The sequence below is a fragment of the Rhineura floridana genome, chromosome 8 (assembly GCF_030035675.1).
Source record: "Rhineura floridana isolate rRhiFlo1 chromosome 8, rRhiFlo1.hap2, whole genome shotgun sequence".
Taxonomy (NCBI): domain Eukaryota; kingdom Metazoa; phylum Chordata; class Lepidosauria; order Squamata; family Rhineuridae; genus Rhineura; species Rhineura floridana.
This window is the reverse complement of record NC_084487.1, coordinates 10749766-10813777: the sequence shown is the minus strand read 5'-3', so window position 1 is coordinate 10813777 and position 64012 is coordinate 10749766. Positions and strand designations below refer to the sequence as shown.

Sequence of the window (64012 nt, the reverse complement as noted above, 5' to 3'; positions counted from 1 at the left end):
CCAGACTTCCTCTGCGTGCCAACCTTTCATGTATTTGAAGAGTGCTATCATATATCCCCTCAGTCTTCTCTTCTCCAGGCTAAACATGCCCAGTTCTTTCAGTCTCTCCTCATAGGGCTTTGTTTCCAGTCCCCTGATCATCTTTGTTGCCCTTCTCTGAAACTGTTCCAGTTTGTCTGCATCCTTCTTGAAGTGGGGAGACCAGAACTGGATGCAGTATTCAAGATGAGGCCTAACCAGTGCTGAATAGAGGGGAACTAATACTTCACGCGATTTGGAAACTATACTTCTGTTAATGCAACCTAAAATAGCATTTGCCTTTTTTGCAGCCACATCGCACTGTTGGCTCATATTCAACTTATGATCAACGACAATTCCAAGATCCTTCTCACATGTCATATTGCTGAGCCAAGTATCCCCCATCTTATAACTGTGCATTTGGTTTCTTTTTCCTAGGTGTAGAACTTTGCATTTAATCCCTGTTGAATTTCATTCTGTTGTTTTCACCCCAGTGCCCCAATGCTTAATGTTTAACACCATTAAGTCTAGAAGTTACCCAACTGCACCAGTAGGGGGCAGAGGGGACAACCACAGCCCCTCTCTCTAGGAGGAACAGAAGATTGAGCCTAGGGGAAATGAGCAGGAAGAGGTGGTGACTGCTCTTGCAAGAAATAGCATGTCCTATACTCACTCGTATTCTCTCTGTGCATCCTTCATTGTCCTGGGATGTCCCAAAAGAGAGGGCAGAGGCAGGATTAACCAATCTTGTTACACACTTGTAGGAACATAAGAAAAGCCTGCCGCATTAAGCCAAACACCCATCTAGTCCAGCATCCTCTTCAGTGGCCACTAGGGTTGCCAGGTTCAATCCCTGAGACTGATCTTGTATCTTTAGGAGAAAAGAAAGTCAGCCAAGTGTAGGTGCGTGTTCTTGCAACCCTGTAATGGGAAAAACCACAAGGGGGAATTCTCCCTCCACCCTGCACAACTTTTAAAGATACAAAAGACCTCTTGGAGGAGCCTTTCCCAACCCTTGGGTCCCCAGATGTTGTTGGACTACAGTTCCCATCAGCCCCAGCCAGCATGGCCAATGGCCAGGAATGATGGGGATTGTAGTCCAACAACATCTGGGGACACAAAGGTTGAGAAAGGTGGCTGGGCCTGGCAACCAAGAGGTCTTTTGTATCTTTAAAAATTGTGGAGGGGAGAGGGAGAATCCCACCTTGTGGTTTTTCCCATTAAAGTGTTGCAAGAACACCTGCACTTGGCTGACTTTCTCTTCTCCTAAAGATACAGGATCAGTCTCAGGGGCTAGACCGGGCAACCCTAACCCTGTATCATATATCACTGTGATCTGGGGACCCTCCCTGTCAAGAACAACAACAAATTTATTCAATCAAAATTATCGGGCTTCTGAAATGCTCATAAATGCATAATGATGTCATAAAATCATAAAGAATAAGTAACTGGGTGTACCCACCCCGTCTGTTCTGGGCCAGGACAACTCATACACCCCAGGGAAGGGGAGGGTGTCCTCTATGAGATGCCTGTGCGTCCGCCTGGCCCAGAGCTTTTGCTGGGTGCAGGGCAGGGATAAGGGCATCTATGCACAACCCAAAGTGACAAAAATATGCAGAAAACAATAGAAACTGGGGGTGCCCACCCAAAAATCTGCACTGTGCCAGGCAGTAGTGTAGTGGCAAATTCAGAAGTGCAGGGTCCCTTCATGATCGTCTCAGCCACAGCCAGACCCCCCTCCCCCCTTATTTTGCTCATGAGTTGAGAATGAGGTCCTTGTTAGTGCCTTCCCCACAACATCTGATGTCCTTAGGAGACGATCAGTATGAAAGGGGAGAGTATTAACTACTGAAAAGAGTCTTCTCAGTGGGTGACTCACCTCCTTTCACTCTGATTGGCTACAATCAGCAGGAAAGGACAAGGAAGCATGTTAGAAGACTCTTCTCAGTGACTAACACACTCCCCTTTCATGCTGATCAGCTCATATGATGCTGGAGACATAGGGACCCTGCTCCCAAAAAAGTAAGGGGTCTAGGACTCCCTGAGCCCCGGGACAACTACACCCCTGTTGCCAGGACAAATCATACATCCCAGAAAGGGGGAGGGTGGCCTCTACAAGATGCCAGTACTTCCCACCTAGCCTATATTTCTGCTGGGTGCAGAGCACTCATAAGGTCATCTGGGCAGAACTAAAATGTAGAGCAAGTAGAGAAAAATATGTAATTTGGAGTGACCACTCCAAAATCTGCTGTGGGTCATGAAACATCATTCACCTGAGCAAAGGGGAGAGTGTCCTCAATGAGATGCCACTGCATCCTTCCTGGAATGGATTTTCTTGTGGACACATGAAACAGATATGTGCATCTACACACTACAAGCAAAGTAGAACATATATAAGGAACTGTGGGTCCCCACCCCAAAACCTGCTTTGGGCACGACAAGTCATACATCCATGAATGCAGGAGAGGGTTCCCACCCAGTTCAGAGCTTCTTTTGTATGTATGGTATAGACAAGGGCATATATGTATTAGAAAAATAGTGAATATGTAGAGGAAAGAAAATAAGAAACTGGAGTGCCCATCCTAAAAGATGATTTGGGGTACCACATATCATATTTCCATGCATCTGGGAGAGTGAGTTCTATGAGATCCCATCCATGCATACTAGGGTTGCCAGGTTCCTGGCCTGAGACTGATCCTGTATCTTTAGGAGATGAGAAAGTCAGCCAAATGCAGGTGTTCTGCAACAGTGTAATGAGAAAAACCACAAGGTGGAATTCTCCCTTCCCTCTGCACAACTTTTAAAGATACAGAAGACCTCTTGGAGTTGTGCAGGGGGGAGGGAGAATTTTCCCATTACAGTGTTGCAAGAACACCTGCACTTGGCTGACTTTCTCTTCTCCTAAAGATACAGGATCAGTCTCAGGCCAGGAACCTGGCAACCCTAGTATGCATGGATGGCATCTCATAGAACACACTCTCCCAGATGCATGGAAATATATGTGGCAACCCTAATGCATACTTTGGAGTGTCATCTATGAAATTACATCTTCAAGAATTCATTGTTTGTTGACCCTGCCATGAGTCCTTCTGTCCAGGCCCGGCTGCAGCAGTGGCCCAGGTGTAGCACTGACTGAGGGCCCAGGAATGCAGAGGGGCCCCATACTGGCCCCAGCAGAATGGGACCTGCTTCTTGTTGCTGATCCTATCCTATTCCAATGGACAGGAAGTGTCCCCCCCCCCCCAGCTTCTTTCTATCTGATTCACCTAAGTGGAGGGGAAATTGACGGGTTAATACTACAGAGTTGAAAAGCTGAGCGCAGAGGGTCTCCTCAACTTGGTAACTGTCTCATTCAGTGCTGATGTTGGGATGGTCTAGGCTAGTAGGTCCATTGCAGACTGGAGCGTCTCAGTCATTGTCAACATTAGCCTTGATCAGAAAAGGTGGTGTGATGTCAAGGAGTTTTATCATCTTTGCCTATTGTAAAAATCAACTAGCAACGAAAGAGGGGGAAAGGATTATCTACTGAACTTGTGTGTCCATTACCCAAAGGTTTGCTATCCAAATTCATGATTGCAGCCTTTAAGGAGAATGCAGTGCTATATATTGGCACTTCTGTTATCTATATTTCTGATTGACAGAAGGATTTGGTGAGGGGCTGTAGCTCAATGGTAGAGCATATGGGTGTGGGTGGGTGATCAGGTTTAATCACCAGCAGAACAATCTTGGGTAAATGGGCTGAGAAAGACATCTTCTCTGGAAGATGGAGAGCCACTGTCAATCAATGGAGACAGGATTGGCACTAGCCCACTCTGCCCTGCTGTGTGTGCCACTAGCTGAGGACCCCTAAGGCTGGGAGGGTGGAGCTCCCGCTTCGTGATCCCTGCCAGCATTGGGTTGTGGGCCACAACCAGACAGTGGCACAGATTGCAGAGCAGGAGCTCCATTGTCCCAGCCAACAACACCCTCTCATGTGTGTGCACCTGGTGAGCACTTAAATACACCCAGTTGCTTCAGGCCACATCAACATGCCCCTGTTGCTATCGTGAGTGATGGCACGCATATGCACTTCAGCCAGCTACAGGGTTCTTGGCCAGTACCCTATCTGGCCACCCACTGGTGATGGGCATGAATGAAGAGTGTAGCGGGTTCCTCTCATGTACCCATAGTGCAGGAGCGGAGAAACTTTTTCAGCCTAAGGGCTACATTACTATGATTTATTACATTTATACCTTGCCTTTCTTTTCATAATAGAAACCCAAGGCAACTTACATATGATCCCCAGGTGGTCTCCCATCCAGGCACTGACCAGATCTGACCCTGCTTAGCTTCAGCAGGGAGCTGGCCTTATGTGCCGTCAGACCATAGCCTGGGACATTCCTTCATAAGCAACCTTCTTGATGGGTGGGGCCAAAGGCAAAAGTGGTGAGGACCACAGATGTGACTGTAGGGTTGCCAGGTCCATGGCCTGAGACTGATCCTGTATCTTTAGGAGAAGAGAAAGTCAGCCAAGTGCAGGTGTTCTTGCAACTCTGTAATGGGAACAACCACAAGGTGGAATTCTCCCTTCCCCCTGCACAACTTTTAAAGATACAGAAGACCTCTGGGAGGCTGGGCCTGGCAACCAAGAGGTCTTCTGTATCTTTAAAAGTTGTGCAGGGGGAAGGGAGAATTCCACCTTGTGGTTTTTCCTATTACAGGGTTGCCAGAACACCTGCACTTGGCTGACTTTCTCATCTCCTAAAGATACAGGATCAGTCTCAGGCCAGGAACCTGGCAAACCTAGACTGTTATGTTTGTACAGTAGGCTACATTCCAGCCACACAAATGTCAGAGGCTTCTATACCCCCTTCCACACATCTCACCATCCTCCATCCAGGCAAAAATATATTCCAGCTAGACAAAGGCATGGAGCAGCCCTGACCAGAGGGTATGGCCTGGGGAGATTCCCAAGCGCCAGACAGAAAGGACTGGAGGGCTGCATTCAGCCTCTGGACCTGAGGTTTCCCACCAATGCCATAGTATGACTCAATATAAGGTGGATTCATATGATCTGTATGCCCTTGAAGCTTTGTATTTAAAGCTACATTCTGATGTGCATATTTATTTATTTATTTATTTATTGCACTTGTATACCACCCCATAGCCGAAGCTCTCTGGGCGGTTTACAGCATAGGATTCACCATGCAAATTTGTAGATGCCTGGTCAAAGTCAGTGGAGCTGTGTGTGCATTATGCAACACTTTCATCATTTGGATGCCAAGCAAACCTTTTGCTGTTTAAAAACCCAACACCTTATATCCACAGATTGTTGTATTACATATTTTTTTCAGATTAGTGCAGTTGAAATCTAGTATTTCTATAAAACCACAGAATTAAAAGCAATCTCAAAGGTCATCTAGTCCAAGGGCTGCAGCTAAGTGACAGAGCAACAACTTTGCACGCAGAGGGTCCCAGGTTCAATCATTTCCCACATTTCCAAGTAGAGCTGGGAGTGTCCCCTGCCTGAAACCATGGAGAGCTGCTGCCAGTCAGTGTAGAGAATACTAAGCTGGATGGATCAGTGGTCTGACTCAGTATTGGCAGATCTCAGACAGATGTGTAGTAGATTGGGAAGGATTTGTTTCTGGTTCCCAATTGTTTAACAGCAACAACAAAAAGACTCTCTCAATGTAAACTAGACTTTTGAAATGAAAAAAAAATTGAGCAGGAATGGAGTTGTGTGTGGGCTGGACAGACTAGGAGTTCAGTTCAGTGCTGGTATCCCAAAACAAATCCCTCTCCCAGCAGCTGCTCAACTGCACTGTGTACTTTTATTCTAAATGTATGTCTTATGCACCTGGCTCTGATTTATGGATCTTGGGGTTCTAGTAAAACACAAACTGGATCTTGTTGCAACCCAGAAGTCTGCCCGCCCATGATCTAGTCCGACCATCCCCACTGTTGGGATAAAAAATTAAATTGATCATGATATAAAATAATGTCGGTTTATTTCCTGGTGACCTGACCTTTCACATTCCAGTGGCTCAGTGAATAAAAGCCGGTTTAAGCTGGAAACTCCTCCCTCCCTGTTTCCTGTATCATACCCAAACCTAATGCCTCGCACATAGTTGCAAAGTGTATCTTGAAAGAAATGTTAAAGTTTCCCTAGTGCCCCATAAAACCTTGACATGTAAGTCTTTGAAATGCAAGCCTGGCATATTAAGGCTGTCACCATTCAAGGGGCGCCTGGTTGCAACTGGTGCCCCATCCCATATCTATCTTTTGTTTCTAGCTGCATAGTGCTTATCTCAAGGACGTGTAAATTATGCAGACCCAAGTCTGAAGGAAATTGTGATGTCCCTGCTAATGTTTCTCCCCTGCACCCCTTCACCTCCTTTTCTACATATCTTTAGGTTACTGTGACAATTAATGTTTTCTTTGAAGTTTATGACGCTACTCCCCAATATTGTAACCTCTGGGGTAAAGCTATATATTCTCTGTTCTATCAATAAACGGGGTTCCCATTCTGAACGGCCTCTGGCTTGTAAGTATCGGGTTCCCATTTGCAAAGGATTATTGTCTGATTACTTGGTCTCTGGTAGTGGGTATTGCACTCATCTCCGCACCCTTCCCGGGTGGATGTGAGCTGGGGTAGACAGTGACGGCTTGCGTGTTTGGTTTGGACCTAACAATTTGGGGGCTCGTCCGGGATCCCTTGTGCGGACCCCTGTATTGCCATTGCACCCCTTTATTTTGACAACAGGCGCCGCGAGAGAGTTTTCTCAGTTGTCAAGGAAAGCGGGTTGATTGGCAGTGCAGGGATAAAGCACAGTTGAGGAAACCTCTACCAGACGCCATGGGTTAAAAGGGAGCGTACCGGTAAAGGATGGCCCCTTGGGAATGTGCAAGCTCTGGAAAAAGAGGAGTTGCCATTATTGAAAGGAATGAAAAGAAACGGATGATTGAGCTCTGTGCGGTAGTGAGGCCGCGGGTAACTGCAGTGTTGGCACCGGGTGAACGGTGGCCAAAGGGTGGCTCCTTTAAACCTGTTCCTTTAAGAAGAGTAGGGGAATGGATAGCGGTAAACCATCCGGATTAATTGAATTTCTGGCTCCTATGGAAGATGGGAGTACAGAGAGTAAGGGGTTTTACAATGCTGAAAGTCAGATCTTCGACCGGTGAGGCCCCCCCTCCAAGTTATTTTCTGAGGATGACTCAGATAGAAGAATGATTTTAAGTCGTTCTATTATGCCTTCTGCGCTGGCGCCGCCTTCCAGCCCCAAAGGCAGGGCTCCTCGGCCAGCGTGGAAACAAGTCTCTTCCGATTCAAGTGTTGAGCCGGAAGAGAAGGATCCAGGAGAGGGGCCCTCAGGGGGGAACGGTCACGTGCTTGCGAAAAAGAGAAAAAGAGAAACGGTTATTGACTAAGGAAACGCCATTGATTGTGCGAGACCAGCCGTACCTGGATGCCCAGGGACAGGTCTTGCACACGGAGGTAGTAGAGCAAAGGACTTGGTCTTTTGTCCATCAGGCACAACCGCCTGTACGAGATTATTTTTTTAAATTACAGACCGGGTTGGTGAGGGGAAGCTGTGACTGTGATTCTAGAGGTAGCAGATTTAACTGGGGATAAGGAGAAAGAAAAGGAACGGAGTCGGCCGTCAGGCTCCTAGGTGTGTAAGGCTTGTGTTTTCCCGGGAAGTAAGAACGTAAGAACGGTATTAGGAATGATTTGCATAAATGAAATGTGTATGAGTTGGGTACCCAAGTGTGAGGTTGTATGCGTGTAGCTTTTTTTTGAGTTTATGTATGAAAGTTTTTCTGTGGGTTTGTTTTCAAGGGAACTTTCCTTCCATTACTGTCATTTTTAAATCATGTTGATTTTACTTTTTCCTCTTTTAACTGCTTGGATCAGCTGCACTGCCCACCTGTTCTCTTAGTAGTTCTTAGCATTTTTTTTTAAGAGAGTATGGGATTTGAACTAAGCGATTCTTTTTAGAATGTCAGGGTTTCTTTTCTTTTGTTCCTGTACTGGGTTAACCCCTTCTTCCCTTCCTCCTTATTTGACATGAATCTAGATTATTAAGGTTTTTGTTTGTTTGTCTGTCTTGTTTGCTAAATGTTTATACATTAACAATGCTTGTTTTGTTTTGCATGGGAATAGAGGAGGCTTAAATCTTGGGGTTGGGGTCTCACTTTGGAGCATCACCTAAGGGGAAGAAGGTGATCTATTGAGAGATCCTATGTCCTTGGCAGTACAGCTGAGGCAGATGGCTTTGTTATGCTGATTCATGCTGAGAAATACACCTTACCCGTTTGGGTGTATGGTTTTAGGATTCAATTTGCTGCTACAAATTACTTGTGTGTATCTTCCTTCCTGATGTAATGTTTTATATCCTTCTTATCTCAGTCCTTGCCAGTTGACCACAACTACCGTGTAACAGAGGAACGTTTTCACCTAACATTTTATTTCTTTGGGAGCTCCCTTCTTTGGAATTAAAAAAATAATTGCCTTGTGTTGATTTAGTTCTGGTTTAATTTGTTCTTTGCATCAGTTATGCACAAAGTACAAACTAAAAGGGAGACAGCATTCTCTTCCACTGTTTAAAAGGAAAATTGTGTACGCCAGATTCCCCTCCATTTTTGTATAATAACGTTTTAATTGATGTTTATGCTTTAAGTCTAACGTGATCCTTATGGTTTACAATGTTTTATATAAAGATGGATGGACTGTGTTTTCCTAATTATTATGTTGTCTGTTCCAATTGATTCCAGCCAGGCCATATCCTAAGGAGAAGAGGAAGGGCCTTATTACTTATTGTGTTGTCTGTTATGTGATTGTAACTTATTAAATATAATTTCTTATTTCAGCCCTTGCCATTTGACATTAATCCCCCTTCTTCCCACAGGCTGCTTTCCGTGGCTACTTTCATGAGCAAAGCTCTGTACATGGCCAGAGGCTGGGGAAACTCAGAAGTTAGAATGTGTTGTACTGTTGTGTGTTTTGTCTGTTGCAACAACAATATTTTGGTTTTTACCCACTTGTGATCAGAAGTCTCATTACTGGCCATGGAAGTTTTATATATATATATATATATTCCTTCCTGCGCTGAAGCGTTTTCTCCCCAAGGAGCGTTTTCTTTTTGCGTGTGTATCACAGAAGATTTTATTTAAGGCATTTTTTACTAGATCCTTGAATTGCTCCAGGACCAGGACACGGATAAACAGCATAGGGGCCTGCTTCATTCTACCCAACCACATAACTATTTTCGGGCCTATTTTGGCCATCAACCTGAAATGGACACCTTGTGCAAGTTTGCAATCTTTTCATACAGTCACTCGGGGGGAGGGGGGAATGAAGATTCTTTTCATTATTCCAGTTTCTTTGCCTAGCATCGTCAAAAGACACACAAGTTGTTACAGCTTCCACTGAACATGGCCAGTTGGTTACCAGAGGATGAACTGTGCACAAGCCATCCCACAGCATGTTTCAACAATGATACTTGTTTCATGTACATTATAATATTGAATGTAATTATTTATGCATTATTCTTTGAGGATGTTTGACTATTGTTGTTGTTTCTTTCTCTATCATAATTTACATGTTATGGCTGTTTTTGGTTTTTAAATCCTTCCAAGTGATGTCGTAATAGGGGATTTACAGAATTTGGCTATTTCAGATGTGGAGTTCACCAGTATAGAGTTTTGGGCCCATTTGTTTACCTTCCCATTCTCAAAGGTTAGGAATAGAGCAATTTACACATCAGATAACACATTATCGTCATGCAGTCACTCACATCACAGATAAGCTCTCACAGATAGAGACACATGGATGGTGGAATTCCCTGTTTGGCCTGGGGTGAGGATGCCAAAGGAGACTGTAACCCTTATAATGCACCCCATTGTGGTGATTTTGATGTTTCAAATAATTCTGGTCTTTGTCTGAATGGTCCTTGTGATGCATATGGCACAGTCACACACTGGAAGTCAGCATTGGAGCCTGGGACAGAACGGTGAAAGGACTATACATCTACGTTTCAAAGAGGGGGGAGTGATACGGCTTGGCTAACCCCATTTTGGTTCAAGTGGAACCCAGGAGGTGCAAGGCCAAGAGCTATAACTCCCACCCCAACACTCACACACCCCCACCTAATGGTACGGCTAGTGATGCGTTCCAGAGGTTTTGTGCATAGAAAAACAAGGGCAGAATCAAACGCTGTTGCATAAATGTCATCTTATTCCTTGGCGGATATACCCCCACCCGCAGGGAATCCCATTGTTGGTTAGAAATAGCATTAGTGTTTTTTTTTTAGAAGCACGCATGCAGGAATATATATACATACGTAGAGGGTCTTCTTATATTGAGACCCCCCACTGGCCTGGACTTTACAGGAGACAGGAGCAACTAAAGCAAGGAACACACACTTCACCACATGGATAAGCGGGAGTCCCCCTTGTTACTTAAGGAGTACGTCTCCTTTGCTTCCTGCGACAGCTTGAAGGAGGTAGAGGGGGGCTTGGTGATAAGCGGTTTAGTAAGGGGTGAGGTCTGTGCGACTAATAAATGTGATATTCCCACTTGGTGATGGCAACTGAACTTTGAAGAATGGGACATAAACAGTGGGTAAGGTAACATGACTTTTGAGAGGGTAGCATTTGTTGCATTTGATTTTCCTTTGATCACTGACTTGTTCTTTTCCTACTGGGCTTAACGGGTCGCCAAATGCCTACTGGCCATTGGTGGCTGTGTGAAACTTGGTCTAGCTGGCATGAGATATTGTTTTATGTGATTATAGTGATAGTTTTTTTTATTGCTGGATGTTGTTACTTGCAATGTATTCCTAATGTTATTCAGTTAATGTCTATATGCGTGAATAGGTCTCTGAGTTTAGTTTTTAAGGGACCAAAACCAACACTGATGGAAATAGCGTTAAGACCCTTGTGGGAACCAAACCAGGGTGTGCAGCTTGCTGAGTGAATATGGTTTCACTCAGCGCTGAGAGGAGGGACTGTTGGGATAAAAAATTAAATTGATCATGATATAAAATAATGTCGGTTTATTTCCTGGTGACCTGACCTTTCACATTCCAGTGGCTCAGTGAATAAAAGCCGGTTTAAGCTGGAAACTTTCCTCCCTCCCTGTTTCCTGTATCATACCCAAACCTAATGCCTCGCATATAGTTGCAAAGTGTATCTTGAAAGAAATGTTAAAGTTTCCCTAGTGCCCCATAAAACCTTGACATGTAAGTCTTTGAAATGCAAGCCTGGCATATTAAGGCTGTCACCATTGAAGGGGCGCCTGGTTGCAACTGGTGCCCCATCCCATATCTATCTTTTGTTTCTAGCTGCATAGTGCTTATCTCAAGGACGTGTAAATTATGCAGACCCAAGTCTGAAGGAAATTGTGATGTCCCTGCTAATGTTCCTCCCCTGCACCCCTTCACCTCCTTTTCTACATATCTTTAGGTTACTGTGACAATTAATGTTTTCTTTGAAGTTTATGACGCTACTCCCCAATATTGTAACCTCTGGGGTAAAGCTATATATTCTCTGTTCTATCAATAAACGGGGTTCCCATTCTGAACGGCCTCTGGCTTGTAAGTATCGGGTTCCCATTTGCAAAGGATTATTGTCTGATTACTTGGTCTCTGGTAGTGGGTATTGCACTCATCTCCGCACCCTTCCCGGGTGGATGTGAGCTGGGGTAGACAGTGACGGCTTGCGTGTTGGGTTTGGACCTAACACCACCAAAAATGAATAGCTTTATTTCCCATAAATTCTCAAATTTTGGCACTCTGATTTCATCATGTAAGGCCAGGTTAATGACAAAACTGTCATTTTAGAAGAGCTCCAAGTAGTGACCAGTGGTGATAATAGTGTAAGTTGTGCAGCACAATCCCAAACCTGTTTACTCACAAGTAAGTCCCACCAAGTTAATGGGATTTTCTCCCTAGTAAGTGTGCTTAAGAACACAACCTTAAAGCTGCAATCCTGGGCATACACCTGGCAGTAAACCCCACTAAACATAAAGGGATTTTCAATAAGTATGCCTAGGATTGCACTGATTATTTCAAAGTAAGCTGATGGCTCTGGCCCTATTTAAAAACCACAGATCAGCTAGCTACAGACAGGATGTGTATCATAGAGACTGCCAGTCTTCTTGGGCCAGTGACTACATTTTGAAAAATTTTGGAATTTTGAAAAAGTGCTCCAGGTGCCAGTCACAAAATGGCTGCCATGACAAGGTGTTCTAACACAAGATGGCTGCCATGGGGTGTGGCATACTGCAGAATGGCTGCAAATCCAAGAGTATGTTGCCCCCACCCAGGGGAAAAAGGCACCCATATCAGCCACAACACTTGCTCACAGAGATAAGTTCTTTGCACTTCTCTATTCATGTGTATCCAATCCTGGCACGGAATCAAATCTGGGTATGTTTAAGGTGGGCGTGTTCAGTGTAGGAGAACCTGAGGCAGTGCAGACAAGAACTGAGCAACAAGACCATACAGTTTCTTGCACATTCTGGATTCTTGAATGTATATTTACTGAGACCTTCCATGGGTTCCATAGGAGCACAACGGCAGTACACTGGCCCCCGCAGGCACCCCTGGTGCATCACATTGTCTGTTCCGAGTGCAAGCCCCACTCACCATACAACATGGTCCAATTTCTCTGTTCCTGCTTGGTTTCTCAGTGGTTTGCTCCTCACGGACTGTCCCACATGCTCTTCTTTTGTGTTTATTTTCTCTAGGCTTGTCCCTAAACCCAAACGGGATTTCTTTATTTCCAGCTTTCTTTTTCCATTTCCCATTAGTAGATCTCTTTAGTTCTTGCCACCACATTAGAAAGAATCTGTGTAGTGTCTGTCCCCCACTCCCCACAGTAAGAGCGATAGGGTTCATTTCCATGGCCACAGTAAGAGATTTATAAGCAGAAAGAAAAGATGCAGGCCCCATGGGCTTAAAGCCTCTGTGATCAATGTAAAGAACAATGCCAAGAAATCTGGCTACCCAATCTACAGAAAGGGAAATCAGGAAATGTCACCTTGCAATTTTCATATTCATAGAAAAGTTATGTATCATAAGAAAGAAGGAACCCCCACCCCTCATGACCAGAGCAAAGTCCCATCCTGTCCATCCTGTGGCCAACCTCAGATTTCCTATTCCAGTAAGCCAGGCCAGGCCCATCTCAATCCAATTTGCTGCATCTTCATCATGATCACTTTTGGAGTGCATAGTTCTTATCCATTATTATATGCTTTCAGCCAGGTCTCCCCTGAATCCTTCAAGGAACTGCAAAGAGTGGAAAACAAGTCTAGTTAACTGGATGTTACAGAAGATACATAGCAAGTATGCATGTTTGATTCAAACAAAGCAGAGGCAAAAGTAATGACTTCAGAGCAGTGAACCAAGACAACTGCCTCTGCAACCTGAAGGCTTCTTCTTCTTGGTATTCCACACCTCCTGCTTGTACCAAGAGCTCTTCCTGTTGGCCTTACAATCACCAGGAGTAGGGCTTTCAGTGTTGTTGCCCCTCCGTCAGCGTCAGAGATAATGGCATGCTCAACGGCCCACTTTTTTAGATGCATGCTGGAGACTTTTTTATTTACCCAAACCTTTTCAGAATGATTTTTTTCTTTAGTTATTGCCCACTGATCATCTTGAATTGTCATCTTAATTGTATTTATGTTTTGTTTTTGGTTCTCTCTGCGCTACTCTGTTATAATGGGAACAGTCCATACATTCTTCGAAAGAAATCAAGATGTTTTCTGACAGCAGGACTGTAGCTTGCACGGCTGTTTTGCTGACAGAGTTATGATAGGATGGGAACCAGCTGGGGTGGGGTGAGGGCAGGGACTGGCTTTATCTGATGTTAACTGATTTAAGAGAGAGAAGTCATAGCTCAGTGGTAGAGCACATAGTGTGTGCACACGTAAGGTCTCTTGTTCAGCCCTTGACACCTCCAATTTTAAAGGATCATAGAGAGTTTGGAGGTCTGCTGCCGGTTGGAACAGATGGTATTAGTCTAGATCAGGAGTGGGGACCCTTTGGCCCTCCAGATGTTGCTGAACTATACCTCCCATCAGTCCCAGCAAGCATGTTCAGCAACATCTGGAGGGCTAAAGGTTCCCCACACCTGGTCTAGATGGACTGGAAGGTTACTTACACTGCATAACAAAATGAGTGAGTGAGTGAAAAAGAAAATACATAGCTTAAAAAGAACAAAAAAAAGGGCAGAGATGTGCATCAAATTTGCACATACTTCATATGCATAGATGCACACTTAGAAATACTATAATTAAATAGAAATCTATCTCACCATAGTTGGGAGAACTGTGACCAGTTGACCAGCATGCCTGCCCAGTCTCAGTCCAGGTGCTAACTGTTGTTGGGCAACTACAGACCCCCACTCCCTGTTCACTTTCTCTTAACAGGGTCCTTAAGTCTGAGCAGCTCTTCAAATAGAGGACTGTTCTCTGTAAATGGTTTGGCTCAGTATGGGCAGCTTCACGTGTTTAGTGTGCATCTTTTCGTCAGAGCTTTCAGCACTGAAGTGAGAGATGCAAATATTTGAGTAAATTCTCCCTAATCTTTTATTGTAGGAGGGTGAGTTCTTTCTCCATTCCCATTCTCTTCCTACCTTGATAGAGCTTGCCAACGGATACTTACTGCACAACATCTGCAAAGCCAGCAAAAAGCGGCTTGGATTGATAGTCAATACCATGTTTGGCACACATAGACTTTACCAAAGGAGCCACCTTCCAGAAGTTGTGTCGAGGCATTGTAGGGAAAAGGCTACATAGAGAAAGAGAGAGAAAGACGGAAGCAATTTCAGACCCCTTTTCTTCTCCACTAGAGTATCTGCCCATCACATGGGTCGATTTTTTCAATGTTGGCTTTAGGAATCTTTCCCACAGCCCTAAATCTGTACTCACTGGTGTTCAATTTGAAAATTCAGGTGCCCTGTTACCCAGTCATTGAAAAACGATTGGTTCACATTGCACGTTGCTTGAAGCTGGTGGAAAGAAGGAAGGAAGGAAGGAAGGAAGGAGGGAAGGATGAGTATGGAGGTCTTGCATGTTCCCTCTGGCAAATACAACAGAAATGACTCATGGGAGGAAATTCTCAAGCAAATGTATTCAAATTCAAATATTCTAATTTATATTATCTTCTATCATTCCCCCTCCCCACCTGCAGTAGTCCAGTAGTTTAAAAAAAATACTACATCTTGGCAGACTTTTTAAAATGTACATTACATTTTTAAAAATATTGCCTAAACATTCATCATCACAACTTATGGAAAATATATCACTCAAAGTCAAATTTGAAAAGCAAACTGGTAAAGTTTTCAAAATTCAGAAAGTCAAAAGTGAATTCTGAAAAGATGCTTCACCTTCAATTTGTGCAACATTTCCTTTGGACTGTAATTCAAAGGTTTCTCTCTCTCTGATCTTATTCCCAACTAAGCCAGGTTGTCTCAGAATGACAGACCTCTCTTCCTAAATTGTTTTTAAATTGTTTTTTTAAGTGTTTTTAAATTTGTATATTTGTGTATTTGTTTTTAATGTTTTTAATGGTTGTAAACTGCCCAGAGAGCTTCGGCTATGGGGCGGTATACAAATGTAAATAATAATAATAATAATAATAATAATAATAATAATAATAAACATTATGGCCTGATCTTGGTGAAAAATGCTGAGTACGAAATAATTTCTGCCTTAGCCAGCTTCTCATTTGGCCAGTGCTAGTGTCATGAACTGAGCCCAAAACATACCTGCTTTGCTAATCTGATATATATGTTACCATTTAAAACCCATAAAACAATAATGGTTTGTCGAACTTCATGTGTTCAGGAAAGGTTGCACATGGAAGCTCTATACTGGCTATCAACTTTTAGCCACATTTTCTACCCATCTCATCTCATGACTCTAAATGAATCTAGCATGACTCACTTTCTTTCCCTGGGTTAGTTCACACGTGCATGAAAAGAAGGATATCTCTCACCTGGGTAGAGAACCAGTCCATATTCTTATCATGATCAATGTACATTGGAATATGGTTCATTTGGGTTATCCATGTAAATATGATACTCTCCAATACGCTAAGAGATAGAAATTAAAAAAGGTCAGGGTCTCAAAGCACACCCAACCCAAAAGCCAGTGGAGCCCACTCACTAAGGGCGAGTGGGGCATTGCCCACCCTAAACCACCAAACCTATAGCCCAGTCCCTTCTCTGTTCCTTACATTCATATTCAATTAAGGTTGCCAGGTCCATGGCCTGAGACTGATCCTGTATCTTTAGGAGAAGAGAAAGTCAGACAAGTGCAGGTGTTCTTGCAACACTGTAATGGGAAAAACCACAAGGTGGAATTCCCCCTCCCCTCTGCACAACTTTTAAAGATACAGAAGACCTCTTGAAGGCCAGGCCTGGCAACCAAGAGGTCTTCTGTATCTTTAAAAGTTGTGCAGGGGAAAGGGAGAATTCCACCTTGTGGTTTTTCTCATTATAGTGTTGCAAGAACACCTGCACTTGGCTGACTTTCTCTTCTCCTAAAGATACAGGATCAGTCTCAGGCCCTGAACCTGGCAACCCTAATATAAATGCTCATTTTGTTTTATCAATAATTTTATTGTCTTTTGTGGATCCCTTCTAAATCAAATTAAGGCACTTTTCAGTTTCCTTAGATTCTGTTTGTAAAACTGCAATGTTTAAGCACCCACAAAATCTTTCAATGCAGGAGGATGGGAAGAAAACCAGACTTTGGCCAGGCCACGCCCCTGTAACCTTGTTGGCCACACCCCTGTGACCTCATAGCAGCCCCACTAGTTTTAGAGGGCATCAGCTGCCACTGCCAAAAGCTGAAGAGTGGCCCAAATCATTGATCCAATATTTATTTGTTAGGCTATTCCACTGCATTTGTGGAATTCTGGATCCAACCCACTGCTTTCATTTTCAAAATAGTGAAGAGTGTACTCAGGTTCAGTACAAACATGAAGACAATGCAAACAACACAAAACAAAATATGATTTTAAAAGAGGAAATCTATGATAGAGTAGGTTCATATGTGCATGAACATCATGTGATTTCTCTCTTCTGGATTACACTTGATGGCTTGCAGCAGAACATGAGCAGACTTGCCCCGTTAAGAAGCATTGTATTTGGAGGGGTATCAGAAGAAGTGAGAAGTCCTGTTTTTGGTGTGATCTATGATAATTCATTCACCCATACAACTCATCGCTTGATGCAACAGTTATCAAGTGATGAATGTGTGTGCTCCAGTTGGGGGGGGGAAAGGGAGGCTCCTAATAGCAATCTCAGGAAGGGTGGGAAGAGGTAATTCTGAGATGAGACAAGAGAAGGGCCCAACAGTGAGGGAACAGTGGAAACCAAGCAGAGTGCTGTAATATGATGAGGCATACTTGATCAGCAAAAGGTATCCAAAAACGCCCTTCGTTCCAAATATGGGCCCAAAGACAATAAAGAATCGGACAAAATATGTCATGCTACATGCCAATTCCTGTAAAAGAGAAAGAAAGGAGTGGATTCGTATAGAGACACACATAAAACCTGGATGAACACAGTTCCCACATATCTTATCATGGATACTCTGGACTCTTCAAAACCATTCAGCGTCTGCAATGGCCCATCTGCACTTCAGGGAGCATAACCTCTATTCCCAAGCAGCTTCAAAGTTGGCACAGCTCTCTGGAACCTACTTGCAGGGAGATATTTCTTCCCATGAGTTCCGGCTTAGTGTTAAACTCTCCATGCAGACATATGCCCCTAAACTACACCAAAGCCCAATTCATGCTATCACAGTTCCATTTTGTTTTCAAGATGAGTGGAGAGAAAGAAGCCACTCAGAGCATGATGAATATTTATTTTTTATTTATTTAATTAATTAATTTATAATCCGCCCTTCCTCCCAGCAGGAGCCCAGGGCGGCAAACAAAGCACTAAAACACTTTAAAATCATAAAAATAGATCTTAAAATACATTAAAACAAAACAGCATTAAAAACATTTTTTAAAAAACAACCTTAAAAAGGGTTAAAAACATTATTAACAACATATTAAACAATTCTGACACAGATGCAGACTGGGATAGGTCTCAACTTTAAAAGGCTTGTTGAAAGAGGAAAGTCTTCAAAAGGCACCGAAAAGATAGCAGAGATGGTGTCAGCCTAATATTCAAAGGGAGGGAATTCCACAGGGTAGGTGCAGCCACACTAAAGGTCCGTTTCCTATATTGTGCAGAACGGACCTCCTGATAAGATGGTATCTGCAGGAGGCCCTCACCTGCAGAGCGCAGTGATTGACTGGGTATATAAGGGATATTTCTTCTGAGCAGTTCTCTAGAGGTTTGATTAGTTAGTGAACACATGAGGAACTGTGTGCAAAAGTTCCGCCTAGATCATGATCATGAACTTGCTGGAGATATGTGCTTGTGGAGAAGGGTGGTTTGCCATTAGGGATGGGAGAGGAAGTTGATTCAATTTGCATTGAAAGACAAATTATTTAAAGGAATAATTTTATCTCTAACATCCTATCTAAACTACCTCTGTATCAAAGCTGAAACGAGAGCTAAACCACTTTCTGAAACAGTACATCAACTGAAACTCAGCTACCTTTTGAAATTCACAATTATCTGAATTTTGTGATGCAGTTCAACAAATAAGTATAAAAATACATATATTAGGGGAAATTGCTTGCAAAAATGTTTATATTAGGCAACATTGCATACAAAATGTGTATATTAGGAGAAATGCACAGTAAAATGGTAACACATTTTTGTGAGGACTTTAAAAAATGCAAACTGATGCAGAAATGAGGGAAACTGAAATTAATTTTGACAAAGTGAGAAACTGAAATTAATAGGTTTGTCCACCAGGGTATGGTCTGAAGGCACCTGAGGCCTCCACCTTGCTGAAGCTAAGCAGGTCTGGTTCTGGTCAGTGACTGGATAGGAGACCCCCTGGGAACCATATGCATGCCATCTTAGGTTCCATGATGACAGAAAGGTGGAATATAAATGTAATAGATAATAAAATAAAATAAATAGTGACAAGTCGCTGATGACATCACTTGCAAGAACTCCATCCCCATGGCCATTTTTGATATCCTTTTAATGATTTTTTTATTCCTCTTGTTTTAAAAATCTCTTGAGACTGAGCACTTCCCCATTGCATCTGAGAAATGGCAGAAATGCTTATGTAGCCTTTTGGGGTTGGCAAACACCAGCAAATCTACCCCTTTACTCTGCAGCAATGCCCCCACCATTTACAGACCCTTTTTCTTTAAAATCTGGTTGGGAAGAGTATGTTCTTCCTTTTTCCAATAAACATGGTACACATCTCCTCATGCTAAAAATAGAGAGCCTGGTCAATGTCACCTGCCCAGCTGGTGACATTGGCAGAATTCTATGACAAGGGCTCTCCCTAGATTGTCTTCAATATTTGTGTCCCAGTAAGCTGAATGCCCTCCAGTCGTATATGGTAACCAAACAACAGTTTGATCAAGTTCCTGTTTTTTTGCATGAACTGCAAAAATGGGGGTAGGTGGTGGGTTGACAAGGACCTGGCAAGCTACAAAGCAAGGCTAATGGGTTGTGCTTGGCTTGGTGAGCCGCAAAATCTACAGGCTTGCTCTGTATGTATACCTCTCTGTATGTATGTACAGGGGGCGGGCACTCTGGCCTGCAGGCCTCCCCATTTGGCTTACCAGGTCATTATGGGCAAGCCGTGCCCATCCACCTTACACAACAGTTGGTGGACATGTAAAGGCTGGGCTGGGCTTAAAGTGGCTTTGCTGGCACTGCCATCCATTAGGATGGTCTGCCCCCACAGGATGATGGACCCATCTGGTTTCCAGATGGCTTTAGGGGTTTTTCTAGCTAATATGACTAGGGCTCCTGCAGAAGCCCTGGCTGATCCTTGGAATATCCAGATAGCCTGAGCTATTGACACAATTGCTCCTGAGCGTCCTCTCCCACTTTATAGAGCTCAGTTGGCTCCTTGATGTGTTTTAAATTGTTTTAAATTGTGTTTTAAATTGTTTTTAAAAGATGTGTTTTTAAATTTGTATATTTGTTTTTAATGTTTTTAGTTATTGTAAACCGCCCAGAGAGCTTCGGCTATGGGGCGGTATATAAATACAATAAATAAATAAATAAATAAATTGATGTACACCAGAGCTTAGGGCAATGAAACAAGTTTGGAGACTGCTTGAATGCAAGTGGAGAAAAACTCCAGATGAATGCAACTGAACACTAGTAAGTGCTCATTATCAAGGCTCCTTAATGGCCGTGAAGGTAGCAAAGATGAAGCACTTTGCTGCCTCCATTGCATCCTCATTGTGTCATTCAGCAGAGCTCTTCCAGGTAGTATGGGGCCTTTTACAATCTGGCCCAAAGGAGACGGTGGAACCTGTGGTGGCTCGCTGTGACTTGTTTGCAAAACATTTTGAGGATAAAATTACTTGCATCCGCCGCACCCTTGACTCCACTATTAGAGCAGATGAATCTCATGAGGTGTCCAGGGCACAGTCTAGTCTTGTTGCATTGGATGAGTTTCAGTTGTTAGGACTCAAGGATGTGGCAAGGCACTTGGCTCAGTTCAGGAAAGCACTTGTGCTCTTGACCCTTGCCCTTCATGGCTGATAAAAACTAGCAAGGAAGGGATGGCCAGCTGGGCCAGGGAGGTGATTAATGCCTCCTTGTGAGAGGGGGTGGCTCCCACTTGCCTAAAGGAGGTGGTGGTAAGACCACTCCTTAAGAAAACCTCCCTTGATCCAGAAAATCTGAATAATTATCAGCCAATTGCTTATATTCCCTTCTTGGGCAAGGTTCTGGAGTGTGTGGTTGCAGGCCAGATCCAGGCTGTCTTAGATGAAACCAATTTCCTAGATTCATTTCAATTGGGGTTTAGACCCAGTTTTGGCACAGAAAGTGCCTTGGTCGCCCTGTATGATGAACTATGTTGGGAGAGAGATAGGGGGAGTGTGTTCCTTTTAATCCTCCTTGATCTCTCAGTGGTTTTTGATACCATTGACCATGATAGTCTTCTAGAGTGGCTGTCCAGATTGGGGGTGGATAGCACTGCTTTGCAGTAGTTCCAGACCTACTTGGACGGTCACATTCAGAGGGTGGTGCTTGAAGAGTATTGTTTGACCCCATGGAGCCTTCACTGTGGGGTTCCTCGGGGTTCAATTTTATCCCCCATGCTATTTAATATCTACTTGAAACCGCCAAGGGGAGTCATCTGGTAATGTTGTCAGCAATATGCTGATGACACACAACTCTATCTCTCCTTTACATCTCCAGGTGTGGCAGTGGATCTGCTAGACTGATGTCTTGCCTCAGTAATGGACTGCATGAAAACCAATGCACAGCTTGGGACCACAATACCTGATGGAACGCCTCTCCCGACACAAACCAACCTGTACACCACACTCAACATCAAAGGCCCTCCTCCGGGTGCCTACTCCGAGGGAAGCTGGGAGACTGGCAACAAGGGAGAGGGCCTTCTCAGTAGTGGCCCCCAAATTATGGAATGATCTCCCTGACAAGAAGTGCCTGGCGTCAACACTGTTATCTTTTCGGCACCAGACCAAGACTTTCCTCTTCTCCCAGGCATTCTAGCATGTGTTTTTAAATGGCTTTTTAAAAATGTGTTTTTAAATTTGTATATTTGTTTTTAATGTTTTTAATTGTTGTAAACCACCCAGAGAGCTTTGGTTATTGGGGGGGGTATATAAATGAAACAAACAGAAACTCAATCCAGACAAAACTGGAAAAAATGGAAATGGACTGCCTTCAAGTCAATTCTGACTTATGGGCGACCCTATGAATAGGGTTTTAATGGTAAGCGGTATTCAGAGGGGGTTTACAATTGCCTTCCTCTGAGGCTGAGAGGCACTGACTGGCCCAAGGTCACCCAGTGAGCTTCATGGCTGTATGGGGATTCAAACCCTGGTCTCCCAGGTTGTAGTCCAGCATCTTAACCACTACACCACACTGGCTCTCTGAGCAAGACTGAGGCACTGTTAATGGGTGGTCTAGACCAGATGGAGGGGATGTGGCCTGCTCTTGATGGGGTTACATTCCCGCTGAAGGAACAGGTGCATAGCTTGGGGCTACTTCTGGATCCATTACTGTCGTTTGAGGCTCAAGTGGCCTCAGTGGTGAGCTTCAGTTAGTGGCCCAGTTACAATCCTATCTGGACAGGGATAGCCGGACTTCTGGTGTCTATGCTCTGGTAACCTCTAGGTTAGATTGCTGCAATGCTTTATACATGGGGTTGCCTTTGAAGACAGTTCAGACACTGCAGTTGGTGCAGAATTCAGATTGCTCACCAGGACAAGAAGGTCCGAGCACGTAACACCAACTCTGGCACAACTGCACTGGCTACCAAATAGTTTCCGGGCTCAGTTCCAACTACTAGTTTTGACCTATAAAGCCTTATACGGCTCAGGACCCTAGTACCTCAAAACCACCTCTTCCCATATGAACCAACCCAGACCCTCTGAGGCCCTTCTTTGTATGCCTCCTCCAAGGAAGGTGCAGAGGATAGTGAAACGAAATGGGCCTTCTCAGTGGTGGTCCCCCTACTTATGGAACTGTCTCCCCAGACAGGCATGCCTGGGGCCAACATTATCTATCTTTAGGCAAAAACATTCCTTTTCTCCCAGGCATTCAGCTCTTAATTTTTTGGAGGGTTTTTTGATGTTGCAGACTCTTTTGGGAGGTCAGTTGTTCCCCTATCTTATCCATTTTTTAAAATTTGTGTTAGTTTTATATTGGTTTTAATCTTTTTATTGTATGTCGCTTTGAGTTCATTTTTATGAAGAAAAATGACTAATAAATTAATAAATAAAATAAAAATTGATAGTGCCTGCAAAGTTTCACTGCACTGTGCTTCCCACATGTCTAACAAGCAGCTGATTGATGGGCCCTTTAGAACTGCTGTGCAAAGCGCTCTTCCAAACTGCCTGACAACCATCTGTTGGGATATGCTACGCAAGGGACTTTGACAGATGCCAATACTCTGACATCATTATGAAATCAGGTGATTGGCAGGTGGGTTGTCCCACCACCTGTCATAATTGGCCTGTGTGTGTGTGTGTTGGAGATAATGATCTTGCCTACCAGGCCAAAACGTTGTTGTGTGAGGACTCCATATAGGAATCATTAAGGTTTGGCTCCTGCAAGGGAAGGAAGGAAGAGTCATAGGGCTAAGAGTCATCGGATAAGCTCTTGATCTCTATATATCCTCTTTCTTCTATTTCACTTTGCACTATTTATTATTTTCAAACAGTGGTACAAATTACACTTTTATACACAATCCAAAGAAATCCTGCCTGTTATTCCCACCATCTTTTGTGTCGAAGCTGGCTTGTGCCACCAAAATAGATAATGTATGTTCCTGAAAACCATTTTAATACCATCTTTGAGGGGCAAAACTGTGTCCTTAGTAACCTTTGCATAAAAAAGCCCTGCAAGAATCTTAATGTTTGGAATGGTTTATAGATAATTCGAGGCACACTCACCCTCCATAGTTTGCGGTGAACCATGAAATACAGCGAGTAAGCTTTAAACATTGGCACTGTGATAAAGGGCAGGGCTGTAGAAGGAAACAAGATGGGGTGTTAAATGAAATCAAATCACTCTTTTAAACACAAAGGGGTCCCCTGGGAACCCACAAGTGCCACAGCAATCTCCCCATACTTAAGGTTTCACCAAAACTGAGAAAAAAGAGGGAGGTCTCTGCAAACAATTAGACAACATTTTTATCCTAAAATAGTTATGCAAATATTTGCCTTCAGCCAAATATTATTTATCTTAGAGTTATTGTTCGTTTGTGGAATTCTGCCACAGAATTCAAGGTGCTGAACCAGGCAGACTCCCATCCAAGCATCAGTTAGATCCAGACCGGCTTAGCTATAGCAAGGTACCTGCGTCATGTGCTTGCAGACCGTAGTCCTAGTTTATGGTAGGTACTAGAGGAATGCAGTCAGAGTTTGCTATGCGAATGACACATAGTTGCACACACTGACTGTAAAGCAAATTGAGATTGTACCATTTCTCTACGCTTGAGATATGCCCTGTTGAGTTTCAGCCTCACAGAATCATAGAGTTGGAAGGACTTCAAAGGTTATCTAGTCAAATCTCCTACCAACGCACAAAACAATTCTCAGCTTTGGTTTTCAACTGGACAGGAGTTGTTTGAGGTGCTAGGCTTCTATTATTGGGGGGGGACACTTTAGAATGGGCATGAGCAGGATTCGCACAATCCCATGCAATATGGCAGATGATTCAGGAGCACACTGTTCTCATGCATGGGGAATTACCCATGTCAGAAGAATGCAAATTCCAAGATTTTTATACTGCTCCATCACATGGCAGACTGAATTGTGCCACCTAGGCTGTCTGAATGGTCAGCTCAGCTACGCACAGCATCTGTCACTACTGTTGTACACTTCAGTGTGCTACAATAGTGGGAAATGCTTTTTTCTTCTGCTTAGTGAGCGGACAACTTTATGGTCCAATGTGAATCCTGACACCTGTGCATGTTTATTTGGGAGTTAAGTCCCAGTAAATGCAACAGCCTTACTCCCAAAGTGCTGGTCTACACATTACATAGAATGTGGTGGAAGCACCTTCTGCATGTAAAGCTGATGCTCTGCCACTGAGCCACAGCCCTTCCACTGGTGTCAGTCTTCTGCCACTGACTCCCCCCCCCTCCGGTAATCATTCCCCCTTTCCAATTTTTTCCTGATCAGGCTTATATATAATGTTCTGAGTTTGGGGGTTGGAATGGATGATTCCTGTGGGTCCCCTTCCAGCCTCTGATTTGGAATCCTGTGCCTTGGGGGTGGGGCTGGCTCTGCTAGCTAGATGAGTTTCTTTTGTTAAGCTAATAGAGTGGCCAGGTTTGTAATGGGTCTATCAGGTGTCTGGCAACTGGTGAATGGGCCAGGAAGATCCTTTTGTTATTGAAACTTTTAAAGAGAAGCCTCCCCCCCCCTCCTGGAGCCTAGGAGGGGCTTGTGTTTTGAGTTGTCTCTGAGAAAGGCTGGGAACTGGAGGCAGGCAGAGACGCTATCTCTCTCTGCCCTATGGCTTTAGGATGCCTCCTGTAACACTGATGGAAAAGCTGGATATTGGACTGATGCCTTGAACCCCTCCATCCTAAGCTCAGGTTGGAATGTTTGTAAATAAACAAACCATATTTCACAAAGACACCACAGTCTCCGCTGACATTCTTCCCAAAGGAAACCAAACCCTGGATGAGTTCAGGGACCCCTAAAATCTCACCACTTGGAGACTGGGGAGGCACGCAACAATAATCATGACTCTGGTTACAGAAAAGCAAATAGTGATGCAGCTGTAGAGGGAACATTCATCACCTCCTGCTTGCTAGCTCTTTGCATGAAATGCCCCTCTACCACTGCTTTACAGAGGTTTAGCATAAGGAGCAAAGACACAGGTCTTAGCACTGCAACGTCTCATTTCACCCTTAAACATAGGCTGAACTGGTTGTCTGAATCTGTCTCCCCTTCATTCTCTGCAATGCTTTGATCATTTGCAGTTGTCACCACATTTACTGCTGTTTATATTACAGTATATAATTATTCTTCTCTTTTAAAGTAAATAAAGTAAATTAGAAAAGATGAAGGCCAAGGGAGTAAGAGGACTTTGTGATGTGGTGAAGGATTTTATTTTTTTTTAGTTTGAGACAGGGAATTTAACAAGTAGTTGTTGGTCAAAGAGATATGGAAGAACAGTGAAAATACTCACTTATGAAAAAGTACTTGTGCTGATAATTGTAAGGCATGTACTTCTTCTTCTGCAGGCCTAGCTACAAAAGAAAGGGGGTAAAGGAAGGTCATGAGAAATGAATAACCATTAAACAATTATGCTTTGTCAGAAATGCACCTCTAGAACAACCTTCTATCTTGACCCCCCAATGAAATAAATATATTTTATCAGTTTATAGCTATGTAAAATAAATATCTCAGGCTACAAGTCTGCACAGCCGTTAGTAAGTCGCATTGAACTCAATGAAGCTTATTTCAAAGAAGACAAGCACTGGATTGTGCTGCAAGTATTTAAATGAGTTCTAATTACTGCCAAATCACAGCATAATTACATATTCACATGCTGTTTCATGACTGCTGCAATGAATTCTTTTGTTTCCATAACTATATGTATGTAGGTGTTGCCTTTGGCAATGTTATTTTTATATTTGTGTCTGCACAGTACACTCTTTGTCCTTTTGCAACATATCTATTGCATGCAGTGCTGTCATTTTTTGAAACAGTGATGAGGAAACTCTTGGCACCACTTGAGGCTGTTCTCTAGATCAGGGCTGGGAAACTGTGGCCCTCTAGATGTTGTTAAATTACAGCGCCCATCACCCCTAACCATTGGCCATGCTGGCTGGGGTTAATGGGCACTAGAGTTTAACAATAACTGGAAGGCCACAAATTTCCCACCCCTAAGCTATATGGTCAGAGATGGACTCCAAGTGGTCAGATGGATGGCTAGATGAAATACGACAGAAAGTGAGGGAAAGTGCAGCTAGCACCATTAAGGCCTAGCTTGATGGAGTAACATTTCTGGTGTGAAGCTTCCGCGTGAATCTACATTCCATTTAGAGAGCTTTGAAACATACTGCTGCCTGAGAGTGCCCATTCTAGGCAGGGTCCCTTCTATACCTCTCCAGGCTCCCATCCCTGCCTCTGTGGCTATGGATATCTATAGTAGGGTTGCCAGGTTCAATCCCTGAGACTGATCTTGTATCTTTAGGAGAAGAGAAAGTCAGTCAAGTGCAGGTGTTCTTGCAACACTGTAATGGGAAAAACCACAAGGTGGAATTCTCCCTTCCCCCTGCAGAACTTTTAAAGATACAGAAGACCTCTTGGAGGCCAGGCCTGGCAACCAAGAGGTCTTCTGTATCTCCAAGAGGTCTTTTGTATCTTTAAAAGTTCTGCAGGCGGGAGGGAGAATTCCACCTTGTGGTTTTTCCCATTACAGGGTTGCAAGAACACCTGCACTTGGCTGACTTTCTCTTCTAAAGATACAGGATTAGTCTCAGGGATTGAACCTGGCAACCCTAATCTATAGAGATACTCTGTATTTCTCACTGGTTCACTGGTTTGGAGTAAATTGACAATGTGCTAACTCCTAAGCTGCTGTCCGACTTCCCCAATGAGAAAAAAGAAGAAACAAACAACTCTCAAGAAGTATCATACAAAGCATATCACAAATAGGAAAGAGATTAACTGAAGCCCCCTGCTGGTGTCCAATTAGGTGTAAGTTCATAATTAAAGCCCTGCTGGATCAAACCTAGGTTCCATCTAGATGAGCATCTTGTTTCCAATATTAGATTAGATACAACAGACTAGACTAGATATTAGACTAGACAACTAGATACTTCTAGGAAGCCTACAAGTGGTGAATGATACTCATTTCAGAGACTGAACTGCTGCTCCTGGATTTGAAAAAAAGGGAGGTGAATGTCATCCCCATATTGGTGATACCACACTTCAAACTACCAGGCAGGTGCTCCACTGATTGCATATAGACGTTAAAATGTACTGAGGCCCAAGATAAATCCTTGTAATACCCCACAGGTTAGCTCCTGTGCTGTAGAGCTGTGGCCAGTCAGTCACCCAGTGCTATCCTCTGATACTGACTCATCTGAGAGGACCAGAACCATTGTCAGTCTGTGCTCCCAGTTGTCTCCAGATGGATTTGGCAATCTGATGTTATCAAATACTGCTGGTATGTGCAGATGAATCACATTCCAACTCTACACAGACATTGTCAACTCAGGCCACCAAAGCAGCTGCTGTCCCCTTTGAACCTTTATAGTTATGGGTTCCAAAAACCCATCTCCTCCCGGCATCCTGGGGTTGCCATTGCTTCTTACCTCTGAAGAGAGAGGTTTTCCTAAAGAAAAAATTGTGGGATGAATGTCAATATCTGGGTCCTTCATGAAACAGTTGGGTTTGGCATGATGTTGGGAATGGTGAAAAGACCACCAGGTAGTGGAAACCCCCTGTAGAGAAAAAAAGAGAATAGAACAGGCTATAGTATTCTTCAACACATAGAGGGGCCTTGGCTCTGTGGTGGAGCAGGTGCTTTGCAGGCAGAAGGTCCCAGGTTCAGTCCCTGGCATCTAGTCAATAGTGGGCTGGATAGACAAATAATCTGACCTGGTATAAGGTAGCTTTCTATGTTCTAATGGAAAAAACCACCACATTTCCCACTGGCTCTGAGAAAAAAACCCTGTGCATCTGATATTTATTTATTGAACCCTTTTCTATATAGTACCATATCCCACATTCCCTTCTGGCCAGTTCTCTAGAACATATTTGGAACAATACACTTACTTTTAGATGGCACATCACATACTCATGAAAAATGTGGTTCCATTTCGGATTGCTGAAGACTGAAAGGTGCCCCAGGTCGTGCTGCAACCAACCTGACTGAGACTAAAAAGGAGAAGAGGTAGTTCAGAAAAGAAGGAGCCCTGGTTGACTGCTTGTTGTTATGTTAGGATCTGAAGTTCAAAATCAACCGTAACAGATACAACTGTGTCTTACAGAAAGTTAGGGTATGTGGTCATTACAATTACAATTTATGCAAAAAGAATTTTTTAAATATTTTTTTTAAAAAAGGTTTTTTAATACATACAATAACAAACACTAAATTCATACATATAAGGTTTGTAAAGAGACAGGAAGAGTATCTCCTGAATCAAAAGTGTCTAAGTCTTTGGTCCATACTCATGAATGAATACATACATAGCTGCTATAGTGCTTTTTATATATAAACTGCTGGTACTCTTGCTTGTAGACTTTAAATCTGTATCTCAATGGAGCAAGATGCGTATATTATGGCCAGACGTGTTTTGACTTGTGTGTCTTTCTCAATGGCCTTTCAAGCCAAGAGGAATTGGATAAAAAATGGTAAGCAAGTTAAGAAATAATTATTAATGGGAATGAAAAGATCTATTCCTATATTGAAAATTAATTGTAATTTACTTTGGCTACAGAACTAATGGAAATGCATCTATCCTGCACCTATTACTTTTCATCCAAGTGAAAATCTGTTAAGTAAGTGTTTTCCACTATCCCTTAAGAAATTGTAGGTAATAATTTTTAATTTTTAATTAAATTAGTCATATAAATTGAAGCTCTATTAATATATAATGTACATTTTTATTCTGTATAGTATATGCTTGAAAGGCCATTGAGAAAGACACACAAGTCAAAACACGTCTGGCCATAATATACACATCTTGCTCCATTGAGATACAGATTTAAAGTCTACAAGCAAGAGTACCAGCAGTTTATATATAAAAAGCACTATAGCAGCTATGTATGTATTCATTCACGAGTATGGACCAAAGACTTAGACACTTTTGATTCAGGAGATACTCTTCCTGTCTCTTTACAAACCTTATATGTACGAATTTAGTGTTTGTTATAGACATGCTTGTTGTTACGTGCCTTCAAGTCGATTACAACTTATGGCGACCCTATGAATCAGTGACCTCCAACAGCATCTGTCGTGAACCACCCTGTTCAGATCTTGTAAGTTCAGGTCTATGGCTTCCTTAATGGAATCAATCCATCTCTTGTTTGGCCTTCCACTTTTTCTACTCTCTTCTGTTTTTCCCAGCATTATTGTCTTTTAGCTACATCAAAACAAAGTCAGGGTCATGCCCATCCTTTCTTGCCAATCTGTGGTGGTTTCCCATTTGGCTGGGAGGAAGGGCGGGATATAAATCAAATCAATAAATAAATTTGCCTCTTCAGCAATCCATGCTACCTTCAGAAAGCACGGAGTCTCTCCCATGAAAGCCCATGCACTTGCACCTGTCAGCCAAATTCTTTTGTACTTGGCGGAGAGGGGTCTTTTTCCTGCTAGGCTGGTTAAAAGATAGATTGTGATGGGAAGACTGTGCCACAGGGATATACAACTGCCCCTCAATCAACATGTTTTCCAAACATAGACAGATAATTTAAGAACATTACCTGAGCAATGGTCAGCAGCATTGTGGCAATAAGGAAAGACGGAAGTGATGTCCCAAAGTACCACAAGAGAAAGCACCCTGCAGCATCCAGCAATAGGATGTGCAAAAGCATCAGTAAAAAGAAGAGTGGTCTTGGCTTGAAGAGTCCCAGCTTGTCGGCATTAGTCCGCAACTCTCGGAAATCTTCTACTAGCAATTTCTGTGGAAAGATCCAACTTGGAGTAGGGATGGAAGAGGCATTTATTTGGACCCCTTTTTGCAGCAGACTGACCCCATGTGATGGTCTCAAACTTGTTTGTGGATCAGAATGCAATTCCCATTCAGATTATGCATTTCTCTGGATTTTGCAATGCAGTTATGGTGCATGAAAAGTGCACCCAAAAATGTATTTACTGGCTAAAATGTGTTTTTATGGACAAATATATTGAAAAATATGTATTTTGGGGAAATGTATACTAATATGTATAATAATGCTTACAATTTAAATGGGAACTGCATGCATTCTTTCAACCAAAGCAGAACTATGTCTGGGTGCCAGTGAAAATGAAACAGGTTGGACTGATCTACCCACTTTCTTGGCAGATCCCTTTGCTCTAAGTATGCAACACAGTTGCCTTGTGGTAGCCCTGGGAGACTGGGGAGGGAACTCATAAGAACCCCTCCTCCTGTAGCCACCTTTGCTGCCGCCACTGAGCCCAGAGCTTCATGATGTCTGCTACCCTGAGGACAATATAATCCGCCTTTCTAGCTGTTTTTACTATAGTCAACCACTTTGAGAACCATTAAGTTTAAAGAGCAGCTTTATTTACTTATTAACGGTATTTCTATGCCACTCTGCAACTGAAGTTCTCTGGATGGCACACACAGACATGGTTAAAACAAAACAAGAATGTTTTTAAAAATTAAAGTATAAAAAACAATGCAGCAGAGATTAAGTAACAAAATGAAATTCGAACAGAAATTAAAAACTTTTTAAAAACCAAAATCTCAAAATACTTTAAAATACATTTTATCAAATCAAATCAAATCTTTATTATTGCGGTCAGGGACCCATCAAAGAAAATTTACAGGCAATTACAGTCGATTGACTAAATTACACAGAAGAGGGAATTAACAATAAATTGGCTACGGGGGGAGATTAGAAATATATAACAAACGGATACGTTGAACTGCATCAAAAAACTTTGCAGCTGGAATCAGATAAATACTGTCATTGCCAGAAAGAAACCATGGCATCCAATGCTCTCGAGACCTGTTTGGATACTTTTGGGTGAGGGGTGTAATATACAGCTCCCTTTCTTTATTATATAACGGACAGGCGAAAAGAACATGAGAGAGGGATTCTATCTGATCTTCCTTACACAGACAGAGACGTTGTGCTAGAGGTATGCCATTATAAAATACATTTTAAAACCCTGGGACAATAAGAAAGCCTTGTCTAGGGCCAAAAGGAATATGGAGCAGGCACCAGGCGAACCTCTCTCGGGAGAGCATTCCACAACTGGGGTTCCACCACAGAGAAGGCCCTCTCTCTTGTGGACACCTGCTGGATCTCACTTGGTGTAGGGGCACTTGGAGAAAGGCCTTCAGAGAAGGTACGCAAATATTGTAAAACCAGAAACCAGGGAAATTATATTAGACATTTACTGGCCTTGCAAGATCTCCAATAATAATAATAATAATAATAATAATAATAATAATAATAATAATAATAATAATAATAATAATAATAATAATAATAGATGATGAAAATACAGGTGAGGCTTTTTCATGAAAGTACTAGAGCAATATCTTGCCACCCTTCCTAGGTAGGACTGCTGGAGCTTAATGCAGATCATTGTGCAATTAAGGGAAGTCCATGAATGGGAGATTCTGCTATGCTTTAATTAGATGCTTTCATTGCTTTTTGCCCCAAACTACTATACAGTTTTAATTTAAATTGTATTTGTTTTTAGTTACTGTAAACCGCCCAGAGAGCTTCGGCTATGGGGCGGTATACAAGTACAATAAATAAATAAATAAATAAATAAAATTGCGGATTTTAAGACAAACTTACATTTTTGTTGTGTTCAAAGCTGGGTTGATTGGGCGCCAGTTCCCCAATCAGAAGTGATTTCATGTGCTTCCTTACCAGAGTCTTGTCAACGTGAAATGCTGTAAAAGGATCCTAAAGCAAATAATAATAATAATAATAATAATAATAATAATAATAATAATAATAATAATAACCATAGGATAAACCAAAGAGAGCAGGATATATGTTAACTTCATTTGTAGCTTACCTTTCTTCAATACAACTCAAGGCAGCGAACCTAGGGAGCCCATAATTGCTTAGCAGTTTTGAAATCATTAGGACTAACTTTCATATAAATGAATTCAAAAGCAGAAATGAAAACTAAACTTTCCAGAACTTCACAAGTGAAGTGAAGAATGGAACTGGCTTTAAATCTGTTTCTCCAGACTAAAAACAAATTTTGGTTTGGAATGAAAGCATATGAGCCACGTCAAGGACTGATGTCTTCCCTCAGCCCCATCCCATTCCCTGGTGGGATCCTAGGATCCATGGTTAGGAAAGAGCTTCCTTGATAACTGCTTGGGGTGAGAGATAGTGAAGCACAGGTGCATTTTTATAAAGGAAGGAGCACCATTGACCAGTGCCTCACCTTAAACCACATTATACAAAAATATACTAGAAAATCCAAAGGAAAAAGTTTGCAGCCTTTTGATATAATGGGTAGATAGTCATTGTAGGTAAAGTTATTTTCTGCCAATATTGAGAAAATGTTCATTTTCCTGGTGAAGAATTGTTGTTATGTGCCTTCAAGTCAACTATGACTTATGGCGACCCTATGAATCAGCGACCTCCAGTAGCATCTGTTGTGAACCACCCTGTTCAGATCTTGTGAGTTCAGGTCTGTGGCTTCCCTTATGGAACCAATCCATCTCTTGTTTGGCCTTCCTCTTTTTCTACTCCCTTCTGTTTTCCCCAGCATTACTGTCTTTTCTAGCGAATCATGTCTTCTCATGATGTGTTCAAAGTATGATAACCTCAGTTTCATCATTTTAGCTTCTAATTATAGTTCTGGTTTAATTTGTTCTAACACCACATTTCAAATGAGTTGATTTTTCTCTTTTCCACTTTTTTCACTGTCCAACTTTCACATCCATACATAGAGATCGGAAATACCATGGTCTGAATGATCCTGACTTTAGTGTTCAGTGATACATCTTTGCATTTGAGGATCTTTTCTAGTTCTCTCACAGCTGCCCTCCCCAGTCCTAGCTTTCTTCCTGAGACTTAGGGTGCAATCCAACTTGTATTTGTGCCAGGTTGGTGTTGGATGTGGTGGACCCCCAGCAGTCTGTACACTTAATTTAGGACATCACTTAGCACCCTGATAGGTTGTGATTAATTATAACCTATAATTATTCAGAAACTTAATTTGGCTTTGAGCATAACCCCGAGCAGAAGTTGATATATAAACTGCACTATTTTGGGAATAACTCTAGAAGCAAACCTAAATTCTAGAAGGTGGTATTTATGTATAGCCTTTATGAGCAATAAATACTACCCTCCAAACTGGTTTCACTCTTGCCACTCCCCAGGTACGACTCCAACCCTGTCTTCTCTCATCCTAATTTATTCAGAGGTGGAATAAGCAAGCAAATTATTTTCCTACTTCTGCATAAACTGTTTGAGTAATTCATTTTAGAGTTGTGAAATTTTTTTTTTTGCTGATTCTTATGGGTTATGTGCAGGCTGAATCTAATCTTTTGTGGGTACAGGTGTGTGACCTCTTTTGTCTCTCTCTCTCTCTCTCCCCCTCACACACACACACGATTCACAAAGAAGAATTTCAGATATGTGTGTGTAAGATAGGAAAATTGGGTGCTCAAAGCAACGTCCAATCAATAAAAAGAGGGGGGAAATTAACACAGAGACACACAGACACTAAAATCCATAAAGCTAGTAACCAGGAAAAATAAAATACCAACACACACACATATGTCTATTAGAAATCTTATGGTTTTGAAGAATAATTTAGAGGCAGAAATCCTACACTTACCTGGGCATAAGACTCAGTAAACATAGTGGGATTCATTTCCATGTAAACATGCACAGGGCCAAGTTTTAATTCCATAGTTAAATTTAAACTGTTTATAATAAACATCCTTTTAATTTCACCCCAAGTACAAGGCTTTTAATTGTCAGAAAATTAATTAACCTTAACCCTAAAAATTCTACCTTGGCAAAACGTACGATAGGTGTTGCATATTACCAATGGGGGTAAATTGCCCATTGACCTCTACAAAGATGGCATGGAGGGATGTGTGCATAAGAAACGACAGAAGGCCAGAAATGCAATGATATGTTTTACATGTCAACCTATGAAGAAATGATATAGTTTATAAATTTTGTGTTTACTCTTTTTTGTTTATTTGGATACTTTTCTCCCAAAAAAGAAGATGAGTAGAGCAATGAGGAAGTTTTTCTTGTTCTTTTTGGGCTTCCTTTACTCTTCTTCTCCATTGCCATTCACCCTTCCTAAGCAAGATGCTCGGGCTTTGGTGAGTCTAGGGACTGCATGCATGGTTGAAGTTACACAGCAGGCATGAAGCCCATCTCGGCCTTAGTGAATGGATAATATCATGAAGAGGTCACGGAAATGGACTGCCTTCAAACTGATCCCGACTTATGGCGACCCTATGAATAGGGTTTTCATGGTAAGTGGTATTCAGAGGGAGTTTACCATTGCCTCCCGCTGGGGATGAGAGGCAGTGACTGGCCCAAGGTCACCCAGTGAGCTTCATGGCTGTGTGAGGATTTGAACCCTGGTCTCTCAGGTCGTAGTCCAACACCTGAACCACAACAGGACAACAAAACCTGAATGTCTGCAAGGAGTGTTGAGCTGAAAGGTGGCATTTTCCACAAATGCCTTCTTTCCCCATGGAAAACGCCCTTCCCCATTTCCTGATTTTTGGTGGGGAGGGAGAGGGGATGTAGAAGGGTGAAACAATATTTATGGAGCAGGAGCTCAGTAGTAATCATACTGTGTCTCCAGTCCCAACACACCTTTTGGCAGCCCCCCCCCCAGGTCCCATGCATTCAAGAGGAAGGTTGCTTTCACTTTATTCCATTATTCTGGCCATTTTTTACCTGGTATTTTGTGCAGAGCTTGGAAAAGTTACTTTTTTAAACTACAACTCCCATCAGCCCCAGCCAGCATGGCCACTGGGTTGGGATGATGGGAGTTGTAGTTCAAAAAAGTAACTTGGCCAAGCTCTGATTTTGTGCAATATATTGGACCTTTCACATGCCATAAAAGGTAGTTCCTAGAATCTAGTGGAAGTTTAGCACTCATTCTAGTAGGAGTTTAGCACTTTAGCACTTCACTGCCATGAAGCTGATCAGATTTAGCTATGCAACACAACTTCATTTTTCCCCAAGATGAAGAAGGTAGTTTGTTTTTTTTAAAAAGGGCACAGAAGTTGCAGCAGATCAGGGCAGCAAACAGCAGCAAAGACGGGGAGGGTAAACTTTGGGGAATCTCTGAAAGAACAATTCAGTACCCCCTTCCCCAAGGCCTTCTTTTCACACTGAAAATATTTGCCTCCAAAGCTGAAGAATGGCTGTGCTGGCTGTGGCTGACGGGAGTGTGAGTCCAAGACCTCTGGAGGGCATGTCTCCTCAGAAGTAAGCCCTATTGAGTTCTATGGGAATTATTTCCAAGTAAGTTTGTATAGGATTTCAGCCACAATTCAAATTCCCACATGTTCTCCATCCCAGTAATATGTGAAAATACATATAGAGGCAGTGTGGTATAGTGGTTAGAATGTTGGACTAGGACCTGGGAGACTAGGGTTCAAATCCCTGCTCGATCCTGAAACTCACTGGGTGACCTTGGGCCAGTCACTCTCTCTCAGCCTAACCTACCTCACAGAGCTGTTGTAAAAATAAAATTGGGAGGGGGAGAACCATGTTTGCATGCCACCTTGTGCTCCCTGGAGGAAAGGTGGGATATAAATGTAAGCATAAGTAAACATTCCCCTGGCTTCTGATGCTGCTGCCTTAAACGGCAGATTTACATCACAATGTCCAAGATCTCCCCAAGGTGGCAAGCAGGACTGAGACTGAACTTGAGCCCCTTTGTTGTGTCTTCTTACAGGGCTGAGACTGTGCTGGGACCATCATGGGGCAAGCATTTCCACCTGTCTTGCCCCACCCCTCTGCCTGGGCCTTCTCAAGAAGAGCTGCAGACTGAGATGTGCTGCTGCAGGGATGAGACTGTGCTGGGACCATCAAGGGGCAAACATTTCTATCTGTCTTGCCCCACCCCTCTGCCTGGGCCTTCTCAAGAAGAGCTGCAGACTGAGATGTGCTGCTGCAGGGATGAGACTGTGCTGGGACCATCAAGGGGCAAACATTTCCATCTGCCTTGCCCCACCCCTCTGCCTGGGCCTTATCAGGAAGAGCTGCAGACTGAGACATGCTACTGCAGGGATGGGACTGTGCTGGGACCATCAAGGGGCATGCTTTTCCACCTGCTTTGCCCCCCACCCCTGCTCTTAGTGACATTTTTCTGGGGGCTGCCATTTACCAGGAAGATGAATGCTTTTGGTTTGCTGCTCCTGTTTTTTTAGAGATGTTAGGACTTTATTAGTTTGATTTTTTTTTTTTGTAAATTGTATTGTTGTTATTTGCATTTTGTATTTGTATTTGTGTGTAAGCTGCCTTGGGGGCCTATTTGGCAGAAAGGCGGCCTAGAAATAAAACGTAACGTAACATAACATAACATAACTTACACAAAAAGACATCCCCACAAAGGACAAAGCATTATCCTGAAGATCCCATTCAGGATGGAAGGTGTAGGATATAAATAATTTGTATAATTAATATAAAATAAATCAGTCTCCCTATGGCATTGGTGACTGTAGCGTGAATATTATAAGCAATATCGGTGGATGGGGGCACCCAAATCTGAACGAGTGGGAACAAGGATTGTTTGAATATGCCACAATGACCAAACTTGCCTGCTACGTACAAATCAAAGAAGATGGACAGAAAATCAGAAATGTGGTTTACTTTTATTAAATACTGGAATAGTTAAATATCACTTGCAACAGATGTATCTCTTTATATAAAAGTAGGCGAATATCTGTCTAAATCCCATCTCTGTTATATAACTATCTATCTGTCTATCCATCAGTCTATATCTAAAAGGCATCAAATTTAAATACTAAGGGGGAAATTTTAAAAAGGTAAAGGTGTCCCCACACTTACAGTGTGAGTCATTTCCGACTCTTAGGGTGTCATCTTGCGAAGTTTACTTAGGCAGACCATATATACGGGGTGGGTTTGCCAGTTCCTTCCCCGGTCTTTCTTTACCCCGCCCACCCCCGTATGCCGAGTACTCATTTTACCGACCACGGATGGATGGAAGGCTGAGTGGACCTCGACGCCTTTTACCGGAGATTCGACTTCCTGCTTCGGTTGGAATCGAACTCCAGCCATGAGCAGAGCTTCGGCTGCATTACTGCCGCTTACCACTCTGCGCCGCGGAGGATCTTCATTCGGTTACCACCGCTAGCAACAAAAAAATTGCGGTAACCTCATGAGGAAATCCTTTTTTCTATGGGTAGAATCGCCTACACGTGATGATGTGTAGAATCACTGGATTCACCAGCACATGAAGTGAACCGTGCAAGTGCCTGGGTAGGCACCTCTGACTGAAACAGCACTTCCATGGACAGCTCATCACACCATTTCAACCCCCGTGAAAAACAGTCTATCAGCTTTGACGTGTAAGGACGGATTATTCCCAGGCGCAGGAGTCCCTGCGTTATTCCCCGGAATGATCCGATTCTCACGTTACCACCACCAGCCACCCCTCTTCTCACCGTGGCGTCCTGCCCCGCGTAGTGGCTGATCACGCGGGAGCCCCCCGGGTGCCTCTTGTGGAAGCGGCTGATGTCGTAGACTTTCCTCTCAATCACCAGCCATCGCTCCTGCCCCCTGCCCGTTCGGAGCTTTATCTCGTCCCAGGTGAAGAGTTGCGACGGGGAGGAAGAGGAGGGATCGGGATCGGGAGCCCCCTTTCGCTCTTGCAAAGCCATCTTTCCCGCAGACTGAGCCACGGACTTTGCACTATCCTTTTCAGCACCATGTGGAGGGTGGGGAATGAAACCGCACCATCAGCAGGCACGGCGCCCGCCTTCTCGGCGCTCTGTTGGCTAATCACGTGAGACGCAACTCAGGTTCCCATTCGCTGCTCCCGTCTGTTTCCAACTCTGCAGATTCCCACACTGTGTGTTGAAAGACGGATCGGTGCGAGCTGCATTATGTCAGTCTCCAAAAATCCCAGCCTGAGGCTGTGGGAAAGGACGGCCGGGGAGAAGCCGCTGGTTGCTTCAGGTTTCTCTCCCTCCGCTTTCATTTCCTCGCAAGCAGAAAGAAGCTGAGGAAGGGTCCTAGCGTTGGACTTCACTGTAGTTTCTTGGGGGCGGGGAGAACACTGATGCCCCAGTAAAAACCAAGAACCAGGAGACACCTACAGAGTTCTTAGAGCTTTAGGACTGAGCTTGGAAAACGCCCAAGAAATCGGCCAGGATGACCTTCCTCCCATAGAATTATGGGTGTCAGTTCTGTCACATTTTAATGTAATTTTCTGCTTTGTTTTTCTTTCCTTACATCTATATCCTGCCTTCCTTCTGTCGTGGAACCCAAGGCCGTGCATATAGGGTTGCCAGGTTCTGGGCCTGAGACTGATCCTGTATCTTTAAGAGAAGAGAAAGTCAGCCAAGTGCAGGTGTTCTTGCAACACTGTAATGGGGAAAACCACAAGGCGGAATTCTCCCTTCCCCCTGCACAACTTATACAGAAGACCCCGTGGTTACCAGGCCTGGCCTCCCAAGAGGTCTTCTGTATCATTAAAAGTTGTGCACTTGGCTGACATTCTCTTCTCCTAAAGGTACAGGATCAGTCTCAGGCCCTGAGCCTGGCATCCCTAAGTACATATGTGGTTCCCAAGCAGTCTCCCATCTGGGTGCTGATCAGCCCTAGACCTGCTTAGGTTCAGCAAAGCAATGGTCTCTTGTACCTTCAGACCATACCTTGGAGCCAGACTTCACCCGCTACTTATGTTTAAGTCCCATCTGGCTTCATACTTTCCTTCCACATTCTTTTGCCTCCTGTACGTAGCTCTACTTAGTAGTCAAACTCTTTCCCCATTTCTTATAATGTCCCAGTTTCCTCAATTATTTTGTTTGAAGCTGTTACTCATCCAGCATAAACTCCCAAGGTGATAGATTTGCAGAACAAGTTTAAACACAATTCCTAAATTTTGAAAAGTGGCTTTCTGTCATCCTAAAACGAGTTTCCATGTAGTCTGATGTCCTTTGTTCTGCATTTATTAATACACTACATACATTAGATACACTCTCACGTGCTCGGGTTGCCAAACTTATATTAGTAGATGTGTTTGGGAATTAGGGATTATGTGCAAGGCCGGCGCCAGGCATGCCAGGGTCCAGTGGCGTCACTAGGGTTGGTGTCACCCGGTGTGGCCCGCAGCGCCTTCTCTCTCCGAGCGATCATGTGCGCGGCGGAGCGCGCAGCCGAACGACAGGACCCGGGAGCGCACCGCCACCTCCTTGTCTGCCATCGCTTCCAACTTCTAACAGTCAAGGAAGGCAGCCGGCGTGCCACGCGAAGACTCTCGTTGGTGCCTAGGCGGTGCCTGGGGGGGCGGTTCTGGGTGTCATCCCCATCTGGTGGTGTCACCCGGTGCGGCCCACACCTGCCGCACCGCCCTAGTGATGCCCCTGCCAGGGCCCTTGGGCACCAGCCTGACCCGGCACCCCCACACATGCCACACCTACTTACCTTTCCCTTGAAATGAATGCTGCCTGGGCTGTGCACGCATGCTTTCCATCAACCAAGATGGCAGCCGAGGCTTCCCTAAGGGGCTGGTGCCTCCGCCGCCATCTTGGTTGATGGCAGGTGTGGCAAGTGTAGTGAGTGTATGTGTGCTGCTTGTATTTGCGCATGCATATGCTCTCATACATCAGCTATACCCACCACTAGGAAGTGGCCCTTGGAAGGGTTGCCACCTCCTCCATGCCTGATGTCATACCAGATGGAGAGGCGTGGCCGTCGATGCACAATCAAGAAGTGTGCTTCCAGTTGTACATGAGCAAGCATCCTTCGGCATCAGCTGATGGGCAGTAGAGTCGAAGCCTACTGGACCGGCTGTGTGGTCAAGTTTCCTCATGGGGAATGTACTTGTGCGGTTGATGTCTGCAGAAAGCAGGCTTCATCTTTACTGCCCTTCACCTGATGGGCAGTAGTGGCAAAGCCTCGGGTGATTTAGTTTAAAGCACCATGCAGGGCTCTTTGTAAGCCCTGCATGTTGCTTTAAAGTCCCAACTTCAGGATTTCAAAATGCCCAATAAGCCGATTTCGTTTGATGTCAGGTGACTGACAGGCCTGTGAGGCTAGGATCTGATAAAGATCCAGCCTGCTTAGCAACAAAAGGTTCCGCATCCCTGAAATATGATAGATTGTGTCTAATTAACTAACCGTCCTGCTATTCTGTAACATCGTGTAGTAGAGTTTCCCTTTAAGACCTCTTTGAGACAGGTGAGAGTAATGGTCAGCTGAAGGGATGTAGCTCATTAAAAAGAGATAGCAAGCATAGTGAATTATGTCTAGGCCTAGTTATATGCATTATGCTTGTTTTGCTTTGTACTTAGAATAAAGTGTTTTTATTACCTACTTCTTGCCTTGCCGTCACTTTCAGATCCTCAAGCTGCAAAGCCATTTCACTTGCTGACTGCTGTTTTGGCTGTAGAAATAAATATATTATTTTTATTCAGCCTAAATTGAAACTCACCTATCTTCTGCCACTTTCCCCAAGCAATAATAGTGTGTATAAGCATAGTACAATAACCATTGTATTTTGCTACAATCTCCAGATTAATATCCCCTCAAACATTGCATTTTTGATTACACGGGTATCTTACAAGCTCATAGATACATGTAACATGGACATGCACATGCCTGGTAACAAGGCACATTCACTTTGATTGCCTTACAAAGCAATCCTATGTATGTGCCCACTCAGAAGTAAGTCCCACTAAATTTGATGAGACTTATTCACAGATAAGTGAATAAAGGAATGCAATTTAAGATTCCATGGCAATAGCCATCCATGTTAAAGCTGGTCTCGGTCAGTTTTCAGCATCTGTTTGGTCTGGGAGAAACAGCTGCATAGACCACACTACATTGTGATAGTCACCAATTGAAGGTGCTTCCAGATGTATGTTGATCTTAGGATGGTGTTGCTCATGGATACAAGTTTTTCATAGAGCCCACACTGTTGTCAGCATCAAAATGCAAGCCTGTCCCCTCCTCCCCAATTTAATCTAGATCTGATATTTTAAAAAACCCAAAACTTGCTATCACCACTACCTAGAGAGCTTTAAAAAGGTTTTGACACATTTGTGGAGCATTGTTCTTCATTGGCTATAGGAGAATGAGGTGGAACCTCCATGTTCAGAGTCACTATACCCCTTTGTTCCTTGATCCTGTCTCCTGATTTGTCCTCTTCAGTTCTGAATTCTGGCTTACTCTTTGACCCTGTTAAGACACGTGGGTGGCAGGTTCACACACTCAGGTTCCCAACAGACACATGTCTTAACAGATTGGTGGAGAATGGTGGGCAGCGTGTGAATACTAATGTGTGAATAGTCCTGCAATCCAGGCAAACAGGTAGCCAGGTTCTGAATGTTCCTGGAATGTGTGTGATTTCCTTTTCCTTTGTTACCATGTTTTGCTGTCTCTTGGTTTAAAATAAGTGGGGAAATGTCCTTTAAATGCTGTGTTAACATTTAGAGGTTCAGGTATAGAAATTCCTTGGCACATTGCTATCTTCCTCCCCTTCTGTCCCTGGCAACAAAGCTTCAGAAAACAGTGGTGGCCATTGTGGGACAGTGTTGGGCCAAAGTTGATGTTGGATAGAAAAGGTTAACCCAGTAGTGGCCAGATAATACACCCACCTGCTGCATTTCTCTGCTGGATGCGAAAGGAAAGTACTTTCCTCTGCTGGGTGCCTGCTTTGTTTCAGTGTTGGGAACAGAGGAGGGATGGAGCACTCCCTCTCCTCTGCCAGCCTGCTCACTTACTGCATGCAATTCCTTGTCGCCTGTGTCTACCAGGCTGCTGTTTAAATACAAGGCTTGTCTCCTTGGTCATGAGGTGCTGTTATCTTTTGACTGCGTGTTCAGTCTGCCAGCCTTGACAATCAGCCAATAAATGTTTGTATAAACTAACTTTTTTCCGCCTTGTACGCAAGCTTATTAAAATGACCTTGTAAGCTTTAAAGAACATTCCATATGAACTTGACTTTCTTTTCCCCCCTCAGTGGACTGAAATGTGAAGTCAATATTAATGCTTAGATCTTATGTACAGTCCGCTCTGCTTTGCAGCTCTGCTGTCATCAGCTCTTACAGTAGATTCTTATAATCTCCAAAGGCTGGGATTGCAGTTTTCATAGAAGTGGGCCTATTATTTTACAGGCACGGTGATATGGACCCAGAATCTCAGTGCTGAAGAAATGCTGTTGATGGGTTTGAAGCTTGTATGTTATGTAAAGTTGGCTGTCATGCACAGCTTGCAATTGCAAGGGACAGAAAAAGGACATATTCCTCCTAACGAAGCTCTAATGTAGCGTTCCAGTACCTAATTTTTATTTTCCTGTCCATTTAAGTCATTTAGATTTATAAAATAAAACAAAACTTTTCCAGAATAAATCCTGCGTACAGAATTGCATTGTTGTCTTTCCCTTAAGTTCTTTCCAAACGTGCGTGCTAACCAGGGCGGTGGAGTTGGAGTCAGAGTCATGGAGTCGGAGTCGGAAGCAATTTTGGGTGGAATTGGAGTCGGTAGAAATGTACCGACTCCAGCTTCAAAATAAAATTAATATTTTAATATTAATATTTTAACATAAATCAATCTACATTTGTCATTTATGAAGGAGTCGGAGTTGGAGTCGGACAGTAGAAAAATAGAGGAGTCGGAGTCGAAGGTTTGACTTACCGACTCCACAGCCCTGGTGCTAACACTGCATTATGTATGGTACAATCCAATGCATGTTTACTCAGAAGGAAGTCCCACTATGTTCAATGGGGCTTATCCCCAGCCAGGTATGTACACATAGGATTGTAGTCTTAGAATGTAGCAATGCAAAAGAAAAGTGATCTTAAGTGTTTATTCATGTGATGTGTAGAATTATTTATTCTACACATCAAGTACCTACAGATATGCTATTCTGAATTTCGCATTTCTATTTCTAATAGAACTTGGAGATTTTCAACGCGGAAGATGGCGGCGTAGGAGGACACTACACCGGGAGCTCCGTAGCTTATTTTCTAAAGTGTTGATTTTTTCTACACCCAGCAACAATATCCACTTTAACAACAACTGCCTCTGAATGAGACAACTTTTAGCTCTCTTTGCTGTCCGGAAGATTGCTCAAAACAGCGTCTTATCTTACTCCTATGTTCCGTCCAGGCATTTCGTCCTGACTTAAGCTGCTTGCAGAGCTACAACAAGTAAGCAACCGACAAAAAGATATAATTAGCTGAAGCAGTCTCCTTTCCTACATCAGCGACATTCGAGGCCCTGTTTAAGTACTGTTTAAGTACCCAGCCTCGATAAATAAAGGGGTTGGTGGATGCTTCTCTTCCCACCACCAAAGATTAGAGAGTGGGAAGATGGTGGCCTTGTACGTTTCATGCCCTGGAGACTTGTGAAGACCTGTGAAGGGAAAACAAACTTATTCTGGGCGAATTGCCATGACAGGAAATTAGGGAATGCTAACTTTTAACTCTTAATTCTGTACTGCTGCTGACTCCCGGGAACTAGGCCAGTTAAGACTAACTTTGCAGGGAAAAGCCTTAGGCCTGCTCCCCACCTCCTATATATTTTTACCTTTCTATTTTTTTAGCATATTGTTATTTTATTTATTTGTTTCATTTATAAACCGCCCATAGCGAATGGCTCTCTGGGCGGTGTACAAAAGGTTAAAATACAAAATCACAATAAAATCAGCCTACAAACAATGAATACAAGCAGGAACAAAAGAAAAGGGAAAAAAATTAAAATTATAACTTAAACGCTTAAAATGCCTGGGAGCATAGCCAGGTCTTAACCTGGCACCGGAAAGATAGGAGCATAGGCGCCAGGCGTACTTCTTCGGGGAGGCTATTCCACAGTTCGGGGGCCACCACAGAAAAGGCCCTAGATCGAGTAACTGTCCTCCGGGCTTCTCGATGAGTTGGTACCCGGAGGAGGGCCTTAGATGCTGAGCGAAGTGACCGGGTAGGTTCATAGTGGGAGAGGCGTTCCACAAGATATTGCAGTCCCACGCCGTGTAAGGCTTTATAGGTCAAAACCAGCACCTTGAATCTGGCTCGGAAACAAATAGGTAGCCAGTGCAAACGGGCCAGAACAGGTGTTATATGTGCTGACCGGCTGGTCCTCGTCAGCAGTCTGGCTGCTGCGTTTTGCACTAGCTGAAGCTTCTGAACTGTCTTCAAGGGCAGCCCTATGTAGAGCGCATTACAGTAATCCAGCCTAGAAGTTACCAGAGCATGAACAACTGAGGCGAGGTCATCCCTGTCCAGATAGGGGCGTAGCTGGGCTACCAACCGAAGGTGGTAGAACGCATTCCTTGCCACCGAGGCCACTTGCGCCTCAAGAGACAAGGAAGGATCGAAAAGAACCCCCAGACTACGAACCTGTTCCTTCAAGGGGAGTGTAACCCCATCTAGAACAGGGTAAACATCCACCATCTGAGCAGGGAAGGCACTCACCAACAGTGTCTCGGTCTTGTCTGGATTGAGTCTCAGTTTATTAGCTCTCATCCAGTCCATTATCGTGGTCAGGCAAAGATTCAGCACATCCACGGACTCACCTACAGAAGATGAAAAGGAGAAATAGAGCTGCGTGTCATCAGCGTACTGGTGGCAACGCACTCCAAAACTCCTGATGACGGCACCCAGAGGCTGCAAGTAGATGTTAAAAAGCATGGGGGACAAAACCGACCCTTGAGGGACTCCACAATGGAGAGTCCAAGGTGTCGAGCAGTGTTCCCCAAGTACTACCTTCTGGCGACGATCCGCCAAGTAGGAGCGGAACCACTGCCAAGCAGTGCCTCCAACTCCCAACTCCGCGAGTCTCCCCAGAAGGATACCATGGTCGATGGTATCAAACGCCGCTGAGAGATCAAGGAGAATCAACAGAGTCACACTCCCTCTGTCCCTCTCCCGACAGAGGTCATCGTACAGGGCGACCAAGGCTGTTTCAGTGCCAAAACCAGGCCTAAAACCGGATTGAAATGGATCCAGATAATCGGTCTCATCCAAGAGCACCTGGAGCTGACCGGCAACCACCCGCTCCAGAACCTTGCCCAAAAAGGGGACATTCGCCACCAGTCTATAATTGTTCAAGTTATCTGGGTCCAAGGAAGGTTTCTTCAAAAGAGGTCTCACTACTGCCTCCTTGAGGCTGCTAGGGACTACTCCCTCACTCAAGGAGGCATTTATCACTTCCTTGGCCCAGCCGGTGGTACCAGTCCTGCTAGTCTTGACCAGCCAAGATGGACAAGGATCTAGAGCAGACGTGGTCGCCCGCACCATTCCAAGCACCTTGTCCACTTCCTCAAGCTGCACCAACTGAAACTCATCCAATAACGAAAGACAAGACCGTGTTCTGGACACTTCAATGGATTAATCTGTCATAACATCAGAGTCTAGGTCCCTACGGATGCATGCGATTTTATTTTGGAAGTGCCCTGCAATGTCGTTACAGCGAGCTTCGGATGTTTCAATGGTATCTTGAGGACCAGAATGTAAGAGTCCTCGTACAACCCTAAAAAGCTCTGCTGGGCGGCAGAGAGATGTCCTGATAGAGGCAGCGAAGTGGGACTTCTTCGCTGCCCTTACCGCTTTTATATACGACTTAGTAGAGGCACTTACCAAAGCATAATTGCATCCGTCTGGAGTTCGTCTCCATCTGCACTCTAGCCTCCTTCTCTCTTGCTTCATCACTCTCAGCTCCGGGGTATACCACGGAGCTGTATGAGCTCTGCATCGACGAGGGCGCACTGGAGCGATCGTGTCGATAGCCCGGGCCATCTCCGTATTCCACAGTTCGACCAAGGCCTCGACAGGAGCGCCAGTACTATCAGCTGGAAAAACTCCCAGAGCCCTCTGAAAACCAATAGGATCCATAAGCTTCCGGGAGCGGACCAACTTAATAGGTCCCCCACCCTTGCAGAGGGAAAGAGTTGTCGTAAGTCTAAAACTCAGCAGGCGGTGATCTGTCCATGACAATGGAGTAGATGAAAAACACCCCACCTCCAGATCACCATCTCCATGACCAGTGGCGAAGATCAAATCAAGAGTGTGAACAAGAGTATTGTTATTTTATTTTTCCTTCTTCCCGGATGGCTCCTTTGAAACTATGGTGCTCACCAGGAAGAGATATAGGGACCTAGGGATTGTTCCCTGTATTGACGAGATTCCTTTAAATGCACGGGACCATCAAACCAAAATCACTCTGTTTTTTCTACCTACTGAGGAAGACCTTGACCTTGAGCCAAGAGAGGTGTCTCTGAATCCATTATCTTCTCCAAATATCCACTTGGACTGGTCTTTGGACCTTAAATATAATCTTGTTGGTCCAAAGGAGGACCTTGCCTCGATGAATTTAGCAGCCGAGCTGGCTGTGGCTGGACCCTTTGCTACATCGCAGCCTGGAAATGAGAATGACTTAAAGGACTTGCTGCACAGCCAACCCACAGTACTGACAGACAATGAAGATTCTCAGCAAGTCCCTACAGACTCCCCTGATCTACCACCTGGGCCCCCAAGCATTAAAGTACCCATCGAAGGCTGGTTCTTTTCGATATTGGAGGACCTCGACCATGTAAAATCTTTTCTTTCTGAGTGCAACAGCCTCTTAACCACTCTGGTGGAATTTCTCAAAAAGCCCACCGGGGATGAGGCTGCTAGCTCCAGACTGAGGAGTGTGGACTCTCAAACAACCAAGCCCCACCTACTGTTTTACGCCGATGATCTGGTCCTGTTATCCTGAAATAAAATCAGGCTTAAAAGGATGTTAACCCACCTTGATCTGTACTGCACAGAGCACCACTTGGCAATTAATTATGCCAAAACTAACATCATGATCTTCAGCAAGAAGAGGGCAAATTCAAACTGGGTCCTCAACGGGCACCCTCTGGAACAGGTTCATCTATTTAAATATCTGGGCATCTGTTTTAGTGAGAACCTTACATGGAAGCCCCACATAAAGACAACTAAACTTGCAGGTGCTAGATCCACAGCACAACTTAGAAGGTTCTTTTATGCCAGAGGGGGCCAACTAGTCAATCCCATGCTTAAGGTCTTCACTGCCAAAACCTTAGCCTCCACAATCTACGGGGCAGAACTTTGGGGGGAAACTGCAAAGCGGGAGATAGAAGTACTGCAAAACAAGTTTATGAGGCAGACTCTAGGGCTCCTTCCTGGAACCCCAGCAGCCCACCTCAGAGCGGAGCTTGGTCTACCCTCACTTGCGGCCAGAATCGATCTAGCCTACCTTAGATATTGGCGTAGACTATATAGGACGGCTGACCACTCCCTCACTAAACTTTGCTGGTCGGAGCAGCTTACGAATGGGGGATGGGCCCACAGATGCCAAGTAAAGCTTGGGTTGTACAACCTCCCCATGGGGGAATATTTAAGCCTTAGCTCACAAGCCCTTAGGAGCTGGGTCTTTGACCACGACGCATGTCAAGACCGGGCATCCATCGCAATAGCTCCTTTTTCCACCTGGTATCCCCAATTTAAAGTTAACCATGTCAAACCACAGTATTTTGAGGCCTTGACACACGCCCCTCTTCACAGAGCTTTCTCAGAACTCAGGTTCCAATTGATGCCCTCTGCCTACTTAGATGGGAGATATTTGGGAATCCCATTAGAAGAATGGAGATGTATCTTTGGGTGTAATTCCATAGAAGATATTACTCACTATCTGTTATATTGCCCATTGTATGAAGATCCCAGAAGGAAATTCCTGGCCCAATATATTTACTCCTTTCCAGACAAATGCTCTCAGGAGCTGATAGTGGAGCTCTTAAGCGATAATTTTAAACAAGTGACAATATCTGTAGCCAACTTTGCGCTGGCTGCTAAGAAGCTGCATGTGACTCACATTCAAAACTATAATATCTCCTGAATGTTTTTCCTTATCTATTGTATCTTGGTCTATTTTAATCTGTTTGATGTTTTAATTGTTAAACTCGCTGTACCTTGCAATGGCCTATGGCTAAACGCAATAAAATCAATTGATTGATTGATTGAATAGAACTTGGAGGGAGGTGTGTATGTGTGAGAGAGAAAAATTGTGTCTGAAGGAATTGTGGAATGTTTCTCGATTAAACAATTTGTAACGAGATGACAGCTTGTCCTCCCATTCCCAGTTTTGAGTGTGTTTTAAAGGGTACTCTTAGTTTGTGTGGGGCAAGAGGTGACCGAACACCTCTAGTGCTCCATACAGACTGCATGCTGTGCAGATTGTGCCTCAGATGTCTCTCTTAAGGTGCAGGGATTCCAGGAGAGGTATGCATATGTTTCTCAGCAAACAAATCAATGTGGTAAAAGGTCCTATAGTGGCAAGATATTAGGCAAAAATAACCTACTGCAGAAGACCAAGCTTTTCAGTCAGAGGACGTAGGGCTAATTTTGGGCACATTCATATCCCACCCTTTCAAGAAGCTCAGGAAGTGTGCCTGGTTCTCTTCCTGCCCCTTCCATGTCATCCTCGCCATAACCCTGTGAGGTAGGTTAGGCTGAGAGCTGGGGACCAATCCAAGGTCTTGCAGTGCCTGAATAGGGATTTGAATCTATTTCCATAGTCCAAAGCTCAGTCTAAGGCAGGGGTAGCCAACATGGTGCCCTCCAAATGAAGGCATGCCTGTGTTGTGCTGCAAAAAACACATCATGTTCCCAACCACCACAACTCATCTATCTTTCCCATAACACTGGAAGGGTATTCAAGGTAAAGTTTCGCTAGCAGTCCTAACACATTTAATCCCATTAGACTGAAGGTGAAGGGAGTCAACAAAACCTCAAATCACCTTTGGTTCTTGCATGTCACCTTTAACCCTCTTACCTTTTATAGTCTCAGGTTAGGCAAGACCTGAAATCCCAGAGCTATAATATGCAGGAACGGGGCTACCATTAGGCAGAAAGATGTAGCCATCTCAGGTGGCAGATGCTGAGGGATGGCAAGGTGCTGGAGGACAGAGCCCTACATGCCACATGGCCTGCTCTGTGCCCCCTAAACCAGCCTGCTGCAGTGAGTGGTGATGGAGTGTGATGTCCTGCAGCAAGTATTGGAAGCAAGATTCAATAGAACGCCTCTTCAGTACTGGTGGCAACGTAATGACTGTAAAAAGACATTCCTTGTCTGACATGCTCTTTGAGCATCTTGTTCTTTTGAGACATACCAGAAATGTATTGTAAAAGCAGCATTTCAAGTGTAAAATTTGATTTCAAGTGTTGGGGTATCATCATTGCTGGGGAGGGTGGGGAGAAGTGAGATTCTGTTATGCGGTTCTGTTAATCTTATGGCATCTTATAGCATGTGTTTTAAACTGTTTAAATTTTTAAATTGTGTTTTAAATTGTTTTTATAAGATCTGTTTTAAATTGTATTTGTTTTAATGTTTTCAGTTACTGTAAACCGCCCAGAGAGCTTTGGCTATGGGGCGGTATAATAAAATAAATAAATAAATAAATTATGGATAAAAAAAATATTCTACTACCCTCTCTCTGTGTGTGTTTATTTTTAATGTTGTTTTAGGCTACTTAGGATGTGCAGCAGCCAAGGCCAGCGCCTTGTAGGCATTTTTTAGAAAAAGTAACTGAAGTGTAACTATAGTGATTCCGTTACTTTCAGAGCAATTGCAATGGTAATTACTACTTTTTTGGGCCATGTAATTGTAACTGTAATTTATTACTTTTTAAAAGTAATCTTCCAAGTTTTTCGGACTGAAGAGGGCGAACTAGAAGGATGCTGCAGTGGGAGCTCCGTGAAGTCCTCACTGATTATTACTTGGTAGCTCTGAACTCTTGTTTAACAACTTCATCAATTCATCAATTTAATAATATAACACCATTTACTAACGACAGACCCCTACACTTCTGTTGGCTGCCCTTGGAATACTGCTTTGCCCACACAAATGCTTTTCCTTCTAACTTCTTTCTGCAGTGCCTTGGAAGGATATGGGAAATGTATCAAGTAAGCTATTTTGATAAGCTACAAGCAATTCTATCTACCTACTAATTGCCTTCCTGAGCAGCAAAAAACTTTCACTTTCTCACTTTTGATATATGGAAGTTTACTGGTTATATCTTTGCTGTTTCACTCCCACGCCGGGTGCTAACAAGCTCCCATTCTATGTTGTTTTTACTGACTCTTTGTAGCAACTGATACATGCCTTTGAATATTTTCTCTACTTTCACTCTGCTACTTCACCCCTGAGATTGCTAGAACTATTGATTTTTCATTTTTTTTCTGCTTTAATATTATTCTAAAATCACTTAGTCATGGTACTTACAAGAACAGGCTACAGAGCGCTGGGTATTACTCTATCTCCCGGGACTGCCGATTTAAAGGGGCAAGAAGCTCAAACAAAAATCACTCCGTTTTTTCCTGATATAAAGAGTCAAAAGAATGTGGGTAAGGAACGTCTTAGTCTGGATTGGTCTATTGACACTAAATGCATTACCCAAGTACCAAAAGAGGAGGAAACAGCTTTTAACCTTGCATTTGAATTCGCCCTTGTGGAGGATAAGATCCAGTCGGAACTTGCTTCTCTTCCGATGAACAACGGACTACAAAAGTCAATACTTGATATAGGGCTACAGCAACCTGATGAGAGAGTACTCCCCAAGCAAATTCATGATTCCCAGGACCACCTGGACTCTCCTATCCTCCCGAATGCAGAGGGCCTCCCAATCGAGGGATGGCTCTTTTTACTAAAGAAGGACATTGAACTCATTAAATCTTATTTGGACAAGAGTAATACCCTTCTGACAACACTAGCAGAATTTGTAGTAAAAGCAGAGGCGGGTCTAGCAAGAGAAAAATCGGGCTGCTTGGTAAAAGAGTCCAAGCCACAAACTAATAATAAATCAACATTAGTGAATTCTACAAAGCAGAAGAGATCTGCGAAGAAGAAAGGAGCTCCTGAATGCAAGAAACCTAAGAATATTACTTATCCGAAATCCCCGTCTTATAGGAAGATGAACTATGATAAACTTTTTAGACAACTTGAGGGGGGTACTAGCCAGAATTTCCAGCATCATACATCTTCAGCGGAGAAGAATAGTGATAAGGATAATCTTATCTTGCAGCCAGCAAGGGTTTTATGCCCAATGCCTCCTTGATGTTCATTGCCTTCAACTGCCCCACAGAGGAATCACTTCCAGGAGAAACAAGAACACATCCCCTCAACACTGACTCCTCCTCAGAGGAAGTTGTCCAAAGAGCTCAATTGTTCTCTGGTACTGAATTGTAAGAAACTAGTGCTTTCTAATTACCTAAACCCAAGAGGTTTTTTACTGCAAGAGGAGTGTAAATCACATCTAATTAATGTTTTGAAGGGGGTCCCTATGGTACTGCCCAAAGCTAAAGATTTAGAACGTATAGATTACCTCTACTCCTCTGGCTTGCATGTGCGTGCTCTAATTACCTTTAAGGAAAGGAAGTCTGCTAAAGCACTATATTCCCACAGAGACGCACTAATCAGAAGGGGTTTCTGTGTGTTAAGAGTGCTTGAGAATGTAGCCTCCCCTAGGGCATTGGTTCCCCGTTCAGAGACTGGGGTTAAAAAAATGTCCACAGAGGCTAGTCCCAGGAACCTGGTGGGGCTACCACCATCAGAGAAGCTACTAGCTCCATGCTTGGAGCTGGAGGACACCCCACATGGGCTGACTAAACAAGGGTGGATTCCAATTCAGAGCTATATGTCTAATCTTCCAAGCTCTGGGCCTTACATAAGAGAGTACAGGCACAGGCTCCCACTATGGCCCCTTCCACCTCCTCTTCTGTTTCCTCCCCCACTGCTCCTACTGCCACTATACAGCTTCGATCAGACAAGCAGAGGCAAGCCATACAAGATGTTCACAATCAAACATAGGCCGGCCAGATTCTTGCTGCCCCCTCAAAAATCATGGCTAAATTAGTGCCAGTTGTGTGGGGTAGACCCAGTGTAAAGGCTACCGTTGGAGAACCGGGATGTTAATTGACACAGGGACATCTGTAAATGTATTAGACCCAGATTGGGTTAATAATGGCCAGCCTACGCAGAAGAAAGTAAACCTCATTGGATATGGAGGAAAGTCTGAGGAATCAAGACTGCAGACACTTTGATCGTTCACATCCCAGGCCACTCTAAAAAAACAGGATGAACCTGTGAAATGGAATAAGTTAGCTGATTCCATAGCCAAGCAAGCTACTGTTCCAAGCCCTCCCACAAGAGAAAAGGAGGAGGAGGAGGCCATATCATCTGTAACTACCTGTGGTCAGTGACTGGGAAAAGATGTAACTATGTTACATCTGGCTGTATTGCAGGAAGGAGATAAGGAAATTGAGGATCTGGCCCAAAATGGGAAGGATCCTATGGGAAAATTGAAAATAGAACAGCATGATGGCATTTGGTGGGCTGTGAGTGAAGATCATGTAAGACACTGGATAGTACCTAGTTCTATATGGGGAGATCTTACACAGTTCATCCATGAACAAGGGCACCAGGGGAAGGTGGATACTCTAGTTAGAGTTAAGGATACTGGATGGTGGCCTCAAATGAAGTATATAGATCAGTGGTGTCAAAACTGCCTCTCTTGTGCTATGGTAAATGCTGATCAGGTAGGAGCCAAGGCTCCTATCCAACATCAGCGAATAACCGGTGTCTGGGAGATATTACAGATCCATTTTATTGAACTTTTCCCAGCATCACCCTGGGGTAATCATTTTTGTGTGGTCATTGTAGATGCCTTCAGTAAATACGTGGAAGCTATCCCCTGCAAAACTGCAGCTACAACTGCAAAAACATTTAATAATGCTTTCAGCAGGTGGGGCTTGACAGTGGTCATAGTCTCGGATTTAGGCACTCACTTTGTAGGGGAGGTTATGCAAGAATTATGTAACGCATTAGGAATCAAACAACAATACCATATTGCCCAACACCCCACCTCTTCAGGGCTCACTGAATGTGTTAATCAGGTGTTGAAATATTCATTGGGTAAACAGATTAAGGTGTCAGGAAAAGATTGGGATGAAAAATTGCCTCTCATTCTAATGGCTACGTGCAGTTCCAGAGCTGCACATGATTATTCTCCCTTCCAGATCATGACAGGGAGGCAGATGAGAATGCCAGAAGTTTGGGGGCTGGAACTGCCCAGTTCCTGGGAAGCTAAGTTTGTCTCTGATGCATGGGTGCAATCTTCGGTAGAGGAATTGGCCAAGTACCATGAACAAGTGCCCATAAATCTAGGACTCGCCCAACAAGCAGTGGACAAGCGACTGGGGTGGGTCCGTAACCCCCATTTGGGAGGTAGGACAAGCTGTAATGTATCAGAAATTTTCAGTCAACAATTTAGCTCACAAATGGGAAGGCCCGGTGAGAATAATAAACAGAGTTAGTCCTGGGGTGTATCAGGTGGAAATTCCTAAAGGGAAAAATGGAAAACCCTGGAGGAAATATTTTCACTGTTCTCAGTTGAAGCAATGGAAAAGAAGTCTTCCCAATGCTCTTCAGTAATATAATCTTTCCCATCTCCCATTCTTGTATATAACAGAATGGAAGCAGCAGCATCTAGCAATAAGAAGAAAGAGGACATTCCCCCAAAACCATTCAAAGAGATTATACTGGGTTCAAGCGATATAGAATATGTTATTTCCATTTTCAACAAGCACTTGGATCCCAAGCGATTTCAGCATGAGCCTTATCAATACGATGAGCATTCGCTGACCTATGCCCAACATCCTACTATCATTGGCAAGGCAGGATGGCATTGTAAAGAATCCAGTGAATTATACTCTATAACCGTAAAATTTTATTGGAACCAGACTTCAGTATGGAGAGTAGTGTTTCAGGATGACACTATTTGGGAATGTAGCGCAGGATGGTCTACTTTGCATTGTCATAGAATCATAGAATAGTAGAGTTGGAAGGGGCCTATAAGGCCATCGAGTCCAACCCCCTGCTCAATGCAGGAATCCAAATCAAAGCATTCCCAACAGATGGCTGTCCAGCTGCCTCTTGAATGCCTCCAGTGTCGGAGAGCCCACTACCTCTCTAGGTAATTGGTTCCATTGTCGCATGGCTCAGAGTCTAACTGTTGGTAAGTTTTTCCTGATGTCCAGTTGAAATCTGGCTTCCTGCAACTTGAGCCCATTATTCCGTGTCCTGCACTCAGGGACGATCGAAAAGAGATCCCAACCCTCCTCTATGTGACAACCTTTCATGTACTTGAAGAGTGCTATCATATCTCCCCTCAGTCTTCTCTTCTCCAGGCTAAACATGCCCAGATCTTTCAGTCTCTCCTCATAGGGCTTTGTTTCCAGTCCCCTGATCATCTTTGTTGCCCTCCTCTGAACCCGTTCCAGTTTGTCTGCATCCTTCTTGAAGTGCAGAGACCAGAACTGGATGCAGTATTCAAGATGAGGCCTAACCAGTGCTGAATAGAGGGGAACTAGTACTTCATGAGATTTGGAAACTAGACTTCTGTTAATGCAGCCTAATATAGCATTTGCCTTTTTTGCAGCCACATCACACTGTTGGCTCATATTTAGCTTGACAATTCCAAGATTCTTGTCACATGTCGTACTGCTGAGCCAAGTACCCCCCATCTTATAACTGTGCATTTGGTTTCTTTTTCCTAGGTGTAGAACTTTGCATTTATCCCTGTTGAATGCCATTTTGTTGTTTTCAGCCCAATGCTTCAGCCCATCAAGGTCTCTTTGAATTTTCTCTCTGTCTTCCATGGTATTAGCTATGCCCCCGAAGTTTGTATCATCTGCAAATTTGATAAGCATGCTTTGTACCTCCTCATTCAAGTCACTAATAAAAATGTTAAAGAGTACTGGGCCCAGGACCAAGCCCTGTGGTACCCCACTTGTTACTTCTGCCCAGTTTGAGAAGGAACCATTGATAAGCACTCTTTGAGTATGATTCTGGAGCCAACTGTGGATCCATTTGATAGTTGTTTCATCCAGCCCACATTTATCTTGCTTGCTAATCAGAATATCATGGGGCACTTTGTCAAATGTTTTGCTGAAGTCGAGATATATTATGTCCACAGCATTCCCACAGGAGGTTACCCGATCAAAAAATGAGATAAGATTAGTTTGGCAGGATTTGTTCTTCATAAATCCATGTTGGCTTGGGAGTACAAATTCCAAAGAACATATCACGATTACTATATATTAATTATTATCCACTGATACGCAAACTTTAAAAAGATATAAAACGCTGGTCTAAACTTAATCTTTCTATATTAGGAAAAATAGCTTCAGTTCATATGAAGATAGTCCCGAGATTTCTGTACCTCTTTCAAGTTCTTCCTATTTTCCTCCACCCAAAACAGATTAATAAATGGCAAAATAATATAAATAAATTTGTGTTTTAAAAAAAAACACCTCAGTTAGCATATAAATTATATTATACACGCACAGCAGATGGAGGTTGGGGACTTCCTAATCTACAGATCTATTACACAGCCTTCCAACTGCATCAATTAAGCTTTATAATTACGAGAACTAATAAAACATGGATCCAATTGGAGGATGATATGTTGCAGTCTAGAACATTGTGGTCATTACCATTTACAAAATTACAACATTCCTTTATACGCTCTATTAACAATCCGTTTAGAAAAGCTACCATTTTAATTTGGAAAAATTGGCAATCAAAACTTTCACCAATATATTCACCATTAACTCCATTACAATCCTACCATGGTATTAAAGATGTGACATTTAAGAAACTTATTGCAAAATGGGAACAGTATGGTTACTTTAGATTTAACGATTTTTTTATACAGAATTGCCCAATTACATTGGACTAACTTAGAGCAAATATTCCGAATTTAAAAATGGGATGGTTTCATACATATCAATTGACTCATATTCTTAAAGATCCTGAAATTAAAAGACACGCTACACGCCCACTTACTGGATTTGAACATTCGTTGTTAACATTGGGGACTAGAGGGAAAGGTACCGTGTCAGCGTTTTATAAAATATTATTAGGCTTACAAATGGGACAATTTATGGGACTTAAATCTCAATGGGAACAGGATTTAGGTTTTGAATTAAAAAATACAGAATGGAAAGATATTTGCTCATCTAAATATACTAAATCTATATCCGCTACGCATAAAGAAATTAATCTTAAAATATTACATAGATGGTACTTAACTCCAACTTGATTATCATATATATCCTCTAATATGAGTCCATTATGTTGGCACGGTTGTGCTATAAGGCACATATTTTCATTCCTGGTGGACATGTCTTAAAATTATTCCATTTTGGAATATGGTGCATAAAGAATTTATAAATATTACAAAAGAAAATATTATATTCATGCCGGAATTATTTCTTTTATTAATGTTTAGAGGAGAAAATGCTAAATTGAAATCTAAATTATTGATCTCTAAACTTGTAATGGCAGCTCGCCAAACAATAGTACAAAACGGGAAAATATTAGAAAATTTAGATAAAATGGCATGGTACAGAAATATATGGAATTTAGCCTTATTAGATAAAATTACCTATAATCTACATCCTTTACAAGAGAATACTAAATCTGACTTATATAGGATTACATGGTGGTTATTTATTGAATATGCAAATAAATATGGTTTACACGACGGTCTCTCATCTATAGCAAGATCCATATGGTTCACTTAAACTTTGGTTCTTATTATTACTTACATATGGTATATCTATAAGTTTATCACATCTCTCTTTTAATGCATTGAAAAATGATGTATATTATCTATTTCTGTTATATATATGTTTATCCTCTGTGACCAGGGTTGGGGAAATTGTTGTTGTTTATGTTGATATGTATTGTTTTGTTATTAAAAAATAAAAAAAATAAAATAAATCCATGTTGGCTCCTAGTAATCACTGCATTGCTTTCAAGGTACTTACAGACTGACTGCTTTATAATCTGCTCCAGAATTTTTCCAGGGATTGATGAACGGGGGGGATATATCCTGCTGAGAAGACGTCCACATAATATTCATTGTCTCTATTGGAACCCAGCAGATTTTGACATATTTTGGGGGCCTGTCACTGATGAAAACTAGAGCATAGTTGTGCAGAAAGCATAGTTAGAGGAGGGGGGTTGTAATCCTTCATTAGTTTTCTATCTGAGTTTGTACAAAGAAGTTTGCTCAAGTTTGTTTAAGCATGTCATTAAAAGACGTGGGGATGCGAGAAGGGATTGTGGAGGTGTGCATAGAAATGTTTTAATAGCAGGTAAAAGCATAGTAACGTCACCTTTGATAAAGGGTGGTATGGTGAAGGAAGCCCAGTTCCCATTGGAAGGGGGTAGTTTTAAGGTTGAGGCATACAGGAGGTAGACAGAGGGTTTGAGATACTTCTTGTTGTTGTTATGTGCCTTCAAGTCGATTACGACATGAATCAGCGATCTCAAACAGCATCTGTCATGAATCACCCTGTTCAGATCTTGTAAATTCAGGTCTGTGACTTCCTTTATGGAATCAATCCATCTCTTGTTTGGCCTTCCTCTTTTTCTACTCCCTTCTGTTTTCCCCTGCATTATGGTCTTTTCTAGTGAATCATGTCTTCTCATGATGTGTCCAAACCTCGGTTTCATCATTTTAGCTTCTAATGGTAGTTCTGGTTTAATTTGTTCTAACACCCAATTATTTGTCTTTTTCACAGTCCATGGTATGCGCAAAGCTCTCCTCTAACACCACATTTCAAATGAGTTGATTTTTCTCTTATCTGCTTTTTTCACTGTCCAACTTTCACATCCATACATAGAGATCGGGAATACCTTGGTCTGAATGATCCTGACTTTAGTGTTGAGTGATACATCTTTGCATTTGAGGACCTTTTCTAGTTCTCTCACAGCTGCCCTCCCCAGTCCTAGCCTTCTTCTGATTTCTTGACTACTGCCCCCATTTTGGTTAATGTCTGTGCCAAGATATCAATAATCCTTGACAAGTTCAATGTCCTCATTGTCAACTGTAAAGTTGACAAAATCATCTGTTGTCATTACTTTAGTCTTTTTGACATTCAGCTTTAGTCCTGCTTTTGTGCTTTCCTCTTTAACTTTCATCAGCATTCATTTTAAATCATTACTGGTTTCTGCTAGTAGTATGGTATTGTCTGCATATCTTAAATTATACTTAGAAAAACAGTTAAAAGGATAAAGAGTCAGTGACTATTTGTGGTGGTTAAGGAATGTCTTGGGGCAAATTAATTGATTGACCTGTGGGAGGCGGAGGAAAGGTATAGTCTCTGTGTCATTTTCTTAAAGCACAAGATCATGTCCACTATCTTGTTGATGATATTGGGAATGCTGGGAGCACATGCAGAATGGAAAGCAGGCATCCTGGAGAATACTGGCGCAGAGCCCATGCCCACAAATGCATGGATCTGTTATCAGGACCCAGAGGTGGAAATGGCTTGTTTACCTCCGGGGTTCCTGAGTAATGCTTCTAGGATACAACAGTTGGAAAAAGATGTCCTCCATAAGTTACCTATTATACAGAGCACAGCTTGTGAGGAGACATGATTAATTAGATGCACCCAGGGTCCCCAGAAGCAGCAAGTTCATTTTTGCCATGATTCTTTGGTGGACACCAAGATTTCTTGCACCCCACAATTCAGTGAAATGTCACAGGGCAGTGACATGACTCATAAAGAAGTTTGCTACATTTTATTGATTTCTATGGTCACTTGGGGGAAGGAATCACCTTTGCATTTCCATGTTTTTATGGCAAGTGCCAAGAAACAAAGACCCACCGATAAATTGGCTCTTGTCCTGACTTCATCAGCAGGGCAAGAATATTCCAGAACTATAACAAATTGGAAGCAGTTCAATGGACTTATGGATGTAACAAAGATACACACTGTCGGTCCTCCAGACTGGATAATTCCGGTCCAGGAAAAGTACTCCCATTATGGACTATATCATATCCCTTTTAGGTCAATCAGTCATGTTTCTATTATTGAAACATATAGCACCCCAGGGTTTTATATTCTGGAAGCAGATTATCACTTTAAAAGATTATAACACTTAATCCCCTTATTAAGATATTAAATGAGTTAAGACATCTGGAATACCCCATTATAGGATCGCACGTAATAAAATTAAATCAGCCTTAACAATTATTAATAAAACCAGGGGCAACACTTAAGGAGGTTATAGTCTCACTTGAGAAATTAAGTATTACACGAGAATTCCCACTGTCTGCCTCATATTTAGAAACTAGTAACAGGGGATGGAATAATCGAGTTAAATTATTGGAGGTGGAAAATGGGAGGAGAAATAAGTGGGATTTATCGGGATGGTTGGGTACTGGAGCTGCCTTTTTGAATGCCACCAAAATTGAAATATTAGCCAATAAATTATGTTATACCACTGAAGAAATAAGTAAAATGTGAGTGTCAGAATCACCCATTTCATTTTTATGTTAGTAAGAAGCTTCAGTTGCTTGATTTTGACATGTCTGGCTCTGTTGTAGGCACACACAAACAGAAGGGGTGGAATTCAATATAGTGTTAAGTCTCTCATTCCGTCAGCTAGGGATGGGCAAGAAATTTGATTCGGTTTGCATTTCAAGCCAAATCTATCAAACTAACGCTTTCCAAAGCAATATCAGAGCCAAGACAGCCATCCTTTGAAATTTGCACTTATTTGAATTTTGCGATGCAGTTCGCCAACCAAACAATGTTTACATATATTATCTGTTATGGGAAAGTGATGAGAAATGGCTTGCAAAAGTATATACATTAGTCAAAACTGCCTACAAAAATGGGTTTGTTAGGAGAAATGCTCACCAACCTGCGGGGGAATTTTCATGAAGATTTAAAAAAAAACGCAAATTGCTGCAGAAATGTGGAGAACTGAATTTGAGACTGGAAAAATGAGAAACCAAGACAACCAAAATCAACAGATCTTTCCATCCCTATTGCCAGCACAAGGATTTCCCCTTGCACAACAGAATGTTCTTTTCCCCCATGCCCCCAATCTGTTCCCCCAACCCTCCGCAGCAGATCTGGGGAGGGCGTAAGGCATGCATGGGAGGAAGGGGGGGAAGTCCGATCACACAGTTAAAGCTCTGAGAAAGGCATTGAGCATGAGAAGTTATTATTTGCTCTGACATTTGCTCTGCTCAGACACCTAACAGATGCGACGTCACTTTCCGCCATGTAACAAACCATAGGACAGACATCATCCTGGACCTAAGGAACAGTGGGACTGTATTGGCTGCTCCCAGTTACTTTTGCTTTATACTGCAACGAGGGAGGTAATTCTGTGGTCAAAATGATGAACCTTCACAGGCGGCTGCAATGAGCACTCCCAATGAGCCACCTTAATAACTTGGTGATGGAGGAAATGGATGAAGCCATGCAAAGCAAACGTGCAAAACCAGTAAAGTAGATTAGCAGGTGTGTGCCAAAGGCAATGTGGCCCAACCCTGGAGCCTAAACCCAGCCCCAAATACTGGAAGATTTTCTTCTAGGGAGGAGAAGCCCTAGCTTGTCTGGGACTAGGTCAGCAGACACTATAATGAAGGAGGCCCAACTCATTAAGTTCAATGTGCAGTTTTGTTCTTGGGCTTGTCCTCTGCTGTCATCTTTTTTTTTTTTTTTGGCAGACTGCTGCAACTAAGAAAAATGGGTAAAAAAAAAAGAGGGGTGGATAAGTGGCCGTCCAGCTTTTGTTGGACTCCCCATCAGCCCTAGGCAGCATGGCCAATGGTCCAGGATGATGCGAGTTGGAGTCCAATGTCATCTGGAAGGGCTACAAGTTAGCCATCTCTGGGTTAAAAGGCTTTTTAATGTCTGATTGCCTTGATTCTGATTCTGTCACATATGCCACCTACACTGAGACGGCCAGGTGCCTTTGTGTCCCAGTTAAGCAACAGCTTGTTAACAAGGAGAATATTGTTGGCACATGGGTGCGGTTTTAAGATGGAAGCCAAAGGATGAGAATAGAATGAACTCATGAGAATAAGGGATTACAGAGACTCATGAACCTGCCTGGAAGGCTTAAGGTGCTCATGTTAGATAATCAAAGGTCAATGTTGTGATGAGGAATGATTTACAAAACAGACTGTTGGCTTGCATTTATGTAAATTTAGACAAATAGTGCAGATCTGTGCTTCATTTGCACTGGCTGGAAAACTTTATTTGCTATAAGTCTCTTGTACTGGTATATTTTAAAGATACCGCAGTATAGATTCTCTGCACAAGTGTGATGTAACACCACTGTAACTTCAGAGATGCACTGGTGTAACTCCACCAACAGTGCAACTTCGCTAAAATGTTTGCCCACCAAAAATGGGCAGAATCAGGGTTGTCAGAAAATGGAGCAGGACCCCTCCATCAGGCATCAGGATATTCAGCACCTCTCGGACATTGCTCACATCCTCAAACACAGTGCAAAGTTATGCGGGCAAAAGAGGTGGTGTAAGTTAAAACACACCTGCTGAACTTAACAGGGAACACAAAACCACTGTCATCCTCCACTTGTCCAGCCTTGCCTCTGCCATGAACAGAGGATCCAGTCACTGCCTGAGGAGAGAAACATGACTTGGATTTTAGAAAGACTCTTTCATTATGGTATTAGTAGTTGGTTGCATTTTGCTCAGTGCAGAAGATGGAGCGAACCCTGTTGGCTCCAGAGGGCAGGATTAAATGAATGGGTGGAAATGGCAAGGAACCAGATTTCAGCAAAAAAAGCAGGAGAAGCTGTCTAATGGTAAGAGCTGTTCAACAGTGGAACAGAGTGCCCCTGGAGGTGGTGGCCTCTCCCACCCTGGAGGTAGTTAAGCAGAGGTCTGACAGCCATCTGTCAGGGATGCTGTACTTGCATATTGCCTTGCAGATCTTGCACTGAGTAGGGGATTGGGTTTGATGACCTCTCAATGTCAATAAAAAACTATCAGGAATATATTGATTGAGGAGCCAGCAGCATATTTTATTTATTTATTTATTTATTTATTTATTTTTATAGCAAATTTAACAAAGGAAAAACCAAGGTTTAAAAAAGGGCAACCAGAATGATCAAGGGGATGGAGCAGCTCCCCTGTGAGGAAAGGATTCAGCATTTCAGCCTTTTTAGTCAAGAGAAAAGTTGAGTAAGAGGCAACATGACAGAAGTGCATAAAATTATGCATGGCATGGAGAAAGTGGATGAAGAAAAGTTTTTCTCCCTCATAACTCTAGAGCTCATGGACATTCAATGATGCTGAATGCTGGAAGATTCAGGACAGACAAAAAAAGTACTTCTTCATACTTCACCGCACCTAGTAAAACTATGGACTTCGCTCCCACAAGAGGCTGTGATGGCCACCAACGTTACAAGAGGATTAGACAAATTCATGAAGGCTATCAATGGCTTCTAGCCATGATGGCCAGGGCTGGCCCCAGCCTGCCCCGGGCCCCAGCACTCCCCTTCTGCGATTCACGGCAGGATTGGTACCACGGATCACAGTGCGGGAGATTCCAAGCTGCCCACCATTCCCTTGCTCTACTTACCTTTCTCTGTGCTGTTTTTTCGGCAGCGCACACTGAATGCGCAGGTTTGCCATCAATCAAGATGGCGGCCAAGGTTTCCCTAAGGGGCTGAAGCCTCTGCTGCCATCTTGGTTGATGGCACGCATTGTGCTATACTGTGCTGTGCTGATCTTGTTTTAGCAGGGAGGAAGCAACAATATTACAACAGTGGATATAGTTCAGATAGTCACTTTAAATATGTTTGATTTACTTTGCAATTTTAGTGAAGTTTCCTATAGTAAATCATTCTCTTTTGCTTCTGTTTCTGTGAATATGTGAAATACAGCAACACATTGCAACACTAAAAAAAAGCTCCAAAAACAATTATGGAATAATGGCACTGACTATTCTGCATTATAGTTTCCAATGGACATGAGGAGTGTCTCAGTTTGCACAAGATAAAACTGTGAGAGGTGAAATATATTCTAGCAAAATTCTAGGTGTGCTCTATGTTTTTAATTGACCATGCCCACCTTTCCTTAAGTAGAGTAGTTTAAGCATAGCAGGCTGAAAACATGCATCTTGGGCAGGCCAAGTTTGTTTTTTCCAACAGCTAGAGTCATTGCTTAAGTAGCAACATATTATAATCAGTCTGATTTTACATCAAACTGCAGTTTCAGATTCAACTGTTAATGCACCCCAAACAGAAACAGAGCATAACCTTCAGTTTGAAACACAAAAGGCTGTCTTCACCATCATATGACATTGACTAATAAAAAGGCTTTGAAATTAATAAAATTAAATTTGACACAGATTTCTAGGATGAATAATGAGAGAAATATAACTTTCTAGGTTAGGTTCTTTGTAGAAACAGTAGTTAACACAGGAAAGAAGCAAAATAAGAAGAACACCAACAAACACACAAAAATTTAATTCTCCATCTTTGGAGATGGCAAGTGTTTCCACCACTCACCATATGCTCAGAGGCACGTGTTACCAAATTCTTCCAAGCTACACAGGAAGTGGATTGGACTGTGAAAGACCAACCCAAATTGTGTTTGCATTTTGACAAATTTGTAAGGCAGTACAATATTTCAGAGAGGAGGTCAGGTGTCCTGCTCC

The 64012-nt window shown here is 43.0% G+C and overlaps 1 protein-coding gene across 2 annotated transcripts; it reads right to left on the bottom strand.

Moving 5' to 3' along the window:
- Positions 1 to 12506: 12506 nt before the first annotated feature.
- On the bottom strand, positions 12507 to 42127 carry LOC133390187 (acyl-CoA (8-3)-desaturase-like). Of its 2 annotated transcripts, XM_061638241.1 has the most exons (13): positions 42104 to 42127; positions 40822 to 40890; positions 32103 to 32213; positions 30048 to 30245; positions 28398 to 28499; positions 27935 to 28063; positions 25798 to 25858; positions 23547 to 23620; positions 17421 to 17518; positions 16005 to 16101; positions 14936 to 15015; positions 14670 to 14795; positions 12507 to 13292 (listed from the first exon to the last, which is right to left on the bottom strand). In XM_061638241.1, the coding sequence occupies exons 1-13, from the start codon at positions 42110 to 42112 to the stop codon at positions 13241 to 13243; spliced, it is 1206 nt and encodes a 401-aa protein (XP_061494225.1). In that variant the 5' UTR covers positions 42113 to 42127; the 3' UTR covers positions 12507 to 13240. The 2 variants fall into 2 exon arrangements, with proteins under 2 accessions (XP_061494225.1, XP_061494224.1); XM_061638240.1 differs by lacking the exons at positions 40822 to 40890; positions 42104 to 42127 and adding an exon at positions 37946 to 38271.
- Between the last annotated feature and the right edge of the window lie 21885 nt (positions 42128 to 64012).

Bases quoted from the DNA above. Each gene is read 5' to 3' on its own strand.
- LOC133390187 (XM_061638240.1), bottom strand. From the start codon at position 38,161: ATGGCTTTGCAAGAGCGAAAGGGGGCTCCCGATCCCGATCCCTCCTCT. The intron at 30,246-32,102 runs GTAAGTTTGTCT...ATCTTTCCACAG, and splicing joins GCTTTGAACACAACAAAAAT to AAATTGCTAGTAGAAGATTT. The intron at 15,016-16,004 runs GTGAGAGATATC...TCTTTCCACCAG, and splicing joins TGGACTGGTTCTCTACCCAG to CTTCAAGCAACGTGCAATGT.